This window comes from Leptidea sinapis, chromosome 32, assembly GCF_905404315.1.
Source record: "Leptidea sinapis chromosome 32, ilLepSina1.1, whole genome shotgun sequence".
Taxonomy (NCBI): domain Eukaryota; kingdom Metazoa; phylum Arthropoda; class Insecta; order Lepidoptera; family Pieridae; genus Leptidea; species Leptidea sinapis.
In genome coordinates, this window is record NC_066296.1 from 9711431 (window position 1) to 9783519 (window position 72089).

General features: G+C 36.1%; 1 protein-coding gene and 2 long non-coding RNA genes across 6 annotated transcripts; 1 reads left to right on the forward strand and 2 right to left on the reverse strand.

Annotated features, from left to right (window-relative positions):
• Nucleotides 1–24226: 24226 nt before the first annotated feature.
• LOC126974302 (uncharacterized) lies at nt 24227–26717 on the reverse strand. Its single transcript, XR_007731504.1, has 3 exons — nt 26413–26717; nt 26031–26162; nt 24227–25106 (listed from the first exon to the last, which is right to left on the reverse strand). It is a non-coding gene; the product is annotated as an uncharacterized LOC126974302 (long non-coding RNA).
• Nucleotides 26718–54086: 27369 nt separating this feature from the next.
• On the reverse strand, nt 54087–60385 carry LOC126974284 (uncharacterized). Of its 3 annotated transcripts, none has more exons than XR_007731498.1 (2): nt 60325–60385; nt 54087–55027 (listed from the first exon to the last, which is right to left on the reverse strand). XR_007731498.1 is itself a non-coding variant. In XM_050821748.1 (2 exons), exons 1-2 carry the CDS (start codon nt 56463–56465, stop codon nt 54976–54978), a joined length of 1116 nt encoding a protein of 371 aa, XP_050677705.1. In that variant the 3' UTR covers nt 54087–54975. The 3 variants fall into 3 exon arrangements, 1 of the variants encoding a protein (XP_050677705.1); XR_007731497.1 differs by having other exon boundaries at nt 60218–60350; XM_050821748.1 differs by lacking the exon at nt 60325–60385 and adding an exon at nt 55402–56465.
• On the forward strand, nt 56506–57587 carry LOC126974298 (uncharacterized). 2 transcript variants are annotated; one of them, XR_007731499.1, is made up of 3 exons: nt 56506–56653; nt 56732–56944; nt 57293–57587. It is a non-coding gene; the product is annotated as an uncharacterized LOC126974298 (long non-coding RNA). The 2 variants fall into 2 exon arrangements; XR_007731500.1 differs by having other exon boundaries at nt 56514–56653; nt 56735–56944.
• Nucleotides 60386–72089: the final 11704 nt, after the last annotated feature.

Here is a 72089-nt window from a genome sequence, read left to right on the forward strand (position 1 = left end):
CACGATGAAACCATGATGGAACCCATCAGGTACTTATTTAAAAGCTATGAACGAAGTTTAAATTGTTTTTTTAAATAAAGAGAGTGTAAGACTTTCAGTAAAATGTTACATCAACAATATTTAAGATACTTCCCCTTCATGTCTTCCCCTCATTCATCACAGTATGACTCGTGAAATACGAACGATATTTAAGGCTCTCACCCATGATTTAATAGGCATTTTCAAAAGTTTTCTTAGTAGTGCTACTATGAGGCCTTACAAAGGCGCTACGGTGTTCCTTACCTATTCCGTCGTAGAGGATTTGGACGAAGAGGAGGAGGAAAACGGGCAATTTCAAAAGTAATAGAGCAAAATGTGGTTGTTTTATTATTACTACTACTATGAAGCCTGAAATTTTACAAGCGCCAGCCAAAATTAGATATAGCCATAGCATTCCAACGGAGCTCTGTCGGGGGTACTGTTCGAATGATGTTAAGCTGTAGATTTTCAACTTTGAAATATATTTTGTAACTTCTATTAGTAATATTCTTAGTGATTTTAATAATTTATGTTTAAATATCTTTTAATAATAGTGTTATATAGCTTTTGGAAATATCACTGGTGAAAGTTGTAAGTTTTGTGTTTTTATTACTGATATACTTTTTATTTATTCTCCATAAATAAAAAAAATAATAAATTGTATTATAGTGCTCGCGGAAGCGCTAGTCACCGCTTGAGGTATGTAATCGGCAGGGCGGGGGAGGTAAACAAACGTCAAGCTAACTCAGTCTGCCGTCGACCAATGGTATATGTGCGTCTTGTCAATCGCGCCCTCCTCCGGCGGTGACTAGCGCTTCCGTGAGCACTATAGCAGTGTTCACACCTTACATTAATTTAATAAAATCATGTCTACTTTTAAGTTACAAAATATTTACCCCCTTATTCATAATAGTCTGCTAACTTAAAGCATTGCTAATTCTCACTCTGTCTTTTTCTATTGACCTAAGTCAGAATGAGAAAAACACTCCTAAGCGGTTGTTTAAAGTTAGCGGACCATTATAATGATTATAATAAGGGGGTAAATATAAACAATGCTCAACTAAAGTCATACACATAATATTACACACAAACTCATTATAAAAATATAAATACAAATTTTGATGAGTCAATAACATATTGAACCGGACCAGTCAAAGTTATCAGCCGCACACCGCACACATAATATGGACGTCTCTTTTGTTTAATACAATTCAAAATAATATTCAGAATGCAGTTTACTGAACGAAAATACTATTATGCTGACAATATTTACAATATAATATGGACTGTATTTTGCAGGATGTGAAAACATTTGATAAGATAGATTCTTATATAAATTAAAATAATAATAATAATGGGGCTTTATTGAGTTCCATACAGATTTCAGTGAGAAGTTCATATACATACAAACATTTAAAATTTTACTAAACAATTAGTTAATACTTTCTAATTTTGTGTTGGTCTCAGCCAAGATAGGTTTGTAACTACATAATATTATACAATGTGTTTTTGTTAAGTGGGACAGTATGGGGAAATACAGGGAAACTGTCTTAGGAAACATTAGGTACTTTTTTGTGAAAAAAAAAATGGTATAGTCAAAATTTTGGTCAAGTGTGAGTTGGACCTAAAAATTATTAATTTTGATGAAATTTTTTTTTTGACGCACATCTACTCAGTTGATTAAATGTGTGCGGAATAGAATAAAACTTTCTTATTCTTAAAAATAACAATATTGTAATTATATTGTACTAATATCGTCGTAAATTTATAATTTGTATATATTATATATAAATGTATAAGTTGATTGACTTTTTAGTAGTAATATTTTTAATTTCATTTTATTTATAAATACTCTAAAAATAATTTGAATATCAAATTGTTACAAATAAACAAACAGAATCACAAAAAAAAATATTCCATGAACTTTGGTTAAAACTTTCCTTTCTATGTCCCAAAAACACTGAATTATTATTATTTGAAATATTTATTTTTTTACATTATTTTATTTACATCGAAAAAGCACCCTAATTTTCAATCGAAAATTCTCACAAAATGTCAGTTTTTAAAAAAAGTCGGAATCCGGTTTTGTTTCTTAAAATCTTTACTTTCTGATTTTGTAATAAAGTAATTTTAGTAATATAATGTTCTTACAACATGCAAACAAACGAAAAAAACTAGAATACGAAATCTGAATTATTATGTACAATTTTGAGCTATTAATTAAAATTTACACTTTAATGAAACGAAAAACGTGAGATTCTATGTTCCCTTGATAAACAAAAAAACTGAAAATCGTTTCATTGTTTGCTATCAAAAGTTATGCCTGAGTGACCTTGGGAAGATCTTAACCCACCAAAAGGTATTTCATAAAGAAGTGGAGAAGGAGCTAGATGGAAGGAATTAACTCCGGAAATATTGCTCAAAACTAAAATTTGCTGTAGCTATAACACAGTTGTTGTGGCTGCCGAAAACATGGCTTCAAATGCACAGAGTTATGCTCAAATTGTCATGGTTCTGAAAAATGCTACAATAAGGAAGAAAAAACCTACGAGGAAGTTAATGATTCACATGAAAATGTGGATGAAGAACGACTGCAGACTGGAAATAGTATTGGAGACGAACATGTCTTCAAGATTTTGAAGATCTACTAGCGCTTCTACGTTTTCTACTAGAATCTGGAAGTTTTGTTGAATCTAACGAAGAAGAAATGCCATCAAAGGGACAAAAACTAACGGATAAGTAATTTATATATTATGTGATTTTCTATGACATAAATGAAATAACAAATTAATAAATCACCTTTCTCTCCTGGAAAAATTGTAGCAGTCACATTACAAAAAAAATCTGATCACAAAATTTATTTAAAAAAGTCATCTTAAAACATTAAGTGTTCGCATTTTTCACCTAGTTTATTGTATAATTAAAAGCTTGCGAATCCGGAGAAGGTCAAATAGCAATTGATAATCTAAATGTAAGCAGTCAATAATATAATTTGATGTCGAAAAGATAAATTTGACGGTACTGTAATCAACACCAACCATAAATTAATAAAAAGGACAATAAGTTCTTTATTTAAATCATCATACTATATTATATTTTGTTATTGTTTTTTGTCGACTCTGACAGTTCATTTTATGATCAAACTTTCCACAGTAGGCGCGTCCAAAGTTTTCTTTATTGTATTTCCGAGTATGCTACAAAAGCAATATTTTCTTGTCAAACGGCTATTGTGTTTTATGAAAATATTGTGTGGCATCTGTCTTGCTGACCCATCGTGAATAAGTTTTATGCAATAGGTAGTGTAATTTATGGATTCAGCCACAATTCTGTTTTAACGAAAATGGTCTGTTTTTATTATCAAGCTGGTTCCAAATAAGATGCAAATACAGACAGTTTTAAAATGTGACAGTGTATTCCCAATTTTAAAATCTATTTAACTGATTTTAAAAATACAATTATTGTGAAAGGTAAATCGATAGATCCAATTTCCGTGAGTAATTGAAGGAGGGGGAAATGTTTTGGTATTTAACACAAGAGAGTGACATATGAAGAGGTGCAGTGACATATAGTTATAGAAGGATATTAAAACGAGCTTCGATAAATAGTGTTTTATTTTTTCTATATTGGACAACCTGTAGGTAGATAACAGCTTATTCTACTATTTTATTGGCTTAAATATTGTATAAGTGTGGACAAATGCATTAAATGTAAATGTGTTACAACATGCACAGTCTTTTCTTCAGTGATACTAATAACACAATAACATGAAATAAAATATAAACTACAAATTCACAATGGCAGTAACAATATAAACAGAGATGAATATTGTATAAGAAAATTGCAATAAATGTTTTCATTTTTGATGACAAAAACAATACATGCGAAATGGATTAGAAGAAAAAAGAAGATAAAGATTAAATCATTGGGCACCTAATAATGTTAAAGTCATGTTAAAGTCAAATAAAATTTATTCAATTAGGACTTAACTAAGCGCTTTTGAATCGTCTCTACAAATATCTCGTTAAACTACTGAATTTACCATATGTTCGTAAATAGTTGAGCTCCTGAGCTGGTGAGAAGAACATAATATAAGAAACTCAACTCTTTTCAATCAAATAGAGTATTTTAATATGGCTGTAATAAACATAGCAAATTAGTTTGTAAGGTTCTATCCTGCTCCATCCAATATATGAGACGTGTTTAAATATTATAAACTTTTTCATAAAAAGTAATACGAAATTAACTGTATAAATTTATATTATCGTATATTGGATGCGTCAACCTCTAGAGCTTGAATTCATTGTTTGTGTAAGGATGCTTCGTGAACATGATGGTCGTGACGTCACAATCATAAATTGCATCTAACAAATATTAACTCTAACAATCTTGTAACATTTTCTTATAATAACAAATTATTTATATTAATTTAGAAGAAAAAACTGTACAGGTTACAGACTGAGCCACATCAGACAAACCAAACGTAAGAATAAAATATGGTGTATATCAAATACAAAGCGAAATATGAATCTATGAACACACTTCAGACCATAGACTTACAATATACTAGCGTATAGACAAAAAAGAGAGAAGAACAACTCCAACGAAGATACAGCAAGATTGAAAAGGAAAGAGAATCTATTGTTTTCTGTAACTTTGACTGACAAATTGTAAACAGACAGCCACGCTTGTTATTAGATCCTTACGGCCTTACAAATAAAATTGATATAAAGCTATAACTAAGCATAAGCCAAGAAAATGTAAAATGTTTACAAATAGACATTTTGCTTACGAATGGTTTGTTCAGACATATAACGTTTCCCGCGTTTATTTGCATGGCAGCTTGTCATTAGGAATTATCATTATATTGACAGTGTTGTCAACGATATTGTAAACATTTTGCATTTTCTTTGCTTAACATCAGTTATAACTTTATACCAAGTTTATTTGTTAGGCCGTTAGTATTTTGAATATTAAACTAGGTAATGTACTCATTGACAAATTAAAATTTGTCGGGCTGTCCTTGTCTACACGCTAGTATTTTTTCATGGAAGAGGAGGACAAACGAGCGTTCGGGTCACCTGATGTGAAGTGATCACCGCCGCCCATAGTATCTTGTAACATTATAGGAATCACAGGAACGAAATAATATCAAACTAACACAAAAATCCCAAAATGATTATAAAATAAGAAATTCGCATAACAAATCTAAGACTACATGGGACATCATAAATGAAAACAGATTAAAACTCAATAATAACAAAATTGAACGTATTAAAAAAGGCAACGAAATAATAAGTGACCCCTTAGAGATTGCACAAGCTAATAATGAACATTTTCTTAGTCGTAAAATTTTGTCAACAACTAATGAAAGAGCAAACGCTAACTGGAACAAGCCGAATTCAATTTTTATGAAACCATCATCGCCTACTCAAACAAATAATATCATAAAAACACTATAAAATACAAAAAGCACTGGTTTTGATGAAATTAGTACCAAAGCAGTGTATCTGATATAATATCGCCAGTTTTGTGTCATATTACAAATCTATATGTAGAGAATGGTGTATATCCAGATAATTTAAAAACTTCAATTGTGAAGCCACTCTTTAAAAAACAAGATAGGGAAGACATGGACTTTTATAGACCAGTTACACTTATACCAATTTTCTCAAAAATAATAGAAAAGTATATTTGTAATAACTTAAACGATTATTTTGAAAAGAATGAAATATTAACCGAAAAGCAAAAAGGCTTTAGAAAAAATAAATCAATTAATTTAGCAATATACAATTTCTTGAAGGAAGTCATTACTAATGTAGATAAAAGAAAGCATTTGACTATGTCGACCATCAAATATTATTGAATAAGCTAAGCGTGTACGGGGTTAGAGGAAACAGCTTATCACTTCTAAAATCATATCTAACGGGGAGGCAACAAATGACACAAATAGCGAGATAAGTACGGCATGATAAAACAGAAACACCATATATATCGGAGTCAAAAACCGTAACCACTGGAGTACCGCAGGGAAGCATTGTTGTTCATAACATATATAAACGATTTCCCTACGGTAACCAACCATGAGATGATTTTATTTGCTGACGACAGCACAGTGATATTTATAGGTGAAAATTTAAATTCTTTTGAAAGTGACATTAATAATACTATAGGCAATATTATAGACTGGTTGACATGTAACAATTTAATCATAAATCTTGACAAAACTAGCATAATGACATTTGTAAATAGACGCAATAAGATAGCATTGAACATTAATTATCTAAGTAAAAAAATATCTGAAATAACACAAACAAAATTTTTAGGCCTACATATTGATGATTGCCTAAATTGGAAAACCCATATTGAAAATTTGTGCATGAAGCTAAATAGATTTTCATTTGCATTGCACATGCTGTCTAAAGTAGTAAACCAGTCCGCAGTGTTAGTAGCTTTTAACGCATATGTCACATCAAATATTCGGTACGGGATCATATTTTGGGGAAATTCCACAGATAAGGATTGTTTAAAGTTTAAGGAGTGTTTAAATGTCAGAAAAAATGTATAAGATCTATATTTCATTTAAGCCCTACTGATTCCTGTAAATCATATTTTGATAAATTTAAAATACTTACTTTCCCGTGCCTATATATATATGAAGTGCTAGTATTCATTAGAACAAATGATCAACTATTTAGTTACTCTGATAGTAAACGCAGAAAAAATAAAATATGTTTCACGCAGCATAGAACGGCACTTTTTGGTAATAGTATATTTAATATAGCTCCTCAGCTATATAATAAACTAGCAGCATCATTAGCGGACCAAAACTTAAATATTAACACTTTTAAAAATAAAATTAAGGAATTTTTAATGACGAAGAAATATTATTCAGTTAAAGAATATTTAACAGACACTTCTCACAATTTTATAATATTATGGTGGATAGACTTTTATGAATAATTTGGTTTTTATGTTGTATGTTTTTCACGGTAAACTTAGAGTAAGAATTGTAAAATATTATTTTTGCATGCCTACCCGGCAGATTGTTAGCACCTATGATTATAATGTAACACCAATGTACCCACTCAATCTATGAAATTAAATGACTTGATTTGATTTGAAACCAGCCGTTTAGAAAAGTGAACGCGCATTTTTCGAAGGTACCCAATGTGGAATCTTGCTGAAAACACCGCACAAGGAAACTCATTCCACTGCTTGGTTGTGCGTGGAGGAAACAGTTCCTTTAAAACCTCACTGTGGAGGAAGGCCACACATCCAAATGGTGGGGATGATAAATTAATTTGTCGCGTGATAGGATATTGTAAATGTTTCATACAATGTTTCATATTATCAGAATTTGCAAAAGTGTATAAATGTATTATAAAAATAGTACGTGAAGCCATTGCACAAATTTAATAGAGAATATACAGGATGTCCCACGGCTGTGCCACATGGAGGGGTAGTACCTTAAATATTGTACATGTAACGTTTTCGATGTACAATTCAATCAAACAATTATTTAAAAAACTTTGAATGCAGTTTAAATTATTTCTGAAATTAAAATAAAGTCTTCCTTCAGTAAATGTTACATCTACAATATTTAAGGTACTTCCCCTCCATGTGTCATAGCCGCGGGGTGCCCTGTATACTTATAACGGATTCACTCTTGTTGAAGACCTTCAGATAAGTTTCAGATCAATCGGAAGTCCTTCATCAGGACTAACTTGTCGGGTATTTCGACAGCTTCAGATTATTGACAGCTAATGACTGACAGTAGAAGTTAGTAATTTATCTCTATGTGTAGATAGTATATTGGGAACGGCCATTATACAAGTAAGCTAAAAAATAAATGCATACTAATTATAAACACATAAGATTTATTGAGTACAGTAGATGTATCAATATACATACACTGTAGATAAATAAAGCTATTAGGAGAGCATTATGTAAACGATTATAAATATATACATAGCTGAAGTCCCGACATCTACGCTCGTCGTCATATTCCATTTTATAATATTGTTTTTCATTATTCACAAAACCTTAATATGATACACCTAAACCTTACTCATGAACTACTCAATCTTGACGTGAAAATCATAATTATTAAATCCAGTAGTTGTTGAGTTTATCGCGAACAGATGGACAACAGATGCGGCGGAAGACTATGTTTTTTATAGTATACTAGTGGAACCGACAGACGTTGTGCTGTACACACGTCTTAAATTTGAAAAATCGGGCCAGCCGTTAGAAGGTTGTTCAATTGTGAATCTAAACCATTCTCGAATCCACCAAAAACACACAAAAACCATTAATATTGGTCCAGCCGTTTAGGAGGAGATCAGTTACAACAGATGCACAAAAGAAATATATATATTAAGATAGATATCGCGGAACAGAACTACTTATTTCTATTCTGTGATAAATATTAATGTTCAGATACAAGATGCATATCATGAAATATAATCTTAATCCTATATTTTTAATAAAGAGCAATTCTTTTAGTTTAATTTTAGAAGCGAAAACCAATCTAGCCAGGTCACATCTTTGGGAAAACACGTTTTACAAAGTTTTCGCCGTTGAACCTTTCCAGTATTCAGAAACCCAGTACTTGTAAGTTGCCGGAGGGCTTTATAGCATTAATTAACAGAAAGTTCCCGTAAACCACTCCAGTATTCAGAGTTGTGAACGATCTGGACTCGGGTATTATATCCGATGTAGTATTCAAGACTTTATAATTATCACTGTTCCTCTACTCAGATCCCTAGATGACATAAAATCTTGTTTCCGTGAAAATTGAAATCAAAGTTACCTAGCAACCCGGAAGTGAGGTTTATTTTGGGAACAAAGGAGTAAATTAAGATTACGTTCTGGAATCAATTATTATAGGAGTTCTAGCTTAACAATTCACCTATCTGGGGTCCTAGTATCAGCAACAACGGGTCATGCGAGCTAGAAATCAGGCGTCACATTGCAATGACCAAAACTGCAATGTCTTAACTCCAAAAAATATGGCGTGACCGTAACCTCTCACGAAAAACTAAAATGAGGCTAGTAAACAGTAATTTTTTTTCCATCTTCAGCTATAAAGCTGAGACATGGACACTAAAGAAGGCTGACAGAGATCTGATTGATGTCTTTGAGATGTGGTGCTGGAGGAAGATGCTTCAAATCCCTTGAACAGAATTCCGCACGAATCAATCATCTTTCATACTTTAGGTGTAAAAACCAGACTCTCATCCATCTGCCTTCGTAGAATCTTAGAGTTCTTTGGACAAATCGTCAGAAAAGATGGCCACAAGCTCGAACAACTGATGTTTACTGGGAAGGTAGACGGACGACGCCCCAGAGGTCGCAGCTCTAAAAGATGGTCTGTCCGAATCCGCACGTCTCTCGATACCGGACTTCATGACGCATTGCACGTAGCCAAAGACAGACACAGATGGAGAACTATTGCCTAAAAGTTGAATCCTAAGAGAAATCACGACCCTCAGCAACGAGGAATACGACGCGAGGAAGAGGGAGGGAGCTTAACAATAGCGCCGGTAATACAAAACGTTGTACCATTGACGCTCACCACAGAACCTCCGTTGCCCGTACCAATGTGTTCACGACTTTTGAATCCATAAAAGGCATAAAAGGCTTTTATTTTCTCGAAAAAGACTCATTTACAATTCTTTTTGATGTCATTTCGAATATACTAGACACTACTACCGCTTCGGAAACAAATGGCGCTCTGAGGCAGAAGAAGCGGCGCAAGAAACTCTCCCAGCATTCTTTTTTTGCGCTTAGCTTTTTGGAATTCATGATATTATGTTCGTTTATTCGATATTTTATAAGGTTGGCGCCGCTCTTGTGATTGTGATTCCTCTGTTATTAAAGAGATTATGAGTCGCAGTGATCACTTACCGTCAGGTGACTTAAAAGTATGTTCATATATCCTTCTCTGTCATTAAAAGACTGTACTAAATATTTTAAAATAATAATTTGAGAGTGGTACCTACAAACGTATTTTTTATAATATTATTGAATTATATAGCTTTGAAATGAGTGCTAGTGACGCAAAAATATATAAAAATGAATATTACTATCAAATATTTGTATGCGTATTTCTTGGAGAATTGTGCTGTGTATCTACCAATTTACCAATTTTAAGAACTTGGAGCAACGATTCACATAAATAAATAAATTTCATTTCATTAAACAGGAAACAGACAAGAAGAAAGGAACAGACATAAACTTATGATGCCTACTACTCGGCTAAGTCGAGTTAGTAAGTCTTTTGTGGGGCGATGTATATGCTTTTACAACAAGATCCCAGAAAATGTTCAAAACAAAAGTATAAGGTTATTCAAAAGAATTGTTAAAAAACGTTTTATGTGGTAAAGGTTACTATAACATAAATGACTTTCTTAATGATACCACAGATTGGGAATGGAGTGACCGCCCCAGGCTATTATATAATAAGTTTAATTGTACAATATTACTTTGTAAACATATTTATTCGATGAAAAAAAAAAGCCCGCTGAGTTTGTTGCGCCCATTCTTCTCAGGTCTGAGGCATTCATTTTGGAATGGGTGGTAGTTTTTGACTTTCAATAAGTGATGTCACATCCTATTTTGAGTAAAAATATTTGAATTTGAATTAAGAAGTTAGAGGTTTCTATAAAATATAACCACATAGATTAAGTTTAGGTATCTAACCTATCTGAATATATTTTGTAATCGATTAGAAATCGATTGAAACAATGCCAGAATACTATTAATAAAATTAATAATAAATCATTTATTTTCAGGCATTTCACCTATAAATCTACAAACAATCTTAACTTAAATTACATTACAAGTTCAGTTTACTTTGATTTTATAAAAATTACAGATAAAAAATTAATATATGCCGTAATTACAATTAAAAAGAAAATAATTAAATTATGGAAGTAAAATTATAAAATTAATATAGTCTAATACAATTTAATGATGTTAAATTTAATTTCAGTTCTTACATTACTAAAAAAATATAATGTCAAATATATATTATATATAAGTTGTCACAGGTCACAAATATCAAATTTACAACAGTAATACACAGCATTAATTATTAAATTACAGCTTTTTCTAATGCGGTCCATTAAGAAAACAGGTCAATTAATTTATTTTGAAAGCAGAAAGCCTACCTAGCCCTCCCTATGCTAATTTCAGATGTTGTACGAATTTATATTGTTAGTATTGCAATTGTACCTATAGTCTGTCACACAGCCAATGATTATAAAATAAGAAATTCGCATAACACATCTAAGACTACATGGGACATAATAAATGAAAACAGATTAAAACTCAATATTTACAAAATTGAACGTATTAAAAAAGGCAACGAAATAATAAGTGACCCCTTAGAGATTGCACAAGCTTTTAATGAACATTTTCTTAGTCGTAAAATTTTGTCAACAACTAATGAAAGAGCAAACGCTAACTGGAACAAGCCGAATTCAATTTTTATGAAACCATCATCGCCTACTCAAATAAATAAAAACACTAAAAAATACAAATAGCACTGGTTTTGATGAAATTTGTACCAAAGCAGTAAAATATGTATCTGATATAATATCGCCAGTTTTGTGTCATATTACAAATCTATGTGTAGAGAATGGTGTATTTCCAGATAATTTAAAAACTTTAATTGTGAAGCCACTCCTTAAAAAACAAGATAGGGAAGACATGTACTGTTATAGACCAGTTACACTTATACCAATTTTCTCAAAAATAATAGAAAAGTATATTTGTTATAACTTAAACGATTATTTTGAAAAGAATGAAATATTAACCGAAAAGCAAAAAGGATTTAGAAAAAATAAATCAATTAATTTAGCAATATACAATTTCTTGAAGGAAGTCATTACTAATGTAGATAAAAGAAAGCATGTATGCGTATTTTATATGGACCTCACTAAGGCATTTGACTATGTCGACCATCAAATATTATTGAATAAGCTAAGCGTGTACGGGGTTAGAGGAAACAGCTTATCACTTCTAAAATCATATCTAACGGGGAGGCAACAAATGACACAAATAGCGAGATTAGTACGGCATGATAAAACAGAAACACCATATATATCGGAGTCAAAAACCGTAACCACTGGAGTACCGCAGGGAAGTATTGTTGTTCATAACATATATAAACGATTTCCCTACGGTAACCAACCATGAGATGATTTTATTTGCTGACGACAGCACAGTGATATTTATAGGTGAAAATTTAAATTCTTTTGAAAGTGACATTAATAATACTATAGGCAATATTATAAACTGGTTGACATGTAACAATTTAATCATAAATCTTGACAAAACTAGCATAATGACATTTGTAAATAGACGCAATAAGATAGCATTGAACATTAATTATCTAAGTAAAAAAATATCTGAAATAACACAAACAAAATTTTTAGGCCTACATATTGATGATTGCCTAAATTGGAAAACCCATATTGAAAATTTGTGCATGAAGCTAAATAGATTTTCATTTGCATTGCACATGCTGTCTAAAGTAGTAAACCAGTCCGCAGTGTTAGTAGCTTTTAACGCATATGTCACATCAAATATTCGGTACGGGATCATATTTTGGGGAAATTCCACAGATAAGGATTGTTTAAAGTTTAAGGAGTGTTTAAATGTCAGAAAAAATGTATAAGATCTATATTTCATTTAAGCCCTACTGATTCCTGTAAACCATATTTTGATAAATTTAAAATACTTACTTTCCCGTGCCTATATATATATGAAGTGCTAGTATTCATTAGAACAAATGATCAACTATTTAGTTACTCTGATAGTAAACGCAGAAAAAATAAAATATGTTTCACGCAGCATACGACGGCACTTTTTGGTAATAGTATATTTGATATAGCTCCTCAGCTATATAATAAACTACCAGCATCATTAGCGGACCAAAACTTAAATATTAACTCTTTTAAAAATAAAATTAATGAATTTTTAATGACGAAGAAATATTATTCAGTTAAAGAATATTTAACAGACACTTCTCACAATTTTATAATATTATGGTGGATAGACTTTTATGAATAATTTGGTTTTTATGTTGTATGTTTTTCACGGTAAACTTAGAGTAAGAATTGTAAAATATTATTTTTGCATGCCTACCCGGCAGATTGTTAGCACCTATGATTATAATGTAACACCAATGTACCCACTCAATCTATGAAATTAAATGACTTGATTTGATTTGAAACCAGCCGTTTAGAAAAGTGAACGCGCATTTTTCGAAGGTACCCAATGTGGAATCGTGCTGAAAACACCGCACAAGGAAGCTCATTCCACTGCTTGGTTGTGCGTGGAGGAAACAGTTCCTTTAAAACCTCACTGTGGAGGAAGGCCACACATCCAAATGGTGGGGATGATAAATTAATTTGTCGCGTGATAGGATATTGTAAATGTTTCATATTATCAGAATTTGCAAAAGTGTATAAATGTATTATAAAAATAGTACGTGAAGCCATTGCACAAATTTAATAGAGAATATACAGGATGTCCCACGGCTGTGCCACATGGAGGGGTAGTACCTTAAATATTGTACATGTAACGTTTTCGATGTACAATTCAATCAAACAATTATTTAAAAAACTTTGAATGCAGTTTAAATTATTTCTGAAATTAAAATAAAGTCTTCCTTCAGTAAATGTTACATCTACAATATTTAAGGTACTTCCCCTCCATGTGTCATAGCCGCGGGGTGCCCTGTATACTTATAACGGATTCACTCTTGTTGAAGACCTTCAGATAAGTTTCAGATCAATCGGAAGTCCTTCATCAGGACTAACTTGTCGGGTATTTCGACAGCTTCAGATTATTGACAGCTAATGACTGACAGTAGAAGTTAGTAATTTATCTCTATGTGTAGATAGTATATTGGGAACGGCCATTATACAAGTAAGCTAAAAAATAAATGCATACTAATTATAAACACATAAGATTTATTGAGTACAGTAGATGTATCAATATACATACACTGTAGATAAATAAAGCTATTAGGAGAGCATTATGTAAACGATTATAAATATATACATAGCTGAAGTCCCGACATCTACGCTCGTCGTCATATTCCATTTTATAATATTGTTTTTCATTATTCACAAAACCTTAATATGATACACCTAAACCTTACTCATGAACTACTCAATCTTGACGTGAAAATCATAATTATTAAATCCAGTAGTTGTTGAGTTTATCGCGAACAGATGGACAACAGATGCGGCGGAAGACTATGTTTTTTATAGTATACTAGTGGAACCGACAGACGTTGTGCTGTACACACGTCTTAAATTTGAAAAATCGGGCCAGCCGTTAGAAGGTTGTTCAATTGTGAATCTAAACCATTCTCGAATCCACCAAAAACACACAAAAACCATTAATATTGGTCCAGCCGTTTAGGAGGAGATCAGTTACAACAGATGCACAAAAGAAATATATATATTAAGATAGATATCACGGAACAGAACTACTTATTTCTATTCTGTGATAAATATTAATGTTCAGATACAAGATGCATATCATGAAATATAATCTTAATCCTATATTTTTAATAAAGAGCAATTCTTTTAGTTTAATTTTAGAAGCGAAAACCAATCTAGCCAGGTCACATCTTTGGGAAAACACGTTTTACAAAGTTTTCGCCGTTGAACCTTTCCAGTATTCAGAAACCCAGTACTTGTAAGTTGCCGGAGGGCTTTATAGCATTAATTAACAGAAAGTTCCCGTAAACCACTCCAGTATTCAGAGTTGTGAACGATCTGGACTCGGGTATTATATCCGATGTAGTATTCAAGACTTTATAATTATCACTGTTCCTCTACTCAGATCCCTAGATGACATAAAATCTTGTTTCCGTGAAAATTGAAATCAAAGTTACCTAGCAACCCGGAAGTGAGGTTTATTTTGGGAACAAAGGAGTAAATTAAGATTACGTTCTGGAATCAATTATTATAGGAGTTCTAGCTTAACAATTCACCTATCTGGGGTCCTAGTATCAGCAACAACGGGTCATGCGAGCTAGAAATCAGGCGTCACATTGCAATGACCAAAACTGCAATGTCTTAACTCCAAAAAATATGGCGTGACCGTAACCTTTCACGAAAAACTAAAATGAGGCTAGTAAACAGTAATTTTTTTTCCATCTTCAGCTATAAAGCTGAGACATGGACACTAAAGAAGGCTGACAGAGATCTGATTGATGTCTTTGAGACGTGGTGCTGGAGGAAGATGCTTCAAATCCCTTGAACAGAATTCCGCACGAATCAATCATCTTTCATACTTTAGGTGTAAAAACCAGACTCTCATCCATCTGCCTTCGTAGAATCTTAGAGTTCTTTGGACAAATCGTCAGAAAAGATGGCCACAAGCTCGAACAACTGATGTTTACTGGGAAGGTAGACGGACGACGCCCCAGAGGTCGCAGCTCTAAAAGATGGTCTGTCCGAATCCGCACGTCTCTCGATACCGGACTTCATGACGCATTGCACGTAGCCAAAGACAGACACAGATGGAGAACTATTGCCAAAAAGTTGAATCCTAAGAGAAATCACGACCCTCAGCAACGAGGAATACGACGCGAGGAAGAGGGAGGGAGCTTAACAATAGCGCCGGTAATACAAAACGTTGTACCATTGACGCTCACCACAGAACCTCCGTTGCCCGTACCAATGTGTTCACGACTTTTGAATCCATAAAAGGCATAAAAGGCTTTTATTTTCTCGAAAAAGACTCATTTACAATTCTTTTTGATGTCATTTCGAATATACTAGACACTACTACCGCTTCGGAAAAAAATGGCGCTCTGAGGCTGAAGAAGCGGCGCAAGAAACTCTCCCAGCATTCTTTTTTTGCGCTTAGCTTTTTGGAATTCATGATATTATGTTCGTTTATTCGATGTTTTATAAGGTTGGCGCCGCTCTTGTGATTGTGATTCCTCTGTTATTAAAGAGATTATGAGTCGCAGTGATCACTTACCGTCAGGTGACTTAAAAGTATGTTCATATATCCTTCTCTGTCATTAAAAGACTGTACTAAATATTTTAAAATAATAATTTGAGAGTGGTACCTACAAACGTATTTTTTATAATATTATTGAATTATATAGCTTTGAAATGAGTGCTAGTGACGCAAAAATATATAAAAATGAATATTACTATCAAATATTTGTATGCGTATTTCTTGGAGAATTGTGCTGTGTATCTACCAATTTACCAATTTTAAGAACTTGGAGCAACGATTCACATAAATAAATAAATTTCATTTCATTAAACAGGAAACAGACAAGAAGAAAGGAGCAGACAAAAACTTATGATGCCTACTACTCGGCTAAGTCGAGTAGTAAGTCTTTTGTGGGGCGATGTATATGCTTTTACAACAAGATCCCAGAAAATGTTCAAAACAAAAGTATAAGGTTATTCAAAAGAATTGTTAAAAAACGTTTGTGTGGTAAAGGTTACTATAACATAAATGACTTTCTTAATGATACCACAGATTGGGAATGGAGTGACCGCCCTCAGGCTATTAAATAATAAGTTTAATTGTATAATATTACTTTGTAAACATATTTATTCGATAAAAAAAAAAGCCCGCTGAGTTTGTTGCGCCCATTCTTCTCAGGTCTGAGGCATTCATTTTGGAATGGGTGGTAGTTTTTGACTTTCAATAAGTGATGTCACATCCTATTTTGAATAAAAATATTTGAATTTGAATTTGAATTAAGAAGTTAGAGGTTTCTATAAAATATAACCACATAGATTAAGTTTAGGTATCTAAGCTATCTGAATATATTTTTCTAATCGATTAGAAATCGATTGAAACAATGCCAGAATACTATTAATAAAATTAATAATAAATCATTTATTTTCAGGCATTTCACCTATAAATCTACAAACAATCTTAATTTAAATTACATTAAAAGTTCAGTTTACTTTGATTTTATAAAAATTACAGATAAAAAATTAATATAAGTCATAATTACAATTAAAGAGAAAATAATTAAATTATGGAAGTAAAATTATAAAATTAATATAGTCTAATACAATTCAATGATGTTAAATTTAATTTCAGTTCTTACATTATTAAAAAAATATATTATGTCAAATATATAATATATATAAGTTGTCACAGGTCACAAATATCAAATTTACAACAGTCATACACAGCATTAATTATTAAATTACAGCTTTTTCTAATGCGGTCCATAAAGGAAGCGGCTCTTTTTCTTTACACAGCATAGAAACCGTCAAACCAATTCTCCGCAAACATGCCCGACGCGCTAAAGCGCCACGGTAGTTTAAGCATAAATGACCTAAAACAGGTCAATTTATTTATTTTGAAAGCAGAGGCCTACCTAGCCCTCCCTATGCTAATTTCAGATGTTGTACGAATTTATATTGTTAGTATTGCAATTGTACCTATAGTCTCTCACACAGCCACACTACAGAACTAAAATCAGGGTAGCATTAATATCTATCCCTACTCTTTGAAAGCATCACTTAATCAATCAAAATGCGCCTTCAATCACTGGATTTCTGCATACTGGAAGGGTTCCAATAAACGCCCCGTCATATTTGAGGTATCTCTCTCTCTTTCTTTCTTCGCATGATAGTTCATTTCTTTCATTGTTGTCTGTCTGAATTTATGTAGAAGCAAACCCATTTTTTATACTAATACCATAAAGAGGTAAAATTTGTTAGGTCATAGAGGAGTAATCTCTGGATCTACTCAACCGATTATGAATATTCAGTTACCAATAGAAAGCCACATTAAATTATTAAAACTTTCGTGAGTCATTATTAAATTATTTGTAATACGGCTTTACTTACGTTTTTGTCGGTGTCGGTACCGACTAGTTTCGGACCATTCGGAGGTCCTTCATCAGGGTGAGTGTGGTGTGTGGAGAGCCCTGGCGTCTACGAAATTGCATGCGAGTGCGGCAAAAGCTACATTGGTGAAACGGGACGCAATATAAAAACCAGACTCATCGAGCACATCCGCAGGGTATGGAAGTTTCAAGTTAGATAGCAATACCTCGGCAGTGGCAGAGCACGCTCTAAGCTCTGACACGTCACATTATATTAGGTTCGATAGGGTGAAAGTATTGGCTCGCAATAAAAACTTTGTGTCTCGCAAGCTGCTAGAAGCCATAGAAATTGACCGTCGACCTAATTTTAATAGAGACAAAGAATGGGCTCTGCCACCAACTTGGAAGCCTGTGTTACAAAACGCGTCTCGCAAAAAGACCCATAGTGCCGATGATCACGTAGTGGACATTGTGGGTACATTCTATGCACCCGTGGACACCAATAGTGATACAGTGTCAGTGATACCGTGCTCGTCATCACCAGCGCACCCCGCGCCCCCCGCACCTCCCGCCCTGTCCAGCCACGCACTACGAGCCCAAGTCCGCAGTAAGAAGTGGGACGTTATCGCGAACCCACCACACTCACCCTAATGAAGGTTCTCCGAATGGTCCCAAACTAGTCGGTACCGACACCGACAAAAACGTGAGTAAAGCCGTATTATTAAATAATTTAGAAAGCCACATTGCTTGTGAGTGTCATACGCAATATAATAACCCGGAAAATGAAAAGATTTTTTCGTGCAAGTAAAGTGCTAAAGTATGCATGTATACGATGGTGCGGGCGCATTTACAAGCAGACGCCAGGAATGGTACAGGATGTCCTGATAATATTCCGCGACCCCCTCTATTTGTAGAATAGTACACCATGTGGTTTTAGTCAGTTTGATTCCAGCATCCCAACGGAAACTCCGGTGGGGTATTTATGCATGAAAAAAAATATTACAAATACATTTTGACAGGCCCCTGATGACCTTGCAAAGAGTCCACACTTCGAAGAGGTTCTTTCGCCTGTCTGCATCCACAAACTTCTTTTATTTGCCCAATAATTTCACTAGCTACGGCGCCCTTCAGGCCGAAACACAGTAATGTTTACACATTACTGCTTCACGGCAGAAATAGGCACCGTTGTGGTACCCATAAACTATTTAGCCGGCGTCCTGAGCAAAGGAGCCTCCCACTGGTAAACTTCTGTATAGTAGTCAACGTAATTCACATCTCACCTGAAAAAAACATTCCGAACATAAAATTTTAGGCTTATCATACCCTCGCACATTTATAAGTAACTTTATATTGGTGAAGTTTTATTTACCCGTTCACTCTACCGTATTTGTTATTCACGTAAAGTGTATTGTACACAAATCCCACGGGACACATCGGTATTGATAGCGAATAAAAGAATAGCAATAGGCAATCACGATTTACTCACAAACCAATATTATATTTGCTGTGAATTTTGGTTCGGTTGGGCTCGTTATTGGTCTGGGCTTTGAGAATTTCTTGAGTATTTTATGTAGGTCGTAAATGCAAGTTAGTTTTCTCACATATTTAGTATGTTTTTATTATTAAACAAAATTAGAATAATAGCTTTGCATTATATATACTGCGAATTTGCAGGCAGACGAATTTACACAAAATATTAGCCCTGGGCTTCCCCGGGAAATAAAAAAAATAGGGAAGTCGCAGGCCCAACATTGTCGTAAGAGGTGACTTAGGGCATTTACCAGTGGGAGGCTCCTTTGCACAGGATGTCGCCTAGAATATGGCTAATATAACGGCGCATTAATGTTTTTCGGTCTGAAGGGCGCCTTATTTAGTGAAATTACTGGGCAATGACGGACGGAAAATATCCCGGAGAAACTTGCAATAAGCAGAACTCTGTGTGATTTCGAGGCGATTTTAGTAGAAATTGCAACTTAGCCCCTGCTACCTAAATAGAAGTGACTTAATAACAATCACTCTATGCCATGTATTGCACAGGGATCGTACGTAAGTGTATTTTAAATTAAAAGGATCATACATTCACGGTTTAGATCGACGATGCGAGTGTTGCTAAAGAGGGCTTTTTGCGCTATTTACAAACTAGGTCCTAAAAAATCATTAAGAGAAAAATTTCAAACAAATTAACATTTTGACTGTTGCATAGTTATGCAAGTTCATATGCACATTAAGGAATTTGCTAGAAAATGCGACACTCAAAATGTACAATACAAAAATGTGTTACGAAATTTAAAAGAACCGTTAAGGACCTTTGTGTGGTTAAGGTTAGTTATAATTTTTATTGGACGATATTACATTGTAATCCATCACTACATAATATTATAAAACAAAATCCTCCACCGCATCTGTCCTTTTATCTGTTCGCGATAAACTCAAAAACTACTGTACCGATTTTCATACTGTTTTCACCAATGGATAGGGATTTTCGGGAAAGGTTTAAGTACATGAATTGTTAAATTTTTCTAAACATTAACGATATTTGTTGGAGGTGTTGGAAAAACATCTCCCATCTGGGTGCTTTCAACGAAAACGCTGTCTAAACCCTTTGAGCTATAACAAATAATGTATTGTGGAATTTTGTATTTTATATAGGTCTACAGAAAAGTCCACGATGCCATATGTTGTATGTCTTAAGGATAACATACTATATCCAATTTAATACTTTAAAAAATTGGAAGTATAAAGCCGCAATATAAAACACAAATACGAAATTCATCCTTATTATTTTATTACTACGTTATATTATAAAATCATTCAGAAATACGTTTTTGTTTCATTTTAAACTCAATATATTTGATCACACATTTTCGATGGCTTCAGACTACATTATTCCATAATACTAACAAGTTTCTTTTTCTTTTAAAGATGTCTCGTCGAACTTCGTCCTTCCGAACGTTTTCCTTAGAGGCAGGTTTCCTTAGAGAAGAACGAGCAAGAAACTCTAAGGTTGCGCCTTTCAAAACAGAATGGTATTACAGATTCTTATTTTCAATTTAATTTTACAAATCATTACAATATATTCAAAGTGATGCAACAAAATACACAAACGTCAATTACTAAATGCCTTACACGAGTAAGTCAAAAAAATGTAAATTAAGAGTAAAAATATAGGTATAGTTATTATACAGTAGATGCATCAATCCACACATACCGTAAATACAATAATGGCATTATACGAGCATTTTATTAGCTATAACATAAATATTTTTTATTAAAAACTTATTTAAAAAAATAAAGGCAATAAAAGAAAAAATACATAAATCTGATTTCCCGGTGAGAGCATCATCCAGCCACCACAAGGAGCGCCTCTTCACGAGCATGACGCATGGACCACCCATTGCCTCCCTCGATTTATTTTAGGGAAGGGAACGACCCGCCCCACGTCACCTCCACAAGCAGTGGCATTAAGCGAGCATGACGATGCCTGTCACGAGAACTCTATGAAATAACAAAAGATAATGTTCATCTACATATTATTATATTTAAATTATGAAACATGTTACTTTTAATTAAATTGTTTCACAATAGAACTGTCAAACCGTGAGTCAATAAATTCTCTCATAGAAAATATGTCCATAGAAAACAAATATTGAAAATAAAAATAATTATGGATCTCAAATCGAAATAAAAACTATCCTATCTCTCAAGTTGGACTAAACTGCACTCCATGAAGTAATCCCCATTGAAATCCGTTCATTAGTTTAAGAGTTCGCTGGAAACAAACATCAGGACACTGGATTTATATATATTACTAGCTGACCCGAAAGATGTTCTGTAGATAAAAGAATACTGTTTTATAGGAATTTACCAATAATATTACAAAACATCAAGAATTATTTCGTAAAAAATGCTCCCTGTTGTTATAATGAAATTGATTCACAGCGGAACTGTCAAACCGTGCGTCACTAAATTCTCTAATAATTATGGGTCCCAAATCGAAATAAAAACTATCCTATCTGTCAAGTTGGACCAAACTGCATTCCACGAAGTAATCCCCATTAAAATCCGTTCATTAGTTTGTGAGTCCATCGCGGACAAACAACGTGTCACGTAATTTATATATATTAACATTATAAGATATATGTATAATGATTTTGTTCGTAATTCTCTCATAATAATTATCCCTAATATTATCTCTTAATATTATCTCTCAAAAAGATTATGTCGTTAAAAACATTTAAACGTGAGTTATCAGACTATATTATTTCAATGTCTTTATAAAAAAAACATGTCTGAAATAGTTTGTTATGTGATAGTGACCTGTAAAAGTATGTAATTATAAATTTTGTAAAGAAGAATAAGTACTTACTGTTTATGTATGAACTGAACATATAAAGAACGGCGGATAAATTATAACACCATTTTTTGTTCTCATGTAAGTGACAATATTATGATTTTAATGAGAAATAAATATCTTTAAACCTAATTCTGTTTGTAAATACCGTTAATAGTTTACTATTGGAGTGTACATCACATTGTCTTATTTACGCATTGGCAGCAAAAGATTATGGGCAGGGCACTTAACAAGTAATAATAATAATAAAATATTTTATTTGCAGCTAAAAAAACCTTAGTACAAAATATAGGAAAACTCAAAAATTTTAATGAAACTTAAACATAATAATAATAAAAGTAGATCAAACATCAGCCGCAAATAGGCACAAGCTCGGCATGTGCTGACACACATAATAGTCTAGTAATAAGTCTTAGAATTATATTCTAAGCACGTTTTAAGACACTTTGAAACACAAAGGTATTCAAAATAACTTCAACATTCCTGTTCATTAGATAGATAGACATGTTGAAATAAATTACAATTTCAACTTGATTTCTTATCATACCTTCTCCTGTCATAATTTATTTGATCTCATTTCTTAACCTTCATATATTTCATTGCAGGTGTCTTGATTTATCGCGACTGAAGATTCAATTTTGACTTACAATGAGCGGCCGCCTCGGGTTTAACAACGGAGTTTTTGTTTATATGGCAAACAGCAATCTGACCATTGTAATTTTGCTATTTTTTTTTTGGAATAAAACGACAAACTACACATATAAGCGTCACCTTATGGTATCAGACCGTCGCGGCCAAAACCCTCTTGTAACACCAGAGAAATCACAATAATAGATTATTAACCGAGGGTCGAAAGAATCAACTCGCGAGGTATTTATAGGCTCGAGCGCAGCGAGGTCGGCTATAGTCTGAGTAGGAATTGATACTTTTACCCGAGTTAAACACTCTACTTTTCATTTCGAATATGAGGAAAAGAAAACTAGTTGTTTATCTAAGCACAGATTAGTATCCCGCCAATTTATGTCGACTTATAAAGTTTCAAATATGGAACTTACCGCGTATTTGTTGCGGTTTATTCCGCTCAAAGAAGTTTGCGCTAAGTTCACACTGGCTGTTTAAAAAGTCACATGGCCGCTGCATTTTGCTTAATTAGTTCTTTTTTACATAAAACTCTTCACAGCAGTTCTATTTTTAAAGTTCATTCCGGCCCTTAGGTGGTATATGAGTAATTTGTATGAGTTTTTCCCTCTCTATGGAGGGAAGCAGCATTTTCGACTCAATAATCAGATCAAGACAATATTGCTTTCCAAGTATGAGAAATGAATAAGCGTTTTTCCAACGCGTCCAATGAACGTACATTAGTCAGAAAATCCAAAATACATTTGTACGTACGTTCTGTTACACTGTCCAATATTGCTGATTTGGGTAAAAGCGACTATACACGACACTAAAATCAGTGGCGATATCGGGATAGTGCTAGTGGGTATGAAATCGGCTATTCTCTACACACGTCGCTGGCAGTCAGTACGTAACCGACTGTGCAACAGACTGCTCGTTGATCCGAGATGCCGCCGACACTCTCAAAGCAGCAAAAAATAGGCATTGTCTTGGCACTTACTATGGTGCCACCTAACCAGAGACGAAAAAGGAGGACCTGGGTTAAAAACTGGTTGATGAAACGTCTTGAATTAAGCCACATGAACGTGATGAGACACTTAGAAGCAGATGAGTTCAGAAACTTTTTAAGGTTTCAATATGGTGACACCATTAATACAAAAACAGGATACCGTAATGCGAGAATCCATAAGTCCGAGAGAACGACTTACAGTTACTTTACGTTTTCTAGCAACTGGACAAAGCTATGAGGATTTAAAATTCAGTGCCGTTATATCGCCGCAACTTATGTCCACAATGATTCCAGAGACATGCTCCGCTATCTATAAATGTTTGAAACACTTCATTAAGGTAAGTAAAGGTAAGACTAAATTCTTATAGAATAATTAAAACACCAATTAAAAACCATTTTTTCATTTATTTAAAAAATATAAGGTATGTATTAATATTATTTACTTGTGTTCTTTTTTTTTTTGAAGATCAAAAAATCCGTCATATCTGCGCCAGTTCCTATTTTTATTGTTGTATCACTAAATGTACAGTTTGGAAATTCAGTGTTAAGAGGTTCAGTGTTCGACGATGAAGAATACGGCTGCGAAGATGTTTGAGGGGATTGTGGTGTCATATAATGTTGGGATGGTAGAGGAGAAGGTTGTACCGTAAGCTGTGAAGATATTTGAGGGGATTGTGGTATCATATAATGTTGGGATGGTTGAAAAGAAGGTTGTAGCGTAAGCTGTGAAGATGGTTGAGGAGATTGTAATGTCATATATTGTTGGAGATGCTTGAGGGGACTGTGGTATCATATATTGTGTAGATGATTGAGGGGACGGCTGTACTGGATATTGTTGATAATATGGTTGGGGCGATGAATTTGTCACCGAAGAGCCAGAGGAAAAATGATAGGAGCGATGTGAAATGCGAGAAGGATTTGATGCTGTGTGTTGTGGAGATAATAGATTCGTCTGTCAATTTGGCAAGTTTTCCGTAAAATAGGGCATCATTGATAATTTTTTGGGCAATTGATTGTTGATGGGTACTCAGATTTTTCAATTGAACGCCTATTGACTTTCCTATAATGTCCCAGTCGTCATCTTGTCGAGTCATTAGTATCTGAGCAGAATCCAGCAGTTTTTCTTGTCTACTTTGTACAGACATTTTCTGCTTCTTGGACTGTGAAATTTTTGTGGAGACCTTGGTTACCTCTTTTTCACATATTTCTGTATTTATAATTTGTTCCGATGATGTTGATGCTGACATCTCTGGTGACCATTGAATCTGTAATAAAACTTTCACTTTACTTTCTGTTTCAGATGCCTACAACGCAAAGTGAATGGAAGGACAATGCTAAAATGTTTGAAGACAAGTGGAACTTCGATCACTGTGTGGGTGCGATAGATGGAAAACATATATCCATAGAAAAGCCACCTGAGAGTGGCTCGTCATTCTATAATTATAAAGGTTTTTTTAGTGTAGTTCTATTCGGCGTAGTAAATGCAAATTATGAATTTATGTATGTACACACTGGCATTAATGGAAGCGTTTCTGATGGTGGCGTCATACAACACACATCACTGTACAATAAGTTAATGACAAATGGGTTAAATCTACCACCACCGTGCACGTTACAGGGAACAAATATTTCAGTACCATACACATTTTTGGGAGACTCAGCATTCAGCATTAATAGACACATTATGAAGCCATACCCATTTAAGAATATAACTCACGAGAAAAGAATTTTCAACTACAGATTATCACGAGCAAGGAGAGTAGTTGAAAATGCGTTTGGAATCTTAGCAGCACGTTTTAGGATCTTTCGTCAAAGAATAAGTGTGAAAATTGATAATGTCGATAAAATTGTGCTAGCTTGTTGTGCCTTACATAATTATTTAAGAACAAAGTCCAAAAGTTATATCACCAAAACATGTGTCGATGCTGAGAATATCCACAATTCTACTTTTCGTTTAGGTGATTGGCGGGAAGAAACAACAGGGCTAGTGTCACTGTCGCAAATAAGTGAAAAAGAGCGCAATAATGAAGGCAACAATGTACGCAATAAATTTACAACTTATTTTAATGGACAGGACAGAGTTTCTTTTCAGGAGGATGAGGGTAGTTCCTACATAAATGTTGTGTGTATTGTGTATGTTGTAAATAAAATATAGGTTTATGAATTACTTAAGTATTATTTTATCGTACCTCATCCAAAGTATCCGTACCAGGTCGGCATGGCTCCGTCGTCCCCTCTAGGAATTCCAAGAGACGATAATACCAAACCGATGGTACATAGATGTCATTAGACCCTGATCCTGTTTGCTTGGAAGCATTCACCTGAAACAAGTGAATTGATACAAATTTATCAAAATACTTTTATAAATTGATATATTTTATTTTAACGTGTAAGTACCCATATAGGTACCTACTTATATTTTGCTGACTGGATACAAATGACATCTATAGATTTTGATAATCTCCTTTTGCTGCATACCATATGAAAATATAGCCCTCCTCTTGTAGCTGTAAAAATTAGCTATAAGTGGCGAATCTCTATAGTCTTTGCACAGATTCTACATAATCTTACCTTTTTCAGCTCTCTTCCATACGTAGTACGCATATTTTCAAGCTTTTTCTTAAAGTCCGCCAGTGTTGTGTTTTTGCCGGTCTCTTCATTAAAAAGTTGCAATAGCATTTTGAATGCCTCCTGTCTCATGTCGCGGTTGAAGTATTCTTTGTGTTTTTTATCCACAAATAAGATAATTCCCTGATGAGATCAATTGTTTCTATCCACGCTTCTCGCTCCTTCGCCATGTTTTCGCGAGAAACAAAGAGTATAACCTGCTACAGGAAATAAAATAAATGGCGCGAAATAACTCGGACCAGCGCAAGCACGTCTTATCGCCGCAGCTCTCGCGCGCATACTGATAAAAATCAGTCCTGATTCCGCTACAAACGTGCCGACCACGCTCCCTAGACGATAATCGTCCCTAAATCGTGAGTTCGCCCGAAGCGATTTTTGAATTAGGGTAAACAATAAAATTTCAGTTACGATTTGTCTATACACGTGCCGATTTAAAGTACGATCTAGGGACCACCCCGATATCGCCACTGATTTTAGTGTCGTGTATAGCCGTCATAAGTAATCCCTCTGACAGCAATATTGATGTTTATATTATGTCATGTTTCCTTTAGTTCGCTCTCTCGCACTTCTCTTTTAAGGGTCGCTTTACCACCTTAGCTACGGAAGGGTTAGGTCTGTCGGCTTAGCTTGAGAGGAATACAACAATAACGCGTGGTGAGCAGAGGTCGAACCCCTGTTAGAGTTTGAATTTATAATTGTGAAAACAAAATATCAAGTTTGTGTCTGAATATTGTGTTTTTTTTTAAACACATGAAAGTTGCCTCCTATCAGTACGTACACAACGGTTAACCGTGGGTTAAACAGCGGCCCGACATTTCTACTCGTTAAGTGGCTTCACTACCTTCTCAAGAATGGTATCTTGATACTTGATAACTACTTGTGCCGATGTTTTGATACCTTTTTCTACTTTGGTACATCTTCTATCATCTAATTTTAAAAATTGTATGTGGCTCCATACCTACTTTGTGTAATGCAATCACAGCTATTCGGTTCTCTTTATCACCCCACTCAATTTTAATATTGCAAAATATTATACAATGTATTGGCGCCAAAATGATAAAACTCAATAAACAGTCATTTAAAAATTACAGATTCCAAATTCAAATACTAAGTATATGTAGCACTATATATACATATATATATTATATTATTTTATACAATAAACTGACTACTGATACGGTTGAAATCTATTTGTTCACTTGAAAACACAATGGACGAGTATTAAAATGGAAGGTCGCTTCGAAAAAATCACTTCCAATTAGGAGCAGGCGAAATCGATGGATGAAATAAGAACCGGCGCTCATGATGAAGTCAAGATTGATTGCTTTTTTCATCTTAAGCTTCCATTAACTATAAAAAGAGCTTCAGATAAAAGCTTTTTGTTATTTAAAACCGCAAAAATGTCGATTTTAGTATTAAATGTCGAAAGTTTTCATTGTTATTTATATAGTTTACACATTAAACAGGAGATATGTTTTGATTTGATTCAATATATTTTTGTAATACAAAAAATTATAATGAATGAAATTAATAAATCAGGAAATTGAGAGTAGGATTTTATTTTATTTTATTGAATGACAATAAGGGACGAGACTAACAGGACGTTAAGCTGATGGTAATAGATACGCCCTGCCCATTACAATGCAGTGCCACTCAAGATTCTTGAAAAGCCCAAAAATATTGAGCAGCACTACATTGCACTCGTCACCTTGAGACATAAGATGATAAATCTCATTTGCCCAGTAACTTCACTATCTACGACGCCCTTCAGTCTGAAACACAATAATGCTAACATATTACTACATATTAAAAAAGCCGCTCACTGCGAAATGCCCCTAGTCGCCTCTTACGACCCTCTTGGGCCTGGAATTTCCCCATTTTTTTATGAACAGGGCAAAATTATTATATTATACGATGAATATATTATATTTCTCTACCTAACTTTCTGTTTCGGCTTGTTTCTGAAATAGGTAAAGCGATTTTGATCGGGTATTCACTAGAACGTAAAATTAGAACGTAAAATCTAACGAAATTAACTCAAAATTTGTTTCTGATAAGATTTTGTTTTCTTTACGTTACGTTACTTCGATCCAAACTATCATCATCAAAACGTCCACTGCTGGACAAAGGCCTCCCCCAAAGATTTCCACGACGATCGGTCCCGCGCTGCCCTCATCTAACGTATTCCGGCGATCTTGACCGGATCGTCGGTCCGTCTTATGGGGGGCCCACCAACACTGCGTCTTCCTGTACGTGGTCGCCATTCGAGGACTTTACATCCAAACTATACTCGGATAAAAAATATCTCAAATAAACTCACACATGATTCACCCAATCGCCCTCATAGCCACTAAATAACAGATGCTTGTAATAAAGACGGAATTGTATTCTGCGGAAATGAAACCAATTTCTATGATTATTTTACTAGAGCGGCTACTCAAACCTATTGGACCATCAATATTCAATCTGTACGCAGAGAATGAATGATATCATAACATATTGCACACCATCACCCAAATATAAAACAGCTGTTTGTAAAGAGCGATCCTTTTATGCAGAAATGAAATACATTGCTACAGTAGTACAGTATTCGTAAATTGTATTGCTCTATCAATTTCGTATCACAAAACATCTGCATTCAAAATATTGAAAGCATTAATGGACGGACTTGTTGTAATATTGTGTACATAATTAACATGGTCTGATCTCATTAAGTAGTTAGTTCCTATCGCTGAATGTATTACAATATCTTATAATATACAAAATTCTCGTGTCCCGGTGTTGGTTATCAATCACCTCCGAAACGGCTAAACCAATGTGTTTAAAAATTTGTGTGTATATCGGGTAGGTCTTAGAATTGTCCAACCTCTATTTTTCATACCCCTAAATGTTAAGGGTCACCCCTGAATATATTTTTTTTATTTTTTTTTGACAATTTTTTTATTTTTATTTTATTATTCAGCATAAAAAATACTAAATTCACTCAAAAGTACTAACTTCAAATTTTCATCCGTCTACGATCAACACCTATTTTTGTATTGCGATTTTAATATTATTCTATTCCATCCACAGGTACACAATAGAGTGATTGTAGTATTATTGTAGTACGATAAATTTATGTACGATGTATTTGGCGGTCGTGATTGTCAAGAAGTTTCACTAGGGGCAGATGTAGGTTATGCGACTCACAATTTCTGGCCATCTCTCTCTCTGTGTTAGAGCTCCTTCGGGTACTCTCATCCACGGGGCCGCCCACAGCAGATTTGATCTCATCTATCAATAACTTGATGGCCTTCATGGCGCTCTAATTAAACATTATGTCTCTTGTTTAAGCAAATCCTGTGCTGATTTTGATGAAAATTTAAGTAAAAAATTATTAAATTCATCTGCCATTTTTCCGAAGCAAAAAGTACCTAGGCTTTTCACCGATCAGTTTCATAACAGTATCGCACTGGAAACACCTGGCAATACCACTCATTCCACAGTTTGGTTGCATATGGAAGACCATTCTTCGAAAATCGCACTGCGGAGAAATGCCATACATCCTGATGGTAAGGATAATATTTTAACTAATCGCAAGTGGAGCATTGTAGGAATCAGGTGGTGGCTGATCACGGTGGAAATACTATATTTGCAATCTAGTGTTTTATGTAAAATAAGCAATACAGCTACCTAGTCTGATGATATCTTTAAAACTAAGGACGTATACAAAATATTTGTAGAATTTTAAAGTCATAAAGAAGTATAAAATAATAGTTATGTTAGACTGATTCTACGAAGAAGTATATTTTTTGGCGTAATTCTAGAAAAAGAGTGATAAATAGCACTCGAGGAAAATTGCTGTAGTTTTTAACAATATTATAAAAAATGTGTCGGCGAACCGCTGTGGTCACGTAGGTATGTAATAAATCTTACGTGACTTTTTGTCCCCTATGAGATTGAGTATTAACAAGCTCTTCGTTTATGGAGACAAAATGCTCAAAATACCAACTTAATAAAGTAGTTAAATACAAGTATTCATTGTATAAGATGATGTATTTAAGTTAAAGGACTTATATTTTTTAAATGAAGGCAAATGGGCACACGTATTAAACACAAAAATAAATACATCGTATTAATCCTTAACATGATTCTCTATTCAAGTATTTCTTTGAAAAAAAAAATACTTTAAACACTTAAACAATTATAAAGGTACAATAATATTTTTGTTTGCCAAAAAATTCTATTTTGGACCCTTGGCTGTTTTAGAGAACACGAAGATTTCATACAAACCATGGATGGTCCAGGTATTGTTTACATTGTCGCTATTTTAACCGCTAAAAATGTTAGTGTTTGCTTGTGTAGTTTTTTTTTGCTTTAGTTTAAGTTTGTCATAGTAATCAATTTCGGTCTCATATAAATTCAGCCCAACAAGACAATAGATTTATTATGCAGTGCCTGTGAAAAGGTAATGTGTATACTGGTTAATTGTGAAAGTAATATTGTTGTCTTTCTAGGTTTGTTTTATGTGCAAGAATCCAAATTGAGTTATTTTACGTCTCCTTATGATGATCATTTGCAGATATAATATCTGCGAGACTATGTAAGGCTAAATAAGATTTTAAGGATTCCTTGTTACGCTATTGTATACTGCAATTGGTTCAGTATTTTCACGATGAAGAAACGTAATAAATTTTGTCTTTTATATCATTGAGCCAGCACTGAATCTTCCGAAAAATCCAAAGTTTGATTTCAGCGTGCGAAATGTATATAATAATCACAGTTAGTATTTTTTTTCTTTTCATTTTTGCCTTGCGGAACTCCATAAATCCGGACGAGTCCAGAGTTTGTCTCTTAGCTTGTCCGTTTCTTATTTTACATACTGTGCGCGCTAAGAAAGGTATGTAACTTCCAAACATCCGAAGTTGCACTTTGTTGATTTTAACAATAATATAACGGCATTAAGAGAATCTGAAACTTGATCTTCTTTCAGAGGAATACAAATCTAAATGAGTGTGACCTTAATAAGCACATAAGCGTTGCTCAGCTTTACCTGCATCTATTTAAATTAAAATGCTAAGTGGAGTTACATCGTTACTTTAAGAGGGGACCTGAGTCAAGCGTAATTTGAGAAATAGGTATTTGAAGAAACTATCGCTGTCGCGCTGCGTCCGAAACACAACTATCTATGTGGGCGTGAATAGCCCGTGTTTTGTGTGAGTAATGTGTATACATTCAGGTGCGCGCACGCCGCGGGCCGCAAAATCTATTTCATTTATCAACTTACTCCGTACTCGCTCATAATTAGTGTTTGACCCTGGCTATTGATACATGGATTTGAAACGTTTCTATACTTTGACTCTGCTCGGACCCGGCTTGTGAATCGGATTTCGAGTAATTATTTTCACTACCTACTGAAAACTTTATGTATCAATATATATTTAAAATCTTTAATATCTACGAAAATATTTATTAAAATTACATGCTGTAAAAGGGCATATTGATCTATATTAAATGCACAATGTATACTTAATTTTATAAGGATTAATGCTGTATAGCTTAAATTCGTTTCGTAAATATTAAAGGATAACAAGAGGTTATTGTGGGTTACCCCTAAGAGATAGACATATACGTACGGTTTAGCCAGCGTTTGCAATGTATGCGCAAAAAAATGTGTTCATTTACGACATCACCTCAATCTTTAAAATGATCAGTGTTTCTCTACAATCATCATCTACATTATCATTCAGCCGCAAGACGTCCACTACTGGACAAATTACCTCCCCCAAAGATCGCCATGACGATCGGTCCTGCGCTGCCCTAATCCAACCTGTTCCAGACCATCTTGTGGTTTGGGCCTAGCAACACTACATTTCTTCTATCTAATCTTCTATCTTTTAAAAACCGCATCAATATCCGTTACGCAGTTTTAAAGATCTATGCATACATAGGGACAGACAGCGGGAAGCGACTTTGTCGTGATAATGATACATTTTACATTCAACCACGAATGTTAAATATATTTACATATTGAAATAGTGTAGTAGTATAATGAAAACCTAAATTTAAAACTCAATATAAAATATTAAACGTTTGTGGAAGGAATCTCCGGTAGGTTTCTGTTCAGGAAATGGATATGCACAGCTGTTAAATGAAATTTGTAGTACGCTGAATATGCCCAATATGCAACCAAAGAAGTGCCACTATCTCAGTGGCACTTCTTTGATCACAGAAGGTGTAGAAGAAAAAGGCTTGCCATTTTAAACAAAGAAGTGGATAAAGATTGCTGTCCTGTGATAGCAGTAGTTGCAGGTGGTTCTTGGGCAAAACGTTCATACAAAAGTGTATGTAGCTCAGCACCCGGTGCTGTATTGTTGGACTACAAAATAAAAAGTTACTGATACTGGTGATGATACGGATGTAGTAAGGTCGGCTAGAATTAGAGCCTGATAAGTGATAATATGTCTCCTCTGTATAAGTTAAATTTATAGATAAAAAGCTGAAGAGCTTCAACACACTACAATTGCTCAGTGTGATGATGAATTGTAGGCTTTAGAGAGGCGCAAGCGTATTATTGCGTAAAATTTTGCCAAAGTCTCTAAGCTACGAAAAAAACCTCAATTATTGCGGAATTATTAAAATCATTGTAATACTCCCAAATCACAAGTACTACTGTACTATGTACAGTACTACTGTATGTTCGTAGTAAACTGAACTGGACAATGTCCAAAGCGGGTTATTCGAGGACAACCATAAATGTATTTTTTTCGGTATTACTCCTGATTGACTTATAAATGATGATTTCATTGTGGATGTAGAATGCTATATAAAATTGAAGAAATCAATACGAAAGATGGAATAGAAAATCAAATTAATGATTTTTGTACACTTCACAGAAACATGTTAAAATTGAAAAGAAATCACAATTATTTTTTATCAGGTTTCATCATCATCATCATCAGCCGCAAGACGTCCACTGCTGGACAAAAGCCTAATGTTTTATCAATTCATTTATCATGTTTACACAGTCAAAATTATATCATATTATTTTATGGAGCCCTAAGGAAATAACTTTATGAAACAATTGAAAAAGATGACGGATCTTTGCGAAATGTGGAAGCAAAACTAGAAAAAAATTTTACGCCTGCTACTCGAATTGAATAACGGTCGTATTCCAAGAAATTTGCCTATACAGGGAAGAGTAGAAATAACGATACAATAAATTACTTCATTATTTGAAAAATAACTATATTATGATTTGTGTGTAATAATAAGCACCTCCTTTTACACATTTTATTTTAGTATGTTTACAGTACTTACCGAAATAAATATAAACATTATCGGTTCATGAGTTGAACGATCACAGTCTACCTACTCGAAATCGCTACTCCATGTCGCTGATGGAAGCAGCTGTGATTGATCAATTTAAGTTCAGTTTTGCCCAGCTCCTTGTCAGTGGAAACGCGCCCTGATACTTGTGGTTGCGTGTATAAATTATACATGCTTGTCCATCTGTACGTAACTTATATTGATTAATTCTGTATAAATTCATATAATCATCAGTATAATTAATACACACTACATACAATACATCTCACATTCACGAAAATTATCCATTAATAAATTTTATTGAATCGACAAGCAAATCCATAATATCTGGGCGATGCTCTATACCTATATTATGTGCATAACTCATAAGTTATACTCCGGACTGGCCAACCAACGCCCCTCACCTCTAGTATTCCCCCAAAGAGTGCGATAGGGAGAAATGCAGCTCAGACCGATTTTACCTACAAAATTTTGAGTAAATAGTGGTTTCGTATTCCCCTGTTTTCCCTTAGAATATTGAACCTACCAAAAAAATTTTTGATACAATATTTTCAGGAAGAACAAGTCTATGTCGCTGCGTTTTCCCTTTTTCTTAAAAACTTTTCAAATTTGTTACGCATTCGTCTGAACAGGGCGGTTCAAAAATGGCATTTTCTACGATGTATGAAGAGTCATATTTTTTATGTCCTTAGCTGATTGAAAAAAACAAAACGTACAGATATCTTCAGCATAATATCTAGATTTTTTGACAAAAAATCTCCTCTCTAGAAGCATTATCCAGGGAGAAAAAAGGGGAATACTTTTGTATGGAATAACGCTGCTAGCGTCCCCTCTTGATTATTTTAATAAATATGTAAAAATATTATAGAATTAAATGTATGAAAATAATTGTAACTTATATGAAAATTTATCACTTTAATTGGTTAATTAGCAATTTCAGTCTAAGCAGTAGTTTACCAACAAGACTAACCAAATGTGAATATTCAATAGATAATTATAAAATTAGTAAATAAAAAGCTGTCATAACCAATTTTATCAAGACAGCATTTTAATTAATATTATTTCTTATTTCATTTTTTTCAATTCTTTTATTTAATAAAATAAAAAACAAAACTTTATCATTAATTTCAATCGCTGTTGGAAAAGCTTAGTTAGATCTCATACAACATTCTTGCAATAGAAAGTCATTAAAAGTTTATTTACTTCAAGATGAATGTGCACACTTTCTCCCGATATTTACTTTTCTGGAATCAATTGAAAGCTGTTTGATCGGACGTTCATTTTCACTAGTACCTTGATAAATAATACTTGCACATCGTGTCATAATAGCTTTATTACGAAAACTTGTTACTACTGAAAGGGATATTTTTAAATGCACATAATATATCACCCATCAATGGATTAATGTACAAAAATATGATTTTAATATTTGCTAAGCTAGTCTCCTTTTTACGTAGCATTCAGTTATTGAGAAATATGTTCCTAAACAAAAATCAACTAAATCTCACTACACCTCTTGGTTCACCTATAAATTATACTGCTGTATGATTTGACCATTTGTCTGGTGTAACTTCTTCTCTAAGGATGTTATTAAATAATAGTTGAGAGAAAAACAACTCGAAATAAAAGGAAACATGTGAAAAACAACGAAGACGGCCATTACGGATGACTATGTAACAGCAAGTAGTCTTCAGGAACAGTCACTCATTATTCGAGAACGAGTTGAACAGTCCATGGAATAAAACTACTCTATAATAAAACAACTGCAGGCAGACAATAAAGCTCTCCAAGCATCTGTGAAAGAGTACTCCGACAGACTTAGTATTGTGGAACAAGTGATGCAGGAGTCAAAGAAGAAAGAAATAAACTACATGTTAGGTACAAAAAATATGGAAATCCTAGAGATAAATTAGAGTTTGACATCGCACGTAAAAGATGTCAATAACTATTAGAAAAAAGCTTTTAAAAATAATACAGAATGAAATATCATTAAATATCCTAAAACATTTTGGCGTTATATGAAGGCCAACCGAAAAGGTGAATCATCTATTCATAGCAAGATGCATAAAAATGGGACTGTGGCCAATACTGGATCAGAAATAGTAAACCTGGTCGCCTGCTAATCATAGCGTCACCAACTATAAGGCTTCGGCAATTTCAGGGTCTATATTCACTGTCTCGCCAATTAAACAAAATAAACATTTTTAAGGGAAGTGATTCTGATGATATCCAGCCCATATTTGTAAAACGCTGTGGACGTTCTTTGTCGGTTCCTATATTTATAATTTTTAATAAGTCCCTGGAATCTGGTATATTCCCTGACGTTTGGAAACAAGCAAAGATTGTACGCGTATATAAAAAAATGTGATATACGAGGCATGTCTTTTAAGTTTTGTCGTTTGAAGAAAAAAACACAACAAGAACCTTACAGTACTTTTTATTGTTTTTCAAAGTATTCACCACATAACTCAATACACTTTTCCATTCGCACAAACTAGTTATTCCACTCTAAAGTGGGGGTGTTCAAAATTGCTGACTTGAAAGCGTCGACTGCTTCTTCACCGGACTGGAACCTTTGACCACGAAGACTTTTCTTATTTTTAGGAAATGTAAAAATATAGTCAGGGCTTAGGTCAGGACTGCAAGGAGAATGGTCAAGAATTTCTTATTTTTCACTTGTGGGAACCTGCTCATTGTAGAACGCTGAGCGACACTACAATTCTCCCTCCCAAATAATAATAATAAGCTCCCAATAATTTCACTACCTACGGCGCTCTTCAGACCGAAACAAAATAATGCGTACACATTACTGCTTCATGGCAGAAAAAGGTGCCGTTGTGGAACCCATAATCTAGCCGGCATCCTGCCAGCCCATGCCCGTAGTCGCCTCTTATGACACCCTGGGACTTCCCTATTCTTTTTTTGGTACGGAGAAGCACAGTTTCTTGAAGCAAATTTAGATGGGTATCATAAAATCAACTTGTAAAAATTTTCATGATTAGGGCACACAATAGCACATTGGTAAGCAAAACCATTTTATTTACTCATGCGACAATAGCTCCGACAATAGTATGAAAAAGCTGTTTCTAATAAAGAGTGATTTATAGTGTGCGGAAATTAAGCACATTTCTATTATTATTACATTAGAGCTCCTCGAACGGCATATAGATCTATCAATATTTAATCTCAATACATCTGTAGGCCATCAATTGGTTTCATAACACTGTAATGTAATAAAGATGGATTTATTTTGTGCGGAAATGAAAGTTACTGTGTTTCTTTTTGTAGTAAAGCCGCATTATAAATCAGTTTCGAGGTCGAGAATAAGTTTTTAAATTTATGTTAAAGTTATGCTGTATAGAATTAATCTCTAATCTAAAATATTAAAAGATCTAATCTAAATAAATTAATTAATTTGAATACCTAGAACAATCTTTAAGATATTCGGGTTATAATTCAAGGTTTGTTTTAGAAATCCATTTGTATTAATAATGCAAGGGCTTAGATTTTCTGTTAATCAACTTGTTAATATAAGCCCAAATTATCTTTACTGACAAATGGCAACTATAAATAACTAATAGATTATTATGTAGTACGCTCGTAGCACTCTGTAGATTGAGTGACTTGGGCTTTGTGAAAATGATGGCTATAAAAATAATAAAAAAATAAACAATTAAAAACTTGAAAACGTTCGCCATCTTTAAAAAAACCAACAGCTTAGCCACCAGCGTTTATATCATTAAGTTTTCCAATGAACTTAACTATATTCGCTTACAGCGATTGAGACCCAAGTTTGGCTGCCATAGGGGTGGTTGGTGGACATCTAAACCAGCATCTGAGCCCCGGTGACTTAGCATTAGGCTCGTAAGTCTATCGTATATGAATGTCTCTTCTCTATACATCTACTTACCAAGTTTCAACAGTATATTTCTTATAGTTTTGGAAAAAAGTAGCTGTGACATACACGGACAGACATGACGAATTTATAAGGGATCCGTTTTCCGGTGCCATTTAGCTAAGGAACCCTAAAAAGTGGCGTTAACAAGAGGTAATATTGGTTCTGATAAGGATAGTCAACAATAAACCGTGTAATATTAAGTATTACAACAATTAACTATCTCTCTTTGAAGAATCTCTTGATTCATCAACATATATATTAGCAATTAAGCTGGCTCTTATACATACATATCTTAATTCAAACTCGGCTTGTTGAGACATGTAGATACACTTCGCTTTAATTAGCTCTAACTGCCAAAGTTTCACACTAGTACGCTTTAAGTGCTTTCAAGCCCCACATTATTAATACATGGAATACCTTATTATAATGAATATATTAAAATTTGAACAACAGGATATATTATTTTCGAGTAGGTTATGTTATATTATGTAATATATAATAATATATGTAATTGTAATTGTAACGGCTGGATCACTTGGCGTTGCGTAGAGACGTCGTTTCATTGTGTGTTCTCTACCGCATTTATCACGGGAGTGTTCCGAAGAGCTGTTTCACCTGATTCCTACCGCCGAATTCCACCTTCGTAAGACACGCCACAAATTTCCCTATTATTCCACCATCTGGATCTGTGGCGGTCTACTACGTATAACAAAGCTGTGGAAGGAACTTTCTTGTTCGGTTTTTCCGGGACGATATAACATGGGTACCTTCAAAAAAAGCGCGTACACCTTCCTTAAAGGCCGGCAAAGCTCCTGTGATTCCTCTGATCTTGCAAGAGAATGTGAGCGGCAGTGATCACTTAACACCAGGTGACCCGCACGCTTGTTTGTCCTCCTTTTTCCATTAAATAATATTGATGCACTTGTGCTTCTATGATGTGAAAATTGACGACATTACGATTACATTAAAAATCTTACAGTGAGAAATACCACCATATTGTATATAATAACAGCAGTTTATTTTATCTTCAATAAACACTTATTTTTGTTCAATATAGTCACAGATTGTTTACTTCCGCTATTTAAATTAATTGGAACTTATAAATCTTTCCTTACTCTCTGTGGTCTAAAAGTCAACTGTGAAATTTTTATTGTGGCTTTGTAGTGACATTGACAATTAGCAGAGTCTATAGTCCGACAACTTCGTGCGCGACCGCTCGATGGGTTGACAGAGGGTGGTGGGGACGGGGGTCGGGGTACTCAAAATGCCGCCAGGGAGCGGGCCACAGCAGTCTCATGCATTGCCCTTCCAGGACCTTTGCCGGCCTTTAAGGAAGGAGCATAAAAATAAGATCTACAATAACTTTTTATTTTAATTTCTAGTTATGTCCCAACAGTTATATCTATACAATTTGTTATATCTTTAAAGTGATAACCCTCACTTCTGGGATTAATTACACAATAAAATTTTATCAACGATACGTCACTTGAACGGTTGGGTCAGTTGGAAAGAGGTCGCGAGTTCAAGTTCCGCATCGTTCATTAAATTTTATTTTCAGTTTTGTTTGTGTATATATATATAACAAGAAGATGAATAAAATAATATTAGATAATATTTTATACGTCTAGTTAGATTACGACAGCAGCTGTGAATAAGTCAAAAAAAATACTAGCAAAATGTTAACCTCTATATTCTGCAACGCACGCACACTAAAACAAAGTGCACACTTAAAATAATCTTGGCCTGTTGTCATGCCTAGCAGCAAAAGGTAGACAATTAATTATCTAATAAAATAAATGATTTCACTATAAGAAGGTTACAGAGTTCCTCATTTAATTTGACTCTAATTTTGACCACTTTTCAATAATGAGATTCCACACGAAGCATAATATTTGAATAATAATTAGTAGAAGTCTCCTAAAACATTATTTTGTTACTATTTTGAACAGACACAAACCTGTAATTACGTCTATATTTTATCCAGTATCCTGTTCCATTGTTACGAACTTGTGTTTTTCAGAATTTATAAATAAAATAAAAGTTAAAAAACTTTTCGGGTTCATAAATCTCCGAGGTCGTGGCATAATATTTATGACTAGAGGAGTTATGTTTTGTGATGGACAGAAAATTATTACAACGAAAACTCCATTTTGTAATATTAGCAGAATATTACTGAATTCAATACAACAGTTACTACTACAATAATTATGAAGCATGCATAACAATAATTGGAATATTTTGATTAAGATTCCTGAAAACAAAATGTTCTACCATTTAATTCGGAATGTTATTAAAGCGTGTATTTCTTAACCGATTTTACGAAAAGATTCAATTAAAACTATTAGCATTAACATGAGGTGTGAAAATTAAATTTTCTCAACTCGTGTGAATAACAATTCAGCTTTTAGCTATCTGCCACGAAACACGCGATTTATTACCTCGTGTGCTGTAGACAATTAAAATAGATTTAATTAGTGGGCTTATGTTTTGTTTAAGGTCTATTGCCATAATGAACTGAATCAGTAGTTAATTTAATATGAAATAATATTATCTTAGCAAAAACCTCATAGCAATTATGCATGAATATTAATTTATACCTATTATTTTTTTATTTGTAATGAAATTAAGTATCGAAACTCGCAAAAGTTCAACGTCTTGTCGTAAATGAGGTAATAGAAATGTTACAAGTTATAAGTGCTTACGGGACGGCTTTTAATTATATATATATTGATAGGTACAGAAAGCGCTATCTGTCTCTCTGAAAGCCAAGTTTGAGGTTTAATTATGACGTTAAAATGGTAATTTTGAAGCACTGTTTAAATTTATCAACACCATTATGATTATGGCCATCGATATAATTAGTTCACAGCACTATCGCATTCGATTCGCGCGATATCTATTGTCTATACATTACATTGCTACGTGCGCTTGCAACGCCCCGGATATTGAGAGAGGTATGGTGTGCAATAAAACAGCAATATAATAAATTAAGAATCTTAGAATGATAGTGATCGCCCTGTTTTTTATTTAATGTAATATTTTGAAGAGTTTTTGCAGTGAGATGTACTCAAATACACCATATTTATACTATAAAGATTTATGGTGGCCAATGATCAACATTAACACTGATTCTTAAAGAAGGTCATAAAACCTATAACGGCAATAATTACCAACGATCTATACGATTATATACGACCCGTTAGCCCAACTTCGAATCAATATCAAATTTTCGCTATAATAAGTCGTAGCAGAATAACATTGCCGACCGGCGAACTGACATCGCGCGTGAGAAACGATTGGCAGTTGACTTGTGTAGAAAAAAATAAATATTTGTGTATTCATTATATTTTTCGATAAATTGAATAAATAAACTAAAACTTATATTAAAACTATACGGAATCCTCAAAAAAAACGTTCAAAAGTAGTAGTGTTGTTTGGTTCAGAAATTGTTGTATAAAATAGCAATGCTCTTGATGTGGCCAATTCTTGTCGACTACGGCTACTGTTGCCTGCACTAGCTGCCCTTGTGTTTAGGGCTGCACAGCAGTGGAACTACAGTCAGGGGATGGGCATGCCCGGAGTGTTTAAATAAAAGGCAAAATAGAAACCACAGCAACACTCCTATAAAGTCTATAGATGGCGCTATGACACGCCAGTCGCCGCTAGATGATCTTGTCGGAGAGGCCAGTCAATGTACCCCACATAGCAGAGATGAGGAATTCAGTGACCTGCGTCGTGAGCTCTCCAAATACATGCTACTGAAGCTACGTGAATTCCGCAGGGATTTTCGAGACTCAATAGAGAGTATGGGCGAGAGAATGAGCGGCCTCAAGCAACGAGTGGAAGTTCTCGAAAAGAGGCTGTTGAGGGGATTGAACTGCGGCAGACCGTTACTCAATTAAAACAACAAATTACCGACCGAGATCAGGAGGCGCTGCTGAGCGACCTCGACATAGCCTTTTTGCCAGAGACACGGTGTCAGTTCTTTTCAGTAAGTTGGCGATCACACTGGATGATGTCGGAGCGGTAAATCCAAGCGGCACAGGTGGTGATGGTACGAATAGATGCTTGCGGCGTGTCGTGGTGCGGCTTGCGCGCCTGCAACTGAAGGATGATATCCTGCATGCTGCTCGTGTGCGCTGGGGCTTCACTACGGCTGACATCGCCTCGGCGGGAGCAGCCATGCGCATCTACATAAATGAGCGGCTCACCAGAAAAAACAGCCTGCTGTTCCATCAGGCACGTGAAGAGTGCCGCAAGAAGCAGTGGCGGTACTCAAGGAGCCGACGAGGTCGTATATACATGAGGAAGGCCGACGGTGAGCAGGTGTACCCCATACGCTCGGACAATGATTTGGGCCGGGTTTGGAACAGGTCCAGTTTGATCCAATAAAATCCGAACTAATGCATATATTTTTTTTAATTATAAGTATCTAGAATATAAAAATAGTTATATAATATTGTGGACTGTTAGTGTAAGAAATAAAAAATGCAACTTAATATAAAATTAGTTATTTACGATTTTTAAACTTATAATATAGCCCTAAAATTTATGTACTTAATATCTTACATACCTACTCAAATAAAATAAATGTTTCGGAAAAATACAAGTAAGTGTTTCAGAATCTCTTCGGAATCGGCGCCATTGTTTATCAATTGAATTGTGTCGCGTATCACTAATTGCCAATTATTAATTGGCAATAACAACACAGTAGGATGTAAACTAATAATATACAGCCAGTTGCTAGGCGTATCGCATAGAACACCATTTTAATTTTAAGCTTGCTGATCCGGCAAACGTTGTTTTGCCATATAAATTATTTTTAGTGTGAGACTGTTTTTTCTGCGACTTTTTAATATGAAAATTTAGCTGGCCTTTCTTCAAGTCTTTTCATATTTCGGTTTACTTAATATAACATAGCTTATGACACTCACAAAAAATGTGGCTTTCTATTGGTAACATAAAATTTTAAAATCGGTCCAGTAGATTCATAGATTATCATTATAAGAAAGATTTTTATTTTTTCGTCAATATTTCAATACCTGCCTGCGATTTGATGAGTCATTCGAACATTGATGGGAACTGCATGAGATTTAAATTAATTACTTCCCCGCCCGCAGTCGTATGACCGCCTGCGCGCCCATCACCGGACTGCACAATAATATCACGCACTCGGTTGTTTATCGTCAAAGTCATAACTTTTCAAATATTTGTCGAAATGATGTAGCGTAAGAGACAAATTTTATCTGCCTTACATACCAGTTTATGACGTGATTCGTTCAGAGGTACCACACTCCAGATACTCATACGGATCTGAAGGCGTTTACGTTTCTACTAATGATTGCATAAGGTATTCCAATGGCATTCCTTGTGGGATAAATCAAGAATTTGTGGTTAGCACGTAGGTTTTCCTCGTATATTTATAAAAGACTTTTAAAAGGCTGTTTTTAATTATTGAATAGAGGTACTTATCCTTTATTCGTAGTGTAGCTTTCGTGACCCTTCTCGTAGATGGAATGGGCTTGGTTGGTTATGCAACAGGATCTCGGTGGTTGGCTATTCATTTTCCGCCGATACGGTCAACTGTTCACTAGTATGAGGTGCCCCATGGATTATAAATAAGCGCACCACACGATCAGTTGCAACCACGGTCAGAGCTTCCACTAACTGCAACGCAACTGCGTAAGCAGTTGCGTTGTGACTAAAGTCCAATTTTCGGCTATGTTGAATGGCTGCCATCATTGCAATCAAGCACGATGAATGTGAAGCTCGCAGGATGAATGTCAAGATCATGAGTGCCATGAACGCAACCGCACCCTTCAATAAAACAATCATGTCTTACTCCTGCAACAATAATAAAACAACACGGTGCACGGGCACGCCCTTTAAGTTATTAAATTTCATATAAGCACTAAGCTCCTCTATCGTAACAAAATTTAAATTTCTCACCGTACACGATGCCGTGACAAGCCACGAGAAGGTACCAAGTATGCGCGTCTATCAGTAAATAAGCATGTACAGGTGGCACCCTGCAGCACCCTACTGCAGCGTCAAGAGCAGATGCCATGACGGAAAAACCAGCACGTGTCGCGCCTCACGATGCTCCATGCATAATTGGATCATAGAAAAACTGCACGCGTATCTCATCGCCTTCGTATATACCACAGGTAGCGTAACGACGTCTCACAGAGGTCCATACTGTACCACAACTCGAGCACGAATGCCTGGAGTTCCGTCGTCGTCGAGTTTTCTTCTCACCCCCTGTGTGAGAGCGGAAGGAGGGTGTCAGGGCGGGGCCCTATACCCTGGCACTTCTTCTCCCAAGACGTTGGGAGAGTCAGTTGGTTAAAGTTGGAGTCGTCGCTACTTGCTTGGGGCACAAAGTTTTTATTTTTTTTTGTTTTTTTTTTCTATTTTTTTTTATTGTTTTTTTTTGTGCCTTAGCTCGTAGCTTAGTCGGTCAGTCTGTCAGTTTTCGAATTTTCCGGGACCTTGTGGAGTTTTCATCCTCCTCTTCATTCACGCAGTCCCTTGAGTATGCCTTCATTTTTCGTCTACCCTCCTCGTCTGGGGGTCTTGCATGTAGCGGGGCAATTCCCACCAGTTGAGGGTGTGACGAGGCGTCTGTTCGCCGGAACATGTCAGTTGTAATCCTTCTTACGAAGGCGATTTTCAATTTTCAAGTCTTTGGAGATTGTTGCGTTTCGTACGTATCGCGGTGCCCCCACTATGGCACGCAACGCGAGGTTTTCTTGTGCTTGCAGGCGATCCCGGTTCCACGCTGTGAGATACGGGTACCAAGCTGCTGCTGCATAGGTCAGTCTGGACCGTATGTATGTTTTGTAAATCATCAATTTGGTTCCTAGTGGCAGCTTGGACCGCAGGATGGGCTGGAGCTTGGCGCGAGCACCCCTCGCCATCCCGATGGTGTTGTCAGTATGCTTCTTGAAGCTGAGTCTCCGGTCAATGGTAACTCCCAGGTATTTGACGTCCGGCCTCCATGGGAGTTTCTCCGACATCAGCTTCAAGGGTGAGGGTAGTTTTGTATTTCCGGTGATGATCGCCTGCGTTTTTGTTACGTTCACAACTAATCGCCATTTCTTCAACCATTCTGGTAGCGCTTCTAGTGTTGGTTGGAGTCTTTTCACTGTAAACTCAGGTCTATAGGAGGATGCGTAGAAAGCTGAATCATCCGCGTATAGTGCTAGCTTAGCCTGCCCAACGACCGGGATATCGTCAGTATACCAGGCATAGCAGTGCGGAGAGAGACAGCTTCCTTGAGGTACTCCGGCTCTCACTGGCCTAACACTCGATTGGCAATCCTCCACACAGACAAGGAATCTTCTGTTTGTGAGAAATGCAGCTAAAATTTTGATTATTTGCACTGGCATCTCAGTTTTGATCATCTTGTACAGCAACCCCTCGTGCCATACGCGATCGAAGGCCTTCTCCATATCTAGCAGTACGGCTGCGACATATTCCTTCTTGTTGTGGCTCACGGCCATCTCGTTTACCATTCGTGTGATTTGCAAGGTGGTGGAGTGTTCCGCTCTAAACCCGAATTGCTCCTCTCTCGGTTTTGTGTATGGCGTCACATGTTTCAGTAAGACTCTCTCGAACAGTTTGGAGAGAGTGCTTAGTAATGTGATGGGTCTGTAACTTTCCGGTTTGCGGGCGTCCTTCCCTGGTTTTAGAAGCATCACCACCTTGCCTGTTTTCCAGGCGTCTGGAAAATGGCCGGAGCGGAATATGCCGTTAAAGATGCGAGTGAGCGCGACCACACTCTTCCCTGGCATGTTCCTCAGTGCTTCATTGGTAATGTGGTCCAGACCAGGTGCTTTTCTTGTAGGTAGGCGTTTGATAAGCCTCGACACCTGGCCTGGAGTCACGAATAGCTGGTCTTGGTCGTTTGTGGTCTCTCTTCCTGCTAGATATGCCTCCACAAGATCCTCCACCCTTCTGGTGTGCTGGGGATCCAACTCTGGATTTGGTGCGAACTGTCGCTCCAGACTGTCGGCCAGGATTTCCGCCCTGTCTGCCGCTGCGAACTTCAGAAGGCCTTCGCGGTCCAAAAGTGGTTGGACTGGTTTGGGGCTGCTGGAGAGCTGTTTGCATAGCTTGTGGACTGAGGGTACTTCGTCATTTATTTTTAAAATGTGACTTTCCCACCCCTCGGCTGCGTACTCGTCCAAAGCTATGCGTACTTGCTCTATGAGATGGTTGAGGCGACGTTTGATTGTAGGACATCTTGTGTTTTGCCACAGTTTCCTTGTCTCTCTCTTATCGTTTATTAGTATCCGTATCTTCGCCGGGAGCTGTTCTTGCTTTTTCCCCGGCTTAGAGGTGCGCGTTGCTGAGTTGAGAGAGAGCTGGATGGCGTTCGTGAGTGCCTCGGTTTCATTTTCTACGTCTTTGCTTGTAGTTACAGGCCCTGTTGTGCTTCTTATATGCAATTCGTTTCGGAACACTTCCCAGTTGATTTTCCGTCTCGCAGGGGGATGTGAGGAAGTACTGGGAAGGAATTCCAGAGTGAGCAGTACCGGTCTGTGGTCAGAGTCGAGTTCGTGCAGTACGCTCAATTCTGGAATTGCGGTGTCGAGTCCTTTGTGTAGTACCAGGTCGATCACGTCACCGCTTCCATCAGGCATATAGTGGGTCCACGATGTAGGGCCTGCGACTTCATATCGCTCCTCAACCATCTCCTTGTACAGAATGCGCCCCGTCGTGCATATCTTGCTTGAGTGCCAGGCGGTGTGTTTGGAATTAAGGTCGCCTGCCACTATCGTTGGAATGTTCCCGTCGAATAATGACCTTAACTCCATCTTATCTACGCTTGTTCCGGGTGGCCTGTAAATTGAATGAATACGCATTATTTTACCCGCCACGTTGATAAGAATTCCCAATGCTTGGAATGTTCCGTATTCTGTGGCGGGTATCAACTGGTGTATCACCCTCCGTTGCACTAATACTGCTAGTCCTCGGTACACCTGTCCCGACGGCGATACCTCATCTTTTCTATATATGTGATAGTTAGGTATTTTAAATTTATCACTAGGCCGCAGGTGTGTTTCGCTGACAAGCAGTATGTCAGCTCGATAATCTTGTAAAAATGCATTCACCTCTGAGGGTACTTGCGTTCCAGTATATTATTTTTAGTTTACCCTCCATTTTTATTTCATTCAATCAGCTGGCTCAAGCTCTTAAGGGTGTTCCTGTCCTCGTCTGTTAGCGACTGGAGCATTGACATTGACGTTCTGCCCCATCTCCGCCGATTTTGCTGATAACTCTGCGTTTGGTTTTGACTTTATCTTTTTGCCTCGCTTCTTCTTATCAACTGAGCCGCCGTATGGATTTGCTGGGGCCATTAGGGAAGTCGGAGCCGTTTCTTCCACCGTCGATAGCACGGTCAGTACAGTGCCCTTTCTCCCCCGAGGTTGACTTGTTTCGGGTACCGTACCGCCGTGCTTGTTTTTCATCTCTTTCACAAATACCGGGCAGGCTTTATAGTTTGCCGGGTGCGGTCCGCCACAGTTCCTGCACGTGGCGGCCTCGTCCTTTGGGCGAGGGCATTCGATGGCCCTGTGAGGCTCTCCACAGCGCACACACGCCTGCTGTCGGTGGCAGTTGTGGGAGCTGTGGCGAAACTTTTGGCATCTTGCCTCGCCAAGCTTCAATGGTGATCCCCAGCATATTTAATAATTCAGTCACCCCGTATATTTTGTGTCTTTCTAAGTGACACGTAAAATATACTGCCGGGACGTCCTTGTCTGCCTTTTATGTTCTTAATATGCTCAACGTCAAACTGCTTTGCATTTAAGGCTTCAGTGATCTCTTCGGTAGAAGTCTCCGTTGGCAGCCCTCGGATCGCCACCTTTACACTTCTCTCTTCGGGTGGTGAGTATGAATGCCACTCCAGCCCTGTCTCTTTCTCGAGATCCGAGAAATAGGCCTGCAGCATTCTGTACTCATTCTCGTCGTCCGGCAGGAATCGGAATCCGTTTTTATACGGGCGGCCGTTTGGCGGTCGATTCAGTATTCCCGCCAGTATCTTGAAGTGGCTAGACCAGTTTTCCAGCCTTTCGATCACTACTGGCGGGTACCGAGGCTTCTTGGGTTGCGTTTCTGAAGCGGGTGGCGTAGGAAGCGCAGCGTTGGGCTGCGATGGGCGGGTTGCGGCTATCGGTGCTTGCCCGGCGCCCTTGGATGGCGCAAGTCTGGCGACATTGAGCGGTGCCGGACGAGCGGCGCTTGGCGGCGCTGGACGGGCAACGTAGGGTTGCGTGGGGCGTGCAGCGGTCGCCTTGGCGAAAGTCACCCTCTGCGGTTTCGGTGTTTCTGTGTGCGGTCGAGACGAAACCGGAGACACGTCGGTTTTTGTCTGCTTCCCGCGGGTTGGCTGCGCTGGTGATGTCGAGCGTCGCAGAGGTCGCTTGCGAGACGTTTGGTTGTTGTCGTCGATTATTTGCATCGGCGACGTTTTGGCAGCTACTGGCGGCAGTGTAAGGATAGACTTCTGCGCGAACTCAAGTGCGACCTGGTCGTCTACTAAAAGCTCCGTACCTTCTTGTTCGGCCTTCTGGATGCGCAGATACATGGCCATCCACCTCAGTTAGCATTAACTGAGAGAGCGTGAGGATATCACGCTCATAAAGTGCTGTCGGCGATAATTGGTGCGGTATGGCGTTCTCGGCGCGGATGTCAGCGGCGGGTGTGCTAGGGGGGGGCACTTTTTGTAAAGTACCCTCAACATTGATTTGCGTCTTCATGACTTCCTCATCTTCTGTTGTTAGGCCTTGTGACGGGCCAGGTGGTGGTTCCTCGAGAGGATCCATCGTAGCTTCTTCTTTCGACGTATGCGTGTGACCTTGGGGGCCTAACCATGCGTGATGTTAGGTCCGGCTTCGGCTTGCGCAGACACTCCCCTCCGTTGCCTCAACAACGGGTGCTTCTATGCAGAGATTTTCTCAGAAAACTTGAACACAAAAGCGATTCGCGACTTAACAATAGGTCCGTACACTATGCGAGCATTCGTGACATTCCTGGAGTTCCGACACTCGCGTGGCCGTATTTATAGGGATCGGCTCACGCGCACGTGTTTTCGATTAATGCCTTTTAACAATAATTTTCTATCACAATGTAATCAAACGATGATTTATGATTTAATTTTAGAGTAAAATTATAGTCTTATTATTCTCGTTTTTATAATAGGTGTGTAACTCCTACGGGCTTGGCTCACATGAATAGCAGATTACAGATTTTTCTTACTTCTTGACACTTATCATTATATTTTGAATAGGTCTTTCGCATTTATAATATTTACAGTGATCACAATGTTTATGTTACCACTAAAATACATTTTATTACCTATGTTTAACGGCAAAGTATTCGCCTAATTTTATTTATTTTAAATAGAGTGATTTAAGTATAATCTGTGTGGTAGCAACGTTTAATCAATATATTCCGAAGGAGACAGTAACAATTATTGTTTTGATATGTAAGAGGTGAGAGAGGACAGGCGCACAATATAATATCGTATAGATGAGTGAAAGAGAGAAGAACATCTCTAACGGAGAGACAGCAAGATAGACGACGCACACATTGACAAATATAATTGGTCACGCGTTAAAATAAGGGACGAGACGAGCAGGACGTTCAGCTGATGGTAGTTGATACGCCCTACCAATGGGTATTGCAATGGCAATGCAGTGCGCTCAGGATTCTTGAAAAACCCAAAAATTCTGAGCGGCACTAAAATTGCGCTTGTCATCTTGAGACATTAGATATTAAGTCTCATTTGCCCAGTAATTTAACTAGCTACGGCGCCCTTCAGAGCGAAACACAGTAATGTTTACACATTACTGCTTCACGGCTGAAATATGCGCCGCTGTGGTACCCATAATCTAGCCGGCTTTCTGTGCAAAAGAGCCACCCACTGTTAAAATTGTGTGTGTGTTGGTTTATAACAAAAACAGATCCGGTCGTCCACATGGTATTCGTTCGAAATGGTGATCAAAGCAGGGATGGAAACAATTCGATGAAATCCTGTTGAAAACAACTCAATGTATCTCGGAAAATTCAATACATAGAACCATATCACGAAAGTGAAAGTGAAAGATGATTTAAATGAATATTAGAGACGCATTATATAACTGGTTATTTAAAAACAAATAGGGTAGTTAAATCAAAACAACTTCTTAAACGCTACGCAAGGGAGGTCACAGCTGCTAACTTTTACTCGCTAACGAGAAAATTTTTAGTATAGAGCAACATTTTAACAAGCGAAGTGACCGAGTTTATACTCACAGATCTATATTTAGTCTGGCCATAAATACTGTTACAATTAAAAATAAACAAAATATTACATTTGAATTTGGAATCTGTCATCTTTATATGATTGTTCATTGTTTTCTCATTTTAGTGCCAATACATTGTACAATATTTTGCGATATTAAAATGGAGTGGGGTAATAAAGAGAATTGAATTGCATTACACAAAGTAGATATGGAGCCAAATTCAAGTTTTGAAACTCTCCATACGCATGGTATTAGTTAAATGTACCGGGTATATAGTATGTGTATCAAGCTATTAATAATTACAATGGGAACTCCTCTGTTTGTGACGGGAAAGATCTTGAGCAACATTTTAACAAACAAAGCTCTAAGTAAGCTTCCCAAATAGTCCACATAGTGCAACGTGGGCACTATTCGACTTCAGTGATTATTTGGTAGGGTATTCTATGAAGAAGTTACTGAGCCATACTCTTGTCAAAAAGGTATCAAAATATCGGTACAAGTGTATCAAGATACCATTCTTGAGAATGTAGAGAAGACCTTTAACAACACCATGTTCAATATCTAAGAATCGTCCCTCCAGCAAGACTCAGCGCCAAAAAAGCTCGGTCTACGCAGTCTTGTTTAAAAACGAACGTTTCGGACTTCACCAGAGCTGAAGAAGACTGGTCGTCGTCTAGTACCAATCTTAATCCGTTGGATTATGATTTTTGGTCAGTTTTAGAGAGCACGGCTTGCTCTAAACGCCATTATTAGTGGGAGGGTTCTTTGCACCGGATACCGACTAGATTATGAGTACCACAACGGCACCTATTTCTACCGTGAAGCAGTAATGTGTAAACATTATTGTATTTCGGTCTGAGGGGCGCCATAGCTAGTGAAATTACTGGGCAAATGAGACTTGACATCTTATGTCTCAAGGTGACGAGCACAATGTAGTGCCGATCAGGATTTTTAGGTTTTTCAATCATCTTGAGCGGCACTGCATTTTAATGGGCAGGGTGTATCAATTACCGTCAGCTGAACGTCCTGCTCGTCTAGTCCCTTATTTTCAAAAAAAAAAATCATTTGGAGGCCATAAAGCAATCCGTACGATTGGCAGTTGGATTACGATTTATGGTCAGTTTAAGAGAGTACTGCTTGTTCTAAACGCCATGAACATTTGGAGTCCCTAAAACAATCCGTACGATAGGCAGTGAAGAATTTTCCCATGGAAAGACTGCATGCTTCTATTGATATCTGGCCTCAATTTTTAACGGACTGTATGAAATAATCTTTTTGTAATTTAAATTGGTTTTACATTTATTTATATTAAACTGTAAAAGTAATGTGTTATTTACAACAGAATTTTTTTTTCTTTGTTTTAGTATATTTTATGGCAAGACTAGGTATTTAAATTACAATAAATATAGTATGGAAAAATTCGTTAAAGTAATATACACCAGAAATAATAATAAATAGCAATGTTAGGATTTGTTTAAATATGAAACGAAACAATCGAGCTAAGTAAGGGGTATTTCAGGTAGGAAGTTGTTTTAAAACTTAATTCGTTGCGTGAAAAGGGTAGAAATCTTTTCACGTTATTTATTGCCCACTGGGAACTAAGGGATCGTGTCCCAAATACATTTGTGGTGAAGTTACCAAATCAGATAATAATATGATTTATTTGTGAAATGAGTTCAACAGTTGTAGTACTAAACTGTATGTGAATTGCTCAACGGATCGGTAACTTTTGCTCTTAATAGTGATTTTCATTATTATAACACTAGAAATAAGGGATTGCTTGTAACTAATTCTAGTAGGCTTCATAAGATACATGATAGCTTTAAGGGTAAATGTATACACTTTTATAATAAAGTCCCAGCCACTGTTCAGGCATTATCTATAAATAAATTTAAACGTTTTATAACAAAATGGCTCTGTCGTAAATCCTGGGACTAGATTATGATTTTTTATAGCGATAGAAATGACTGTACAATATTGTATATTTTTATTGAAAAGTGCGCAAAAAAAGAATGCTGGAGAACTTCTTGCGCCGCTTCTTCTCTCTTAGAGCGCCATTTGTTTCCGAAGCGGTAGTAGTATCTATATTAGAAATCACATCAAAAAGACTTCTAAAGAAATCAATTTTGAGAAAATAAATAGCTTTTATGCATTTAACTATTACAAGCGAAGCACTAATAGTTTTATTCGTTTCACAGATAAATGGAGATGGAGCAATCAAAACAACTTGAGGTTGTGTTTTATTTATGTGATCGTGGTGGCATGTAGCGACACGTACATCTTTGTGTGTGTACTGTTGCTATAAGTTACTCAATATGTTTTCGAACGAATAGTATTTGGACAGCATAGTGGTCACCAAACATAATCATAATAATAAAGTTAATTTTTGTAAAATATACAAAAATATTTTATTTCATTTCACACAGCGCCATATCGTAGTCTCGTTATTAGTTACATACTTAGTAATAATTTCTTAAACAAATAAGTGACTTTTAAGATTAATCTCGCCTTCTTTCGGGAGGCGCAGGATGTACGAATTGTTACCTGTACATAATGTTGTTGTAAGCATTTTCATTTTCATTTGCCGCGATTCATAAACGCGTGCATTTAATTTTCCTAATGAAATAAAGTTAGTTATCATTCATCACTTAATAGGAATTGTTTTATTTGTCATAACTCATCGTTCCACTTTATCATTAATCATTTTATACCAAATGTATGGAAGGTTTAAGCATTAGCCCCTACATAAAGGCAATTAAAATAAATAATAACATAGATGTTAAAATGAGGTGTTAACCACCTCATAGAAAATAATAAATCTGAAGTAACAAAATGAAAATAATACGTTCGTCAAACCTAAAATATTCTAAGATAATAAAGAAACTGACGAATTGTTTCGTAATTTTGTTATTCGTTTTCCAAATCAAATCAAATGAACACTTTAAACTCAATTAGACTTGCAAAACACCCCGCTAAAGGCCGCTAAAAACACGGAAATATCTTCATTGTATTAGAAATTGCTTTCAAAATAAACGATTTCGCCGGCCCCTATTTTATATTCTTTACAATGTCGTTTATTACACAGTTTTTTTTTTTTTCATTATTGTTTGAATTCTGTTAAGAGTAACAAAAACCTTAAATGATTATTTAATGGTCTTCTCATTGCAATCGCATATTAAGTGTTTTTGGTAACTGTGACAAATTAAACTTATCTAAGTTAAGCTATTTAATATTGAAATTGACTAACTTGAGAAAAGCTTAGGTTAATATTTAAATTTTATATATATTATTATGATAATGTAAGGAAAGTTTTTTAATAAAATCTAGTGTATGTACATTATTAGTATCACTATTTAATTCTATAAAAGTAACAATTGGTTAGAGTGAGAGAGGAGGAGCCTGTCTACTGGTGCCGTATGTGAGAGAAAGGGAAGCCAGACACACTGACGCCGTAACGCGTTACGTTACGAAGCGGTTTAAGCTCCCATTAGAAGTTATCTCTTCAAAAACGTCACGAATGAACGTAGTGAACAACAATCGATTAAATAACTTTAACCATCGTTGGTGTTGAATCTCACCACGGTATCCGTCACCGTCAGATGATCACACACCGTCAGGTGATCACATACCGTCAGGTGATCATACAACGTCAGGTGATCACACACCGTCAGATGATCTATGTACTCAAATCAAATCAAAAACAGGTTTCTTTTCAGTTATTTTAATATTGACACTAGGATCTTTCTTGAAAATATTATCTATTTAGCAGACTTCTATTCAACTAGAATTATTTTATATATTCAAACATACAATATTTATCTATCATTGACTAAGCGATTATAAGCAAACTCGACATACTGTTTGAGAACTCATAAATCATTTAAATGAGCTGTGAAATTATTGCGACAACTGAATTAATGCATCATTTAAATGAATAATTGATTACAAGCACTGTGTGATTGGTTGTTTTCATTTATATCTGCTAGAATAACCTGTCGAATTCTCGGAATGTAACGTATTCATGTAACGACTGAACCGAAACTGGATCATTTACTTCGTGCGGAATATGCGGACATATAAAAGAAATAATAATAATAATCCTTTATTTATTCCAACCATTTTCACATACATATTATCTTAAGACTACGCGTATATTGATTCTGGGTGTCCCTCCATTGACTCCTCCTCCTCCAGGTTACTCCATGTATCCCTCTTCAGGAAAAGAATGGAGAGATAAAGTCTCTCCATTCTTTTCCTACCGTTTTTTTTTATTATTTCATCAACCCATCTGTTTTAGGCATCCTGTTTTCCTTTTGCCTGATGGTCCTTCCCATTGTCATTCCATCTTTTGTCCGTGAATCTCGCAACATGACCTGCCCATTGCAACTTTTGTGTTACAGCGTACTTAAGAGTATCAACAAGTTTTTCCTAATTGTTTCACTTCTAATCTTTATAATTTTTCTTATTTCCAACAGACTCTAATCCATCGCTTTCTCGCAGGTCGCTAGTTTTGTTTTTATTCGTTATAGTTCCTTGTGGGACGATGCAGAGGGATACTCTAACCGGGAAAAAACGTCCGGAACGTAACTCTCTTCAAGTATGTCGAAGCGTTACTATGCGACAATATCTTGCTGATTGTTATTAATTATATTATATGAATAATTGACAAGTAACAGTTATTGACATTTTGACACATTTTATTTTTTTAGAGCATTGGTAACAAGGCCAAATCAAACCAAAATACATTAAACGAATATTTAAAAATCATATTTAAATAGCTTTATAACTGCAAAATTACATTGACATAAAAGCAAAACAAAATGCCGTTTACAGTACCATTTTGAGGTTATTAAAGATTAACTTCTTTGATCTATACGTTGCACAGCGACACCTAAAAATAAATTCTATTCTATTCTTCCTACTATGGCTCCTGTGGAAGGTATACCACAAGTTTGCCAATGTCACGTTAAGGTAGACCACCAAGCTTAGAGTATTCTTTTACTAATTTTAATGGTATTGATCGGTGCTTAAGATTGAAACAAGTTTTATTTTCTTATACCTGAAACAAATATACATGCTGTTAGGACTATAAGGGACAAACACAATTATAATTACTTAAATTATTTGATATAAGTACTTAGTGCTATTTACAACTTAATCTTATTTATTTCAAATATATTTACACAAAATATATACAAAAGGAGTGAAAACTAGGGAGAGGAGACATTTAAAGGAAGTTGGGCGGGGAATTTCAGGAGGTATAAAATTGTATAAAGAAGGTTGTGTTAAAGGGCAATTGAAGAATAAATGATCCACATTCCCTCATCTAGACCTCATTCACACAAGGAATTGTCCCTAATTCTTATTTTAGCCAAAAATACCGGGGTACAAGCATGATTAAAACGTAAACGACAAATAGTTTAAATCACTGACTTGTTGGGAATTTTAAATTTCGAGAACCAAGGTTTCTGAGGAATTACGGGTTGTAGATCTCCATAAAATTTGCCTTTAGAGTTTTTGGAAACTTGCCAAATGCTGGACCAACTCTCATGCAACTTGGGTTTCAGGATGGTGCGCAAGTCATGGGAGAAAATTTTTGAGTATTGGAGGGAACCTGTTGCAATAGCTGTCTTCGCACAGGCATCTGCATTTTCGTTACCAAGAATGCCTGAATGACCTGGAATCCATGCTAAAACGATGTTAATATTGAGGTCATAGCATTCTTTCAAAGATTCCCTTATTTTAAATATAATTGGAAAATTACTTTTAGACCTAAATGGATTTGACAGTATTGATTGAAGGCAACTTTTGGAGTCTGAAAGAATAATAGAATTGTTCATGCCATGAGTCTTAACAAATAAAATTGCTTCAAGAATGGCAATTGATTCCCCAGTGAAAACAGAAGTGATAGATGGGCAGCTGTAACTGAGTATAATTCTTGTTGAAGGAATCCATGCTGCAGCACCAACAGGGCTCATGTCTGTTTTTGAAGCATCAGTGTAGATTTTATGCCAATTTTGAAAATCAGAGTACATTATCTGAGAAAAAGTTTTATTGGCTTCTATGGAAAACTTATCTATACCTAAGTTTAAAATTACAAATGGTTGGAAAGTGAGTGCACTAAAAGGCATAGTAAATAGAGGCAATTTAGAATATTGGAAGAGGGGGTAAGAGAGGTGAGAGAATAATAAGTAACTGTGGAGAATGCAGGGTCTTTTGTCTTCAGGAATATTATTATTATTGTATAAAGCAAATAGTTGGTCTAATTTTGGAAGCAAGGGATGTCCACAACATTCAGATAATTTGAGAAAAAATTTATTGGAAAGAAATTGACGGCGAAGTGAAAGGGGAGGTTCCACACACTCTACTTGCATGGCATTAATCGGGCTAGATTTCATGGCTCCTAATATTATGCGTAAGCATTTAGCCTGAATTTTGTCCAGTTTATTCAGACCTGCTTTATTTCCTGGGATCAAGAACATAGTGCCGTAATCCATGTGGCTGCGAATGATTGCATTGTACAATAATTTTTGGGTGAAGGGGTGAGCTCCCCACCAGACACCAGATACAGAGCGCAGGATATTAATGTTTGTCTCACATTTCTGTGAGACATAATCAAAATGCTTTATGCCTGATAATTTTTGATCTAACCAAATCCCTAGAAATTTAACATTGGTAACAACAGGTAACTCAACATTATAAATTTTAATTTTAATGTGAGGAAAAAGTCTTTTATTTGTAAATAACACTACTTTGCTTTTAGCAGTTGATAGTGACAACCCATGTTGCATTAAATAATCAGCAAGATATTCAAGTGCACAATTTAACTGATTGGATGAATCCTGTATGGACTTGTTGGAAGAATACAGAACAATATCATCTGCATATTGCAGTATTTGGCAGAAGGGGGATACAGAGCTATTGAGGTCATATGTATACAGATTGTAGAGAAGGGGACTAAGGACTGAGCCTTGAGGTAAGCCTTTCCAAACTGACTTAGGAGGGAGGTAAGAGGATGGACCTTTGATAGTGATTGTCCTTTCCATTAACATGTTACATATGAAACGAGATAGATTCACGGGGATACTCAGCTGGTTGAGTTTACTCCTGAGTAGAGGAAGTGATACGTTATCATATGCAGATTCTATGTCAAGGAAAACTCCCAAAAGGTGTTCTTTACTGAGGAGTGCTATTCTTATGTCAGTTGTAAGGATACATAAGCTATCTAGGCAACTCTTGTCCTTTCTGAAACCATATTGAGAGTTGGAAAGGAGATTATTGTTTTCAACAAACCACTCAAGTCTGTGTTTTATCATGATTTCAGAAACTTTTGCAAGAGTAGAAGAGAGGGCAATTGGTCTATAACTTGTGGCTTCAGATGGATTCTGACCAGGTTTAAGAATTGGTATTATTACCTGATTTTTCCAGGGTGGAGGGATGACCCCAAAATCAAAAAGGTTATTTATAATATCTAGGTAATATTTCTTGGATGTAGTTGATGAGTTTTTGATGAAAGAATAGGGGATTCCATCTGCGCCAGGAGCAGAATCAGCTAGACCGTCTAAAGCGAGAAGGAGTTCAGAAAAAGAGAAAGGAGACTCTAAACTATGAGTAGAGGGCTTGGAGGGGATGGAAAATAGTCCATGTTTGGAGCTGAAGGGGGGGACATTCTATCTGAAAAGTATTCCAGCCATAAAGATGAATCCACACTTAAATCATGCTCTTGAGCACAAAATGAACCTTTAAATTTTTAATTTGTTTCCAAACCATTGAGGATGAAGTGCTTGGAGACAAATTTTGGCAAAAGTTAATCCATCCTTGCTTTTTCGTTTTTTTAAATAAATATGTAGCTTTAGCTGCAACTTTTTTATAGTGAATAAAGTTAGAAAGTGACATGTTTCTGTTATAATTTTTTTCCGCTAACTTCCTTTCTTTGGCAGCAGCAGTGCACTCAGCATCCCACCAAGGAGTTGAAATTTTATTTAAAATAGGTTTCTTCAAAGGGAAGTTATTGTCAGCACAAGTAATCATAGCGGTTGTAAATTTCATATAGTTATCTACTACATTAAGATGGTTAGTGACTGGCAACTCTGCAATTTTATATTATTAATTTATATTTAAAGGATGAGGAAGGGTTTTCGGGGGGGATTACTTTGTCAGGGATAGATATGATTATAGGGAAATGGTCACTGCCATAGGAATTTTGTAAAATGTTCCAAGAAAGGAGAGGAGCCAGACATGGAGAACACAAGGTGAGGTCAACTGCACTTTTGGGATTTTGAGAAGGTGAAACCCTGCGGGTAGGAGAGCCATCATTGATAATACACAGATCACACTCATCAAATATGTCTAACAGAGAGAGGGCAAAATAATCACTGTGGCTTGAGCCCCATGAAGTGTGATGAGCATTAAAGTCTCCCATAATTATAATAGGAGGGGGAATAGATGAAATTAAAAAGAGGATATCAGCAATCATGGTTGACTGAGGTTGAGGTACATAGATTGAGACAAGAGAGATGTTCATAACCTTTGCTGGAACAATATTTATACCTGGATGAGGACTAGGAAGGGTAATCGAGGAGAAGGGAAGGGTGCGTCTTATTAATAAGGTGCAACCCGCACCAACACTTTCTGCTCGATCATCTCTAAGGCATGCATAGCCGGGGACCCTGACGTGTGAACCAGGGACCAGCCATGTCTCAGAGATGGCGATGGCAGAAGGAAGGTATTTATTTATGAGATGTGTAAGACTGGGTTTTTTAGGACGTAGGCTTCTGGTGTTTCATTGCAGAATGGACACTGGGGCCATGGTTATTAACTAAGGACAGAATGTGTGAAAGTTGATGGGCAACGTTGGACGGTAAGCTTAGACTGTTATTGTTAGACTGTTATAGAATGATGGACAGGAGAGCCTCCAAGAGGTTATCATCCTGCGCTGATGATGAAAAATTGGATTGATGGGATAGTGCAGAACCATTTGGGAAGGATGAAGGAACATCGGCAATGATAGCCTGAGCAGCACGATCATAAGACTTACTTAAAATGGGTCTGGAGCGTGAAGGGAGTGTTACAGTTACTGTAACTGACAGTAGGAGAAATGGGTGGCTGAGTGGTATGAGCTGGCTGAGAGGAAGAGTTATGGGGTAATGAGGGATTAAGGAGAATTTCAGAGTAAGGCTTTACTGATTTCGGGCAACGGTTTGCTGCCTCCTCATAAGATAAGTTTTCCTGAGACATGATTGCTTTAATGGATTTTGTCTACCATGTTCAGGACAAGCTTTGTTGGTGGCAAAATGTTGACCTGTACAAGAAGAGTCTATACTTGTATAGACTTCTTGAAGCATCTTTATCAGTAACCTCACATGTATCACCAGCATGGGATTGGGCACATTTGAAGCACCTTGGCTTAGATCTACATACTGTTTTTATATGGCCAAAGCGGCAACAGTTCTGGCATTGGATACTAGGGAACAGGTATGTTTCTATGGGGAGGGAATTGTGGAAGAGGAAGATTTTTTCCGGAAGCAATTGGCCTTGAAATGTTAATACAATGGTTTGGGTTGGTACCCAAGTCACTCTACCCTCCTCAATTACTTTCCTATTGAGTCTGCGAGCCTTTAAAATCTTTCCACAACCAGTGGGAAGATCAACCGACTCCACAAACTCATTCATAGACAGGTCCACTGTGACTTGACGAACTATACCCATCTTGGTGATGTTATAGTTGGGAATTGTTGCGGTATATTTATTAGCGGCTAAAAGTGGGTTATCAAGAAAACTGTTGGCATCTTTGGCTGTTTTAAATACTTTTGAAATTTTATTTCTACCTACTTTTTTTATTCCGTCAGGGCAAATATTAGCAATTTTGTGACTGTGGAGAAGCCGGCCGAATTTAATTGGCTTAATAGTGAGACCTGAGGCAGGGTCTTCTTCCGTACGGGAGACGTCTATCAAAAAAGGTCCTTTATCAAATGTTGTATACTGTTTGATACCAATTATTAACGATGGATCACTATATACATTTTGGATAGAGGCAGAAGCCATGTCCGTATCGATAATTGTTTTTTTAGGCGCTGCGTTTCCTGAAGACCTATCTTCTAGCCGTCGTTTCGAGCCGGTGAGAGCAGGAATATCCGGTGAATCCGGAGGTTCCGGAGGAGAGATCTCCATAGTGTAGAAGTTAGTTGCTGTTAGTTAGGTTAGATGTATGATGAACTAATATCTATATTAAAATGTTAAGACCACTCACCAAAATAAATGTATAATAACAGAAAAGAAAACTGCTGCAATCAATTATACAATAGGCTGCAGTACATAAAGCCTTTTTAAAAAAAGTGGTAACTAAAACTCACTCACGCGTGATAGCTACCCGTCAACCAATTTTATCACCTAAAAATAAAAGTTTTCAGAAATTTTCTGACGTTTCTGACATTAATAATTTTTTTTCAAGTTCCTTCATCCATTATAAGAACAGGCAAAGGGTTCAAGCCCATACAGCCGTATTCGTTAATATATAATAATTTATTTCACGATTTTTTTTACAATATTGTTCTTTCTACAAACGTAGAATAGCACGACGATTAAATAATTTTAAGGATTTGTTTTGTAACGCCAAAGAAGTATAACTTCTTGCCTGCATACATAAGTATACATTATTTCAGACAGTGGAATTCAGTGGAAACTGCCCATTTTTTAAGTAAATCAGTAAAATAAATATTTTTATAATAATGATCTTTATTCCTATCTAGTGTCCCACGACACCACACGATTTTTTATTCAGCTTAGACAAGAAAGATCGATACTTCGAAAACTCGAGCTATTTTTGAATACGAGTTCCGACGCGGAACTAACGCGGGAGAAACAGCTCGCAATATCAATGTTGTGTTTGGAGAAGGAACTACTAATGAACGCACCGTGCGAAATTGGTTTCAACACTTTCGTGATAGAAAATTTGATTTTAAGAACAAACCACGTGGAAAACCACACAGCTGAATAACAATGAATTGAAAGAGATGGTGGAAACCGATCCGAGCCAATCTACCAACAATATTGACTCATTTGCGTCAAATGAATCAAAAAATATGAAAAATGGTTGCCTCATGATTTGACTGATCTTCAGAAAGAAATGCGTATTAAGACTTGCCTTGTTGGCTCGATACAGAAATGAGGGAATATTGGATCAAATTGTGACATGCGATAAAAAGTGGATTCTTTACGATAACCGTAAGCGAAAAATGCAATGGCTGAAACCAGCTCAAACTCCGCAACAGTGTCTTAAAGCAAAGCTTACCAATAATAAGGTACGGTAACTGTTTGGTGGCCTCAGCATGGTGTTATTCACAATAGCTTTTTTCGATCTGGTCAAGCAATAACGGCAGATGTCTACTGCGCTGAACTCCAAACAATGATAGCAAAACTAGCAGTGAAACAGCTCAGATTCATGAATTGATATTCACCATTATTGCTCCATGATAACGCGAGACCTCATACAGTACGAGAAACCGTTTTAACTGTACAGGAACTGCAATTAGAAACCATTCGTCACTCTACGTATTCTCCAGACCTTGCTCCAACGGACTACCATTTTTTTCCTGATTTGGATAAATTTCTACGTGGTAAAAAGTTTTCTTCTCAATGCTTTCACATAGTTTGTCGAACCTAGATCAAACAGTTCTATAGCAAAGGCATAAATGATCTTCAATCTAATAGGAATGACATTAATGTATAAATAATAATGGTAATTATTTTGATTAAATAAATATGTTAAATTAAAATAAAACTAATTTCTATTTTTCAGTAGATACAAATCAATTGATACCAGTGGAAGGCTTCTCTGCACAGGATGCCGGCTAGATTACGGGTACTACAACGGCGCCTATTTCTTCCGTGAAGCAGTAATGTGTATACATTACTGTTCGGTGTGTAGGGCGCCGTAGCTAGTGAAACTACTGAGCAAATGAGACTTAACAACTTATGTCTCAAGGTGACGAGCGCAATTGTAGTGCCGCTCAGAATTTTTGTGTTTTTCAAGAATCCTGAGCGGCACTGCATTGCAATGGGTAGAGCGTATCAATTACCATCAGCTAAAGGTCCTGCTCGTCTCGTCCCTTATTATCATAAAAAAAAACACTTAATTTAAACAATACTATGATTGCATCCAATTAAAACCATCATTACGGAGAAGTGTACCAAGAATTCTGACAGCATTTCCACTTTGGATAACTAGGCTGATCCATTGACTGAAAGAGCTGCCAGCACTTGGGCTTGTTTTTCGCTTTAATTATTAGATTTATTTTAATAATTATAATTACGGTTAATAAGTTGTACCAGTGTGTTCATCTAATTCCGTTATTGTAGCAACGCGCTGAACATCAACATCTCATAACGTATTTTGTAGTAGTTTGATGGACTGCCAAAAACAAAACTTACAAACAAAACAAACAAACAAGATTACTTTGAATCCAGTTTTCTTGTGTCCACGATTTCATCTCTTTCAAAACGCCAGTTATTTCTGAACCGGCGGTCTTTAATTGACCTGAAAGTATTCTAAGGGAATTATATAAAGGCATGAAGGTATGTTATGCCTTTCATGACATATGTTTAACTTATGGGATTAAATTAAATTTGCAACCAAAATTTATGAACGATGCGGGACTCAAACCCGCGACCTCTCGGGTTCCGTCTGAGCGACGTATGGTTGGTAAATCTTGTATGTCTTGTTCAACTCTCAAGTTGTAGATTCATCTACAGGATCAACTTTACAGTTAACAACCTTCTCAACCCCAATATTTGCATATTAAGAAGTAACAAATTTTATTTGACATCAGCTGTTTGTGAAATCTGAAGCTCCATTTCAATATAACTTTATATCCAATTCTATTTAATAAAGCACTTATTTGTCAAATTCATTTAATATATCATAACACACATTCATATAAAATAATATATGTTTTATTTTGTCTATCCCCGCCGGGAGCATTTCTTTTTCTTCCAGGTCTTGGAATATGTGTAGTGACTCGAGTATATTCAGAGTGGTAGGAATGTTTAAAGGTGAATTCCGACTGATCAACGAACCACAGTATATAAATATTTGTGAATCTCCACAGACAAAACTACAATCCAGTGAGCCCCAAACTCGTTGGTTAATGATGTAATAAAAATCATATTTTTATCTAATAGGGTGCATGGACATCCGCGAAACCAGGGGTCAAGTGATGGGGATACACAAGCCCGCTTGCACACTGGCATACCAGCTCTTTGCACGAGCCAGGTACTGTAACTGGCATGCCTATAACTGGTACACTTGTAGCTAGTACAACATTATTTGGTTTACTTGCAAGCCCGTTAATTTGTTGCCAGCTCAGCTGCTTGTCAGTAGCGGTCTCGTCGTGGCAGTAGTTCCCGATTTACTGGCATTTGTATCCCCGCCTTAAAGTATGGTGCATTCTCTTAGTTTGAAGGTCCCTAAGTCGTATCGGTTCGGGCAAACTAACATTAAGTAGTTAGCCAGTCAAAACTTTCTAACAATCGATTGTAAAATGCCAGACGTTTCAATTGATTTAAATTAATAATCTAATTTCTAATTAACCACGACTAAATATTATTAAATTGTTGAGTTTCGTCTTCTTCAACTTTCAATAAAAAAAAACTAAATAACATTAAAAATTTTCAAATTGAACTCTGCTATAGGTTGTCATTGAGCTGTCACGCAGAACATACTACTGATCCATATTTTAATTCTGTTTCAGATTATTTTCGCTGCAAATCAGCGCTTGCTGTCCCATCCCAGCCTCAGAAAGTGGTGCTGCATCGGTACAAGTGTTGGTGTGTCGGTGTGGCTACCCATCACAATGTTTTAGGATAGTATATTTCCTAAGTATTTTTGTCCTGTTAATATAGTTGCTAAGGTATTTATTGTTTTCAGATTTGTCTTCTGCACATAGCAACGCGCAGTTCGTGTCATTCGAGGACCAATAGCTGAGCTTGTGTGTGAAGTGACTGTTAAATGGACCAATAGTGAATTAATGAGTGATAATAATCTAAACATAAACAATGTTTGTAACCAAGCCAGTGATCTTGTGAAATGTGACCTATGCTCTCCTACACGTTATTTTAGAGGTGCAAGAGGCTTAAAAATTCACATCGGTAAAAAGCACAGTTCCGCGTTAGTTTCGGATATACATCATAGCACCTTGCCCTCGACAAATAAAGCATATCATATTACAACAAATTTTTCGGAATTATTAGGAAAATTAAAGAATTCGGTTCCAGTAGTAAAGCGAATTCCAAAAGGGGCTCGCATTACTGTTGCAACTGCACTCTCCAAAGTCATTCGATCTACAGTCAACCAAAATTCAAAAGATAGTTGGGAGCATTTGTTCATGTTCGCATATTCAACTTTACATGCAAAAAAAGATGACCACAGTTCACTCACACAGAAAATAAAATCAAATTGTTCTGACCCAAATATCTTTGGCAATATTTTAAATAGTAACCAAAATTCCAAATTCAACATTTTTCGAAAAGTAGAACAGAAAGTTAATGACGGTGACGTGAAAGGTGCTGCATCTATACTTTTTTCAAATGATATCCTGGCACCCGACTCAAATGAAACACTTTTGGCTTTACAAAGTAAACACCCATCACCAGATGCTAATTGTGTTATTCCGGAACCATCTTTTTCCGATAATCATCTACGGGCTAATGATGGTGATGTACTAAAAGCAATAATGTCCTTTAAGACTGGTTCTGCCGGCGGCCCCGATGGACTGACACCCCAGCATCTGAAAGATCTGGTATGTCCTTCCACAGGGGATGCGGGTAGAGCGTTGCTTGAGGACATTGTTCTCTTAGTAAATCTCATGCTTTCTAGAAAAGTTAATACCGAAATTACCGAAATTTTATATGGTGCGAATATATGTGCTCTTAAGAAAAAAGATGGTGGTATTCGTCCTATAGCTGTGGGCTGCACATTTCGACGCCTTGTTTCTAAAATTTGTTGTAAACATATTTCTCCTTTCCTATCAACTAAATTCATTCCAACTCAGTTGGGTTTCGGCTGCAAAAGTGGTTGCGAAGCTGCAGTCCACGCTGCGCGAACTTTTTTGGAGAGGAACTCTGGTGATGTCTTTTTAAAATTAGATGTGAAAAATGCTTTTAACTCTGTTGATAGGGGAGCTCTGCTGAGAGAAGTTAAAAATTCAATTCCTTCAATATATCATTATATTTGGCAATGTTATAGTAAACCATCCAAATTATTATTCAAAAATCATAATATTTGGTCTTCTGTTGGCTGTCAGCAAGGCGACCCTCTTGGTCCAGCAATATTTAGCCTTGCCATTCATTCCGCCATAACAAAACTAAAATCAAAATTTAATGTTTGGTACTTGGATGATGGTACTTTGGGTGGTGAAGTGGACTCTGTTTTAGATGATTTGAAAGTTGTAATAGAAAGTTTTAGCTCAATCGGCCTTGAGTTAAATTTTTCAAAATGCGAGCTTTTTATCGGCGAAAATTTCCAAATTTCAGACCGGGTTGATATTACCAATAAATTTAATGTTCTGGCCCCCAATATTAAAGTTTTGGATAAGAATTCACTTGACCTTCTTGGAGCTCCATTATTTCCTGTTTCAATTCCAACGATCTTAAACGATCACATTAAAAAATTTAATAATGTTTCGGACAGATTATTAAAAATTAATTCTCATATGGCCTTAACTATTATTCGGTCTTGTTTATTTGTTCCAAAATTTACGTACCTCTTAAGGTCTAGCCCGTTATGGAAATTTCCAAATTTGCTTGATGTGATTGATATTTCACTTAAAAATATTTTAGAAACCGTTTTGAATTGCGCGTTTACAGATCGTGCATGGTCTCAAGCCTCTTTACCGATACGGTTTGGTGGTTTGGGTACTCGCAAAGTTTCGGGCGTTGCCTTACCAGCATTTCTATCTTCAGTTTATAGTGCGCAGCCTTTGGTTACTAGAATTGTAAATCATGTACCAGATAACTCAGAGATTGTGTATTTGAACGAAGCTAACAATGCTTGGCTAAATATTGCAAACATTCAAAATTTTCCAGACGATTTAAAGTGCCAAAAAGCATGGGACGCACTTCTTTGTAAGTCAGCCTTTGATGATCTATTGATCTCATCTACTGACATAACAGAGCGTGCTCGTCTTTTGGCCGTGACACAAAATGAGTCGGGCTTTTGGTTACAAGCCTTGCCTTCTGCGCCGATTGGAACGCTACTTGACAATATGACATTGTCAATATGCGTATCACTCCGGCTAGGTATAAAACTGAATGAACCACATCAATGTAGATGTGGCGTTCAGGTAGATGCTCTTGGACGCCACGGGTTATCCTGCCTAAAATCGGCAGGCCGTATCAGTCGTCACGCCAGCATTAATGAAGTCATCCGCAGGGCATTTGCCGCTCTTAATATACCAGCTGTTTTAGAGCCAAATGGTATTACCCGCCGCGATGGCAAGCGTCCTGATGGAATGACGCTGGTGGCTTGGGCACGGGGAAGGGCGCTGGTGTGGGACGCTACTTGCGTCGACACTCTGGCTCCTTCTCATGTCCATGTTACGTCAGTTGGTGCTGGGGCTGCTGCTTCGACTGCCGAAGACAGCAAGCGTCGCAAATATGTTGGTCTCAGTGAGTCATACATCTTTGTGCCGTTTGGTGTCGAGACACTTGGCCCGTGGGGCCCAGAGGCGCGGAGAATGTTCAAAATACTATCTTCGCGCCTTAATAAGGCTACTGGAAACCCAAGCGCTGGCAGCTATTTCGGTCAACGGATCAGCCTTGCTATCCAACGGGGTAATGCTGCCAGTATTCTTGGTACGCTTCCACGTAATGATAGTTTTAATTTTATGTAGTCGTAGTATTGTAAATATAGTTATAAGATTTGTTTTGATTAAATACCTACTTATATATTTTTATGATGTATATAGTTTTCGCTATAGGTATCGTAATAAATATTATGTTGAACATAATATTTCTTGCTTGGAGTAAATCGACTTATAATGGCTCTATCTGACGTCAAGCACGATTGTGAAAATGCACAAGAATTTTAATATCTTGAATCATAATAATCTATACATATAAATGAAAAGCCGGTTTTTTTCTTTGGTAATTCTAAACAATACCTATATAATAGTACAAGGACGGAAGTCTTACTCTGCAAGATCAATAAATACAATAATAAAGACTCTTGCGGCCATATAACAAGGTGTAATTATGATCTCACAGCACTATTAACCTACATTTTTATTTACCTAGATGTTGCCTCTCTTTTTATCGCGTGACTCTTACCTCTTTTGATAACATTAAGGTTGTCTTCTTTACCTAAAACTGTACCTATCTAGGATAAGGTTATGTTTTAAAAATAACTCAGTTTGCTATAAGTAAATAATCGTTATGTTTAATCAATATTCTTTCGTTGTCAAACCTACATTTGTTGTAGATAGTAATTAATGTATGCGTTGGAAGACCACGACATAGTCAAACCTACTTAGTACAAAGTTATAGGAAATAAAATATAAATAGGTAGGTAGCTATTATGAATGGTAATTTAATTATAATAATAATCACTTTAAAATTGATTGTTTCAGCGACTTTAGGAAGCTTCAAAAATTTAAATTTGGATCGCAATGACTTTTAATATGCTTTGCTTTATTTTTGTTTCTCAATTTTTAAAATATCGTTCGGATCGGTGAAGTATTTGACAACAAAGCTCGCGAGTGCGTCACTGTTCGCTCGTGAGTCCCTACCGTGTAGCCTACTCTGTAGAGGCCGCCGCACGTACTTACCATTGCGATGGCAGGCCTGGTTTTACTGCAAAAACGGTAAATGTCGTCTATCACAAGGTGCTTCACTGAAGAGTGCAATCCAAGCACCAAAAAACACAGCCAATAAAGAATCATTAACGAACTTGATTTTTTTATTTCCTTATATTTATTATCCTATTAAAATATTGAAATTAATTAAATCCAAAATCTGCTCATTTATTGTCTCTAAGGCGGAACAATGTTTGCCGGGTCAGCTAGTATTATATGATACAGCGAGTTTCGGTAAAGGTTTAAGTACATAATATGTTTCTTGGTAACTACTTATCCGGAATCTATATTTATTTGACATAGAAATATATATATTTTCGCAATACCAACATTTCATTACATTTTTTTTGAAAATACTGATACTCCTCGCCCATTACAATGCAGTGCCGCTCAGGAATTTTGAAAAACCCAAAAATTTATACGATGCGGACGCGGGATACTGATGTTATATGGCAAAACAAAGTTTGCCGGGTTAGCTAGATAACTATAACTAGGAATGATCGTAATAAATCAGTGTCTAACACAGTCGTCATAGATATTGTGGCACAGCCTCAGAGATTTTTTATTTAAAAAGTTTTTATTTGGTGATACACAAGTTCGTTACAACGCTTTTGCATAATGTACAATTAATGTAGGCGTCATTTATATTCACGGTTTGTGTCCAGATAAAATTTACGGACAACTTTTAAAACTTCGTTACTGATTCCGGGGTTGAAAATATTTTCTGCTTTATGTTGTTAGGTAATACTATGATTGTACCTACTCTTTTGCAAAAAAAAAGGGTACCAGGTAAATAACCTGTTTCACTGACATCTTCAGATTATCTTCATTATTCTAAATAAGCTGCTTAGAATCAACATAATACTTTAAATAAATAAGCAAAAAGTAGTTTCTATCAATTTTATCATAACATTTCGATGGAAATAATGAAAAATTATCCCAGAGTCTAAATTAAATCAAAAATATTTCATGTTTTCATACGTAAATTGCGTTACACTTGAAATACATCATTACACGATTTTTGCTCCTGATTGCTCTTTTCAAAACAGAATGGCAATACAAGTTTTTATTTTCAATTAAATTTACAAATGATTTCAATCATGCAAGGTGATGCAACAAAAATACTCAAATGACAATAACTAATTAATGTCTTACAAGAGTAAGTCAAGAAAATGTAAATTAGTAAGTAAAAACTTAGTTATAGTTATTGAGTACATACGTAAACTACAATACATTTGATGCATCAATTCACACACACCGTAAATTAAAAAATGGCATTGTGCGAGCATAATAATTATATATAAAAAATATATATAATAACTTTATTTAAAAAAAGTAAAGAAAAGACATACAAGTATACATAAAATAACTCATAGTTATTGTTATTATTACTACTAAACAGCTAGTTGCGTATCTGTCCAATAAAAAAGCAGGCATTAATAAAAATTTTAAACCTAAAAATAAAAAGTATAAATTTAATATCGAGCGTGGTCCACTCTTGCAAAGATGACAGCTTGTATTCATCCAGGCATGCTATCGATGCGATTCTATTGTTATTCGTGGGATACGGTCCCACTGCACAGCAATTAAACTCCTTAGCTCACTGATGTTTTACGGAGCGGCTTGAACCGTACTTACTCTTCGTTTTAGAACATCCCAAATGTGCTCTATGGGATTGAGGTCGGGACTTCGAGCAGGCCAATCCAAACGACGAATCTCTACGTCTTGAGTATACGCTTCCACGTCGTCAGAACGGTGAGCACGAGCGTTATCGTCCATAAAAATCAAATTTTCTCCAAGAATCGTTAATGCGGGTTGTAAGTAACGAATTAGGACTTCTGATAGGTACCGATGTGCATTCATTCAAAGTACCGTTTTCTATGAAGGCTAACTCCGTACGGCGCAACACATTAATCGCAGCCCAAAACAACTGCGTCTCCACCATAAGGGATTATTTCTTCAAAGTAAACTTTTGCGAAAAGATCTCTTTCCCTCGCAGTACTCTCCGACGTCGGTCCTCACAATATACTGATATTCTGGCTTCATCCGAGAATAATACTCTAGTCCTCTTGAGTCCATGTCGCACTAAGCCTAGCAATGTGCTTGAGGAGTAATTTAGGGCCACGGGCTGGATGACGACTGAATATATTTACAACGAGAAGCCTTCTACTGACAGTCTATAAGCTGGTTTGCACACCTCTCACTTCCTCTGGAGTCTTTTTGAGGTCGACATAAGAAGATTTGTGATTTTTCAATGCCTGGTTTTTTTTCTGTGCATGGTTTTCTTCCCGACTCAGCCCTTCACTGACGTAACCAGTCTCTTGATATCGTTGCCAAGTCCTCTAGACAGTCGAACCACTCACATTTAACCTCTGGGACACATAACATTGACTACAACCTTCCTCAAGTAGCATTCCATCAAACTATTTTAGAGATCGGTAAATTATGGTATCAAGACTTATAAAATATCAAGGAAATAGGACAATCCGACAATAATTATGTAAAAATGATTTAGAATTAATAGGAAAAATCAATGATTCCCGCCATGATACGCAATTAACTGCAATTTTTTTTAAAGTCCGACTACGTCTTAAATTTGAATTTGGAATAAACTTTATTATGCACCACAACACTTCATAAATGTGCCAATAATATTCTAAAATGATTAAAACCTCCTTTGATATTGTATTTTCTAATGGGACGGCAAAAAAATGATTAAATAAATGTGTTTATAACCAGGGGCGTGCAATGGTTTTCTAGCAAGGCACTAGGCACTGTGGATCTAACTAGTCGAAGTTTTGCTTTGGAATAGCAGAGATTTAACCATAGATATTAAGCGTAAGGAAAAAATTTATGAGTGGGTGTTCAATAGAAGAATTGGTAATAAAATAACGAAACCAAATTATCTAAATTAACTAGTGCTGTATTTATTTAGGTTTTTAATGAGGTAGGTACTACTTAATTGCCTATCTTATGATATGCACGCCCCTGGTTATAACATAGATCATATTATAATATATCTTTTATTAGATTCGGACAGTTTGTTATATACAAATAGAAAGAAATTTGTGGTCATAACATGAACCTATCAAAAGCCATTTGTGCCCAAACCAAAAACCAAGTATTCACGTCAAATACTCGTATTTCCATACAAAATTACACGTTTGTTTTTTTTGGGTTTTAGTGTGAATTTTAAAAAGGTGCTTAAATCAAACAGAAATGTAATTTCTATTAAATATACGCATTTTATGCAAACCCTCTACCAAAATATGATAGACGGTCCCAAGAAGAGATCCCCTTTGAGGGTAAAAAGTAGTCGGGGAAACTTCACCAGAGTCTTTTCGCTCAGGCTGCCAGTCGTATTCATAAAGAACGATTAAACACTACTATACTACCATATGAAAACAAAGATTACTATATAATTACTAGCTGACCCAGCAAACGTTGTATTGCCGATATTAAAATCGCGATACAAAAGTAACTGTTGATCGTAGATGGGTGAAAATTTGAAGTTGTGTGTGTTTTTTAATGCTGACTCATAATCAAACAAATTCAAAAAAAAAAAATTAAAAAAAAAAATTGGCGTGGACCATCCTTAACATTTAGGGGGATGAAAAATACATGTTGTCCGATTCTCAGACCTACCCAATATGCACTGAAAATTTCATGAGAATCGGTCAAGCCGTTTCGGAGGAGTTCAATGTTTAACACCATGACACCAAAATTTTATATATTAGAGATAAATGATAAAGGAAGCAGGAGGAAATTCGTATTGGAACTAAACTTAAGCTCATTCTTTAGATGATAGATATATTCCTATAGATTTAATAAAAAACAATACCCAATGTAAATAAAATAAAAATACAAACGCCTCATGCTAAGGTTTCTGTTTTCGTTAGAGAGGATACCTCTTACATAAAAATCAATATTTAACCCGGAGAGACTGATCTTGTATTGCCTTACGCCCACATGACGTCGTATGCCTCAGGCAGGTTTAATGTTACAGCTCAGATGATTAGGTGCTTCATTAACTTGTTACGAATTTTTTGTTCTCAATTAATTATATTCCGGCAGTATTTCATTATTTTATTCAATATTAAATTTCTAGAGAGTGGCTATTAATTATTACCTAGGGTAGAGAAACTGTCCGAAGCAGAAAAGCTTTCAAATATATTTCGGGCTAAAGCTCCTTTTTGTTCACTGTTGTAGATTTAAGACAATTACTTGATAAGTATTTAATAAGTCACTGTTTAAAATTATTTAGAATGGTCCACT

What these genes read in the sequence shown, in the direction of transcription:
- LOC126974284 (XM_050821748.1), bottom strand. Translation starts at nt 56,465, where the DNA reads ATGGATTACGGCACTATGTTCTTGATCCCAGGAAATAAAGCAGGTCTG. An exon ending in AAATTTAAAATTCCCAACAA is followed by an intron (nt 55,028 to 55,401) that starts GTCAGTGATTTA and finishes TATTTGTTTCAG; the next exon opens with GTATAAGAAAATAAAACTTG.